We start from the raw sequence: 72,089 nt of genomic DNA, 5'->3' as shown, positions 1-72,089 counted from the left end.
GAGTTACTGAAGTTAAAGAAACACTGAGTTATAGGAACAGGAGGAGACAAGCTGACCAATAAAACAGAATAGGTGTTTCTGAAAACAAAGAATCTGTTATATGATACAGAAAGCATAACATATAGAGAGGTTAGAGGATTTGTTTTAAAAGATTGTGATGGAAGTATATCCCATTCTGAACACAAATAGAGGTGGATATCACAGCATTTGCTAGAGTTGAACCCCAATAGAACTTAAGATAATAACCAGGTTGGTGTCCTTGCAAACTACATTTCCAGATGGCCTTGCCAATTGGACTATGGTTCAGGCAGTAGGAGGTGATGGTGAAAGATTGGAGAGCAAAAGGAGAAGGGAAGCAGTGACTTCACCAGTGACAATACCTCCTCTGTTTCTCCAGCAACCACCATCTGGTCCATTTCTTCCAGGCTCCTCTGGGTGACTCTGGAACCTGAACCTCCTCTGGTCGTACCAACTCCTCTATGTGTTGTCTAGACTTGTGGTAGCAGCTTCTTGTTACTGATGACCTAAATTGTCTTGCCACCCCTTGTTGGAAAATTTGCAACTTAGTTCCCCATATTAAATCCTTCTTATTGAAATAAATGATATTTTGTGGGTTATATGATTGGATCCCAATACCTCGGGCTTTCTCATGTTCCTTTTATTCAATATTCCACAGTCACTTAATATGTTCCCAAAACTCTTAATGTGCCAAGAATTCTTCAACGTGATACAACACAGAACAAACCATACCTCTTCTATTTGAATAATGAGGAAATAGACAATATTCAAATATATAGCTGGGAGTACTAAGTGGTGTGAAGAAGATGAAGCAGAACAAGGAAATATTAACATGTAAGGAGAATGCATAGGGAAATTTTCTCAAATGTGGTAACAATTGGCTAGAGAACTGAAAGAACTAAAAAATTTTTGAAGTAAGTATTTTGTGGGGAAAAGAAAGGCAGTGGGAGTATGCCCGGTATCTTTTGAGACATAAAGGAAACTGGTGTGTCTATAACAAAGTTAGATAACATAAGAGAGGTAAAAGAGACAGAGGGGCACTAAATCTAACATGGACTTGAGTGTAACAGTGTTGACTTTCATTCTGGATGAGTTGGAAGCCATAAGAGATATTTGAGCAGAGATTTGACATCACATGATAAATTTTAAAAGATTTACATGAAGATTTATTTGGAGAAATTGGGGAGGGGACAATAGTCCAGATGAGAAATGAGAGTGACTTAGACTTGAGAAGTTATAGCAGATAGTTAGGGTCAGCCAGATTCTGGATGTCATTTGAAGGTGGAGCAAGTTTTAAAACCTGGGGTTTACAGGAGAGGCTATGCTGGAGATGTAAATTTAGGAGCCATCAGTAAAGAGATGAAGAGAGTGAGTACACATAGAGAAGAGAAAATATTCAGGACCTGAACCCTTCAGCACGCCAGTGTTGGAAGAGTCAGCACAGGAGAATGAGAAAGAGAAGCCTGCAATGAGTTAGTAAAACAAAAACAGAGTAGGGTTTGGTGGCCAAAAAAAGTTTCTAGGAAGAGGAATTTACCAGCTACCACAAATAACCATTTGGATGTGAAAATATGGAAAACATTAGGATCTTAAGAAATTTGGTGGGGTTGAATATGTTATAGGAATGGGTAAAAATATAAATGGGAAAGAAAGAAATCAGAGAATAGGGCAGTAGCTGAAGGAGAAAGTGGGTTCATAAGAAGTTTATTTTGTTTTCTGTTTAAGTTGGAATACTTCACTCCCTGTTTGTACTTCAGGGCCCTGGTGATTAGAGAAAGCTTATCTCATGCCACAGAATTCTTCTATGTCCTATTTTCTTGTCTCCCCAAAATTTGGGACAGCTCTGATCCCATTGATATAGAAGAATATGTCTTTTGGTTGAAGGCAGCATCTTCCAGGGGCATCTTTCTTGGGACACCCCTTGAGAAGACCTCAGTTTTCAGCGCAGCCTTGCCTTACAGAAGTTTCTCATGTGGTCTAGGCACTGTATGTCTCCACTAAGCAAACATGGATATGAACCCTAATTTTGCCCCCTTGTAATATTGAAGGGTTTCAATGAGATCAAAGGAATGAACTGAACTCTGGAACAAATCAATGAGAATGTCTTTTTGTGTGTGTGGTAATATACTTTGATACTTTCCTCTTTATCATTTTGTATCTACTGTCAGGTTTTCCTTTCTGGTTACCATATTCTTGCATAAAGCTTTTTATAGTTTGGACAGTCTATTTTAAGCTGATAACAACTAACTTCGATTGCATGCAAAAACTCTACAATTTTACTTGCCACAAAACACACATGGTATATGCTATTTGTGTCAGAATTTACATTTCTTATTCTGTATTTATAAAACAAATTTTTTATTTTATTTCATTTTATTTTTTTAACATCTTTATTGTAGTATAATTGATTTCAGTGTGTGTTAGTTTCTGCTTTATAACAAAGTGAATCAGTTATACATATACATATATCTCCATATCTCACCTCTTCTTGCGTCTCCCTCCCATCCTCCCTAATCCACCCCTCTAGGTGGTCACAAAGCACCGAGCTGATCTCCCTGTGCTATGCAGCTGCTCCCCACTAGCTATCTGTTTTACATTGGTAGTGTATATATGTCCTTTCCACTCTCTCACTTCGTCCCAGCTTACCCTCCCCCCTCCCCGTGTCCTCAAGTCCATTCTCTACGTCTGTGTCATTATTCCTGTCCTGCCCCTAGGTTCTTCAGAATGATTTTTTTTTTTTTTTAGATTCCATATATATGTGTTAGCATACGGTATTTGTTTTTCTCTTTCTGACTTACTTCACTCTGTATAACAGACTCTAGGTCCATCTACCTCACTACAAATAACTCAATTTCGTTTCTTTTTATAGCTAAGTAATATTCCATTGTATATATGTGCCATATCTCCTTTATCCATTCATCTGTTGATGGACACTTAAGTTGCTTCCATGCCTTGGCTATTGTAAATAGAACTACAATGAACATTGTGGTACTCTTTTCGAATTATGGATTTCTCAGGGTATATGCCCAGTAGTGGGATTGCTGGGTCGTATGGTAGTCCTATTTTTGGTTTTTTTTTTTTTTTTTTTTCAATTTTATTTATTTATTTATTTATGGCTGTGTTGGGTCTTCGTTTCTGTGCGAGGGCTTTCTCTAGTTGTGGCAAGTGGGGACCACTCTTCATCGCGGTGCGCGGGCCTCTCACTATCGCGGCCTTTCTTGTTGCGGAGCACAGGCTCCAGACGCGCAGGCTCAGTAATTGTGGCTCACGGGCCTAGTTGCTCCGCGGCATGTGGGATCTTCCCAGACCAGGGCTCGAACCCGTGTCCCCTGCATTGGCAGGCAGATTCTCAACCACTGCGCCACCAGGGAAGCCCCCTATTTTTAGTTTTTTAAGGAACCTCCGTACTGTTCTCTATAGTGGCTGTATCAATTTACATTCCCACCAACAGCGCAAGAGGGTTCCCTTTTCTCCACACCTTCTCCAGAATTTATTGTTTGTAGATTTTTTGTGATGGCCATTCTGACCGCTGTGAGGTGATACCTCATTATAGTTTTGATTTGCATTTCTCTAATGATTAGTGATGTTGAGCATCCTTTCATGTGTTTGTTGGCAATCTGTATATCTTCTTTGGAGAAATGTCTATTTAGGTCTTCAGCCCATTTTTGGATTGTGTTGTTTGTTTTTTTGATATTGAGCTGCATGAGCTGCTTGTGAATTTTGGAGATTAATCCTTTGTCAGTTGCTTCATTTGCAAATATTTTCTCCCATTCTGAGGGTTGCCTTTTTGTCTTGTTTATGGTTTCCTTTGCTGTGCAAAGGCTTTTGAGTTTCATTAGGTCCCATTTGTTTATTTTTTTATTTATTTCCATTTCTCTAGGAGGTGGGTCAAAAAGAATCTTGCTGTGATTTATGTCATACAGTGTTCGGCCTATGTTTTCCTCTAAGAGTTTTATGGTGTCTGGCTTTACATTTAGGTCTTTAATCCATTTTGAGTTTATTTTTGTGTATGGTGTTAGGAAGTGGTCTAATTTCATTCTTTTACATGTAGCTGTCCAGTTTTCCCAGCACCACTTATTGAAGATGTTGTCTCTTCTCCATTGTATATTCTTGCCTCCTTTATCAAAGATAAGGTGACCATATGTGCGTGGGTTTATCTCTGGACTTTCTATCCTGTTACAAAAAACTATATTTCTGTTTTTGTGCCAATACCATAATGTCTTGATTACTGTAGCTTTGTAGTACAGTCTGAAGACAGGGAGCCTGATTCCTCCAGCTCCATTTTTCTCTGTCAACATTGCTTTAGCTATTTGGGGTCTTTTGTGTTTCCATACAAATTGTGAAATTTTTTGTTCTAGTCCTGTGAAAAATGTCATTGGTAGTTTGATAGGGATTGCACTGAATCTGTAGATTGCTTTGGGTATAGTCATTTTCACAATGTTGATTATTCCAATCCAAGAACATGGTCTATCTCTCCATCTGTTTGTATCATCTTTAATTTCTTTCATCAGTGTCTTATAGTTTTCTGCATACAGGTCTTTGTCTCCTTACATAGGTTTATTCCTAGGTATTTTATTCTTATTGTTGCAGTGGTGAATGGGATTGTTTCCTTAATTTATCTTTCACATTTTTCATCATTAGTGTATAGGAATGCAAGAGATTTCTGTGCATTAATTTTGTATCCTGCTACTTTGCCAAATTCATTGATTAGCTCTAGTAGTTTTCTGGTAGCATCTTTAGGATTCTCTATGTATAGTATCATGTCATGTGCAAACAGTGACAGCTTTACTTCTTCTTTTCTGATTTGGATTCCTTTTATTTCCTTTTTCTTCTCTGTTTGCTGCGGCTGAAACTTCCAAAACTATGTTGAATAATAGTGGTGAGAGTGAACAACCTTGCCTTCTTCCTGATCTTAGTGGAAATTGTTTCAGTTTTTCACCATTAAGAAACATGTTTCCTGTGGGTTTGTCATATATGTCCTTTATTATGTTTAGGTAAGTTCCCTCTATGCCTGCTTTCTGGAAGGTTTTTATCATAAATGGGTGTTGAATTTTGTCAAAAGCTTTTTCTGCATCTATTGAGATGATCATATGGTTTTTCTCCTTCAATTTGTTAATATGGTGTGTCACATTGATTGTTTTGCGTATATTGAAGAATCCTTGCATTCCTGGGATAAACCCCTCTTGATCATCGTGTATGATCCTTTTAATGTGTTGTTGGATTCTGTTTGCTAGTATTTGGTTGAGGATTTTTGCATCTACATTCATCAGTGATATAAGCCTGTAGTTTTCTTTCTTTGTGACATCTTTGTCTGGTTTTGGTATCAGAGTGATGGTGGCCTCGTAGAATGAGTTGGGGAGTGTTCCTCCCTCTGCAATATTTTGGAAGAGTTTGAGAAGGATGGGTATTAGCTCTTCTCTAAATGTTTGATGATATTCACCTGTGAGGCTATCTGCTCCTGGACTTTTGTTTGTTTGAAGATTTTTTAATCACAGTCTCAATTTCAGTGCTTGTGATTGGTCTGTTTATATGTTCTATTTCTTCCTGGTTCAGTCTCAGAAGGTAGTGCTTTTCTAAGAATTTATCCATTTCTTCTAGGTTGTCCATTTTATGGGCATATATTTGCTTGTAGTAATCTCTCATTATCCTTTGTATTTCTGCAGTGTCAGTAGTTACTTCTCCTTTTTCATTTCTAATTCTATTGGTTTGAGTCTTCTCCCTTTTTTCTCGATGTGTCTGGCTAATGGTTTATCAATTTTGTTTATCTTCTCAAAGAACCAGCTTTTAGTTTTATTGATCTTTGCTATCGTTTCCTTCATTTCTTTTTCATTTATTTCTGATCTGATCTTTATGATTTCTTTCCTTCTGCTAACTTTGGGATTTATTTGTTCTTCTTTCTCTAATTGCTTATGGTGTTAGGTTAGGTTGTTTATTTGAGATGTTTCTTGTTTCTTGAGGTAGGATTGTGTTGCTATAAACTTCCCTCTTAAAACTACTTTTGCTGCATCCCATAGGTTTTGGGTCATCGTGTTTTTTTGTCATTTGTTTCTAGGTATTTTTTGATTTCCTCTTTGATTTCTTCAGTGATCTCTTGGTTATTTAGTAGTGTACTGTTTAGCCTCCATGTGTTTGTATTTTTTACAGATTTTTTCCTGTAATTGATATCTAGTCTCATAGCGTTATGGTTGGAAAAGATACTTGATATGATTTCAATCTTCTTAAATTTACCAAGGCTTGATTTGTGACCCAAGATATGATCTATCCTGGAGAATATTTCATGAGCACTTGAGAAGCAAGTGTATTCTGTTTTTTTTGCATGGAATGTCCTATAAATATCAATTAAGTCCATCTTGTTTAAGGTATCATTTAAAGCTTGTGTTTCCTTATTTATTTTCATTTTAGGTGATCTGTCCATTGGTGAAAATGGGGTGTTAAAATCCCCTACTATGATTGTGTTACTGTTGATTTCCCCTTTTATGGCTGTTAGCTATAAAACAAACTTTTATGGTCATAATTATTAATACTTTTGTATTTAACTTTTATGTCAGTGCTAAAAGGTAATTTACATATCACTGGTCCAGTATTACATTATTATTTGTCTATATATTTCCCTTTACCTTTATCAGTGAGATTTGCACTTTCTTATTCTTTCATATTGCTGCTTAGCATCATTTCATTGCAACTTAAAGAGCTACCTGAACTTCTCTGAAATGATTATTTTGAATTCTTTGTCAGGCAGTTCATAGTTATCCATTTCTTTAGGGTCAATTAGTGCAGCTGCATTTTGTTTCCTTGGTTGTATCATATTCCTCCAAGTCTTCATGGTCCTTGCAGCCTTGCATTTCTGTCTGCCCATTTGAAGAAGCAGTCACCCTTTCCAGTCTTTACCGACTGGCTTAGGCAGGGAAATGTCTACACCAGACAGCTTGGCAAGAGACTCTGGACAGTCCAGTTGTCAGGGACCCTGGGCAGGCTGCCTGGTGACATCCATGGTTGTGGCCTGATGCTAGAATCCACAGACAGTCTTTCTCTCTCTTTCGCCAGTGAAAGAACTTGTGGGCCAAGGGGATCTTTCTCAGCGCTGCTCCGTGACTTGTTGGGAGGCGAGTGACAGGAGGAAAGTGGAACTTTTCTGTTCACCCTTTCAAACAGGTCTTTTCTCATTTCTGTGCTGCACCACGCTGATGAACCCTCTCACCTGGATTCCAGTTATCTCATAAAGGAATTTTCATCCATGGACATTTGTTAAATTGGTGTTACTGTGGGAGAGGAGGGCTGGGACCTCTTATCCTGCTATCTTTCTGATGTCAATCTCTTTTATCATTTGTTCTTTTGTGTCACATTTAAGAAATCATTGTCTAACCAAAATTGTGAATATTTGCTCTTATGTTCTCTTCTGAAAATTAATGGTTTTAGTTCTTATATTTAAGTCTATGTTTCATTTTGAGATTTGTTTGTTTGTTTGTTTATGGTATAAGATAGAGGTCCTGAAACTTTTTGTATGTGTATATCTATTTCTCCAAGCATCATTTCTTGAAGACTTCCTTTCTCCCACTGAATTTTCTGGTCCCCTTTGTTAAAAATCAATTGACCATAACTTTAGGGTTTATTTCTGTGCTCTCAATTTTATTCCTTTATGTTAAAGTCTACCCTAATGCCTGAATCACACTGTACTATAGCTTTGCAGTAACCTTTGAAATTGTAAAGTGAAAGTCCTCTAAGTTTATTTTTCTTTTCCAATATTGTTTTGGCAATCTGGGTCCTTGAGTCCATATCAATATTAATGACAATGATATTATAAATTGACAATTAATGATATAATTGACATTAATGTCAATTTCCACCCAAAAGTAAGCCAGCTGAGATTTGGATAGAAATTTTGTTGAAACTATAGGTCAACTTGAGGGTATTGCTTTACTGACAACACTAAGCCTCCCAATACAAGAATATGAGCTATCTTTCCATTTATGTAGATCTTCTTTATTTTCTCAGAACACTGTTTTTTTGGTTTACACTGGACAATTCTTGCACTCCTATTAACTTTTTCTGTGTATTTTATTCTCTGTAATACTATTGTAAATTGATTTTTATACGATTTGTTTTTGGATTGTGTATTGCTAGTGTAAAGAAATACAATTGATTTTTGCAATTTATTTTGTATTTTGCAAAGTTCATAAACTCATTTATTACTTCTAACAGATACTTAGTGGATCCTTGGGAATTTCTACATACAAAGTTATGTTATCTACATATAAAGACAGTTTTGCTTTTTCTTTTCGAATATGGTTATCTTTTATTTATTTGTCTTCTCTAATTACCCTCACTAGAACTTTTAATATTTTGTTGAATATACATGATGATAGCTGACATCATTATATTTTCCCTGAATTTATGGTGAAGAAATCAGCCTTTCACCATTTAGGGTGAGAATTTCTGCAGGTTCTTTGTATTTGCTCCTTTTTAGTTTTATTGGGGTATAATTGATATACCAAACAATTCACATTTTGTTGAGATTGTGCATATGCATACACTTATGATACCATCACTAAACTAAGGTACTAACCATATTGATCACCTGGAAAAATTCCCTTCTGTTCCTTTGTAGTCTTTTTTTATTGAACACAACATAAGATCCATCCCTCTAACATATTATAAAATGCACAATACCATATTGTTAACTATAGCCTTATTCATCATGAATAAAAAAACTTTATACCCATTGGAAAACAATTTCCAACGTCTCTCTCCCCCCAGCCCCTGACAACTACCATTCATTCTACTCTCTGCTTCTATGACTTTGACTATTTTAAAAACCTCATATAAGTGGAATCATGCCATATTTGTCATTCTGTAACTGGATTATTTCACTTATAATAATGTCTGTATGCTTATCCATGTTGTCCCAATGGCAAGATTTGCTTCTTTTTTATGGACAAATAATATTCCACTTTTACACAAGATGTAAACACTGACTTGGAACTCTAAAACTCCTCAGAGAAAAAGCTAGGGAAAAACTTCTTTGACATTGTTGATGGCAATGATTTCTTGAATTTGGCATGAAAATCACAGGCAACAAGGTCAAAAATAGAAAAGTGGACTACATAAAACTCAAAAGCTTCAAAAAGCAAAGGAAATAATCAATAAAATGAAAAGGCATATATGCTGTTTACCAGGGTGAACTCCCTTTCTTTTGCTCACTTCCCACCTATTTTCTAAAAGAGTTTGTTAAGGATTCATGTTAATTCCTTTTAAATGTTTGGTAGAGTTCACCAGTGAAGGTAAATTCAGTGAGCTTCTCTTTGTAGGAAGTTTTAAAATTAATAACTTAAGATCTTTAATTTTTATAGTCTTATTCAGATTTTCTATTCCTTCTTTGAGTCAGTTTTGGTAAATTTTGCCCTTCTAGGAATTTGTCCATTTCATCAAATTATCTTATTTCTTGACATTCAGTTGTTCACAGGATTACCGATCTGCTCTCTTTTATTTATGATTTTAGAAACTTGAGTCTCTTCTAATTCTTTTCTTGGTTAAGGTGCTTGAAGTTTATTCACCCTATTTTGTTCACCTTTTCAAAGAATCAATTTGGTTTCATTGATTGTTATCCATTGTTTTTCTATTATCTCTCTCTTTTTTATCTTTGTGCTAATATTATTATCTTCCTTCTACTTTCTTTGGATTTAGTTTTCTCTTCTTTTTCAAGTTCAAAGATTGAAGGTTAGATTGCTGATTTGTGCTCTTTCTTTTTCTTTAATATAGTCATTTTTTTCCATGTCTTTTCCCCTAAGCATTGCTTTAGTGCATCCTATAAGTTTTGGTATGTTATGTTTTCCTGTTCATTCATCTTGAAAAGTTCTCTAATTTTCCATGTGATTTCTTCTTTAACTAATGGTTAGGTAGAAGTGTATAACTTAATTTCCTCATATTTGTAAATTTCTCAAAATTTATATTGTTGTTTTCTAATTTAATTCTATTGTGGTCAAAGAACATATTTTGCTTTATTTCCGTGCTTTACTGTGTATAAAGGCTTGTTTGATGGCCTAATTTATGGTCTATTCTGGAGAATGTTCCATGAGTTCTTGAGAAGAATATGTATTGTGATGTTTTAGGTGAAGTGTTCTATATTTGTTACGTCTTGTTTGTTTATAGCATTGTTCAAGTCTTCTTTACACTTCCTGACCTTCTAACAAAGGTTCTATCCATTATATTTAGCAGGATATTGATATTTCCAACTATTACTGTTGCATTTTCTATTTCTACCTTCAGTTCTGTCAGTTTTTGCTTCATCTATTTTAGGGTTCTGTTGTTACATTTATGCACATTTATAATTCTTATATCTTCTTGATTAATTGACCTATTTATCATCCTAAAATGTGCAGATTTTGCTTTAGTAACAGTTGTTGTCCTAAAGTCTATTTTGTATGATATTTATATAGTCACACCTTGCAGTTGCTGTCTGAATGGTATTTCTTTTTCTATCCTTTTACTTTCAATCTATTGGTATCATGTCTAAAGTATATTTCCTGTAGACAACATATAGTTGGATATTTTTGTTTTTCATCCAGCCAGTCTCTGCTTTTAATTAGATTGTAAATATTATTATTGATACAGTTGGAATCACATCAATTATTTTGATTTTACTTTTCTTTCTGTCTCATGACTCTTTTATTCCTCTGGTCCTCTTTTAATACCACCTTTAAAGTAAATATTTTCTAGTGTATCATTTAATTCATTTAGGTATTTTAAACTCTTTTTTTTCAGTGGTTTCTCAGTAGTTGCTCTAGAGCTTATAATACACAGCATAAGCTATCAGAACCTACTTCATATTTATACTCACTGAATTCCATAATATATAGAAACTTTACTCCTATAGAGCTCTATTTCCTCCCCCATCTACTTTGTGCTATTATTTTTTAGGCATGTTAATATATTACTATATATACTTTCACAGTCTAAAATAGTTACCCCATGAGTTCTTTCATTGTGCATTTAGTCAAAAGAGAACAGATTCAGTATGCTTACTCTATCTTCTTCAGGATCAGAACCCTCCTCCTTTTTTAAGGGAAGCTCTGTACCACAACAAACTAGTCATATATGTTTAATTTTGGTATATATGGCGTATATATGTGTCTTTGTAAAACTGTTTTCTGTAGATAATTAAGTTCCGTAATTAAAATTTTTAAAAAGAAAAAATAAAGAATAGGACAAGAGGGAAATGAACAGGAAGCAGAGAAACACATAAAGTTTGGTAGTGAGAGAGAGAAAGATGATGAAGAGGGAGAAATTATGAAACCATGTTCCATAGGATTAATGGAAGCTGGTGTTTAACAGAAATCATTGAATGCGTCTAACAGAGCAGCAGATGAGGGAACAGTTTCTTAGAAAACCCTCTGCTTGTAACCTGCCTTTACTGATTAAGCCTACTTCATTTGTATTTTTTCCCCTTTCTCTAACTGCAAACCCTCCAAACTTCATGAAACCTACATAACTTATCATCAGACTTCTAACCACCCCTATAGATAATACTTCTGATGTATGAGTCACTATAGTAATGGGGGCTTAAGTTGTTTTCCAAAAATTTGGAGTCAGCTCCTGCCCAATACACCTGGCTAAGACTAGTTGAGCCCACTGACCATAAAGCTGGGCCTGCACAGAAATGAGTTACTTCATCTTTCCCCAATCTCCAATCACCTTTCCAAATGCCTGAGACCACTCTGCTTCTTTATACCATAAATATCTCAAGCCTTTGGCCTTTGGAGATGCATATCTGAGATTTATTCTCCTGTGCCCTCACTTGGCTACCTCACAAATAACACTTTCTCTGTTGCAAACGTCAGTGACTCAGTGTTTGGCTTGCTGTTCGACGGGCAAACAAACCTGGTTTTGTTACATATTTGGTGAGCAAGCCAGGAGATAACTCCAAACAGTCCTTTTGCCCATGGTTCTTCAGCCCCTTACCAGTATTGATAGCCTGTGGATGAGTCCAAACAGCTGCCTGGTAGACACTCCACAGGATTTCCCCCAGACCCAAAAAGATCAGTGTTTTCAAGTAACTTAGGCATATCCCAAACAACTCAATAATATTTTTAGTAATAAAAACTATCTAGCACCCAAGAAGTTAAGACACAATGCTTGGCATCCATCAAAAATTAGGTAAGTAAAGTTATAGGAAAATAGAATCCATGATAAGGAGAGAAACTATTAATGAAGAAAAAGATAAACTAAATAGTCCTATATCTATTACATAAAATAAATTTATAGTTAAACATTCTCCCACAAAGAAAACTACAGGTATCTTCACTGGAAATTTTACCAAATATTTAAGGAAGACATATTACCCATTTTACACCAACTCCTTCAGGAATAGAAGAGGAAAAAATGTTTCCTAACATTCTATGTGGGTACCATTTTTCTGATCATGGAATTACATGTTCCAAGAAATCCTATGTTTAATTGCAAATTAATGCCATGATTGTAAATGAGATTCATGTTCCGGTATATTTTCTTGCTAGTATGTAAAGATAAAGGAAAACTCCCATTTTTTTCTTCATATTTTTATTTTCCTCACCAGTCATCTCATGAAATCCACTTAAAATTTTGTCACTTTAATGTAGAAATCTTTTTCGTTTGCTTCTCTTGAGAATTTTTTGCTGGAAAAACAAAACAGAAACAACCAAATCAACCAACCAATTAGCAAATAAAAACACACATTAAAAAATAGAAAAAAATAAAAATAAGTTTGGATGCCATCCCTGCACAAGTACAAACTGATCCTTAACCATCAGCTTTTTATAATCCAATAAAATCCATGAGAGATTGACACTCATCCTGCAAAAGGCTCTGCTGACTGTGCAGACCCAAGAAAGCAGTTAGAAAGTGCTACTCTCGCTTGGTTTTTTTAGACCTCTGACCAAAGACACCTTTGGAAAGTCAAGGGGTGAGTTGAAAATCTTAACCCCATTTGTTATGCAGTGAAATGTGCCCCTTCAAAAATTCATATGCCGAAGCCTTCACTCTCAGTATCTCAGAATATGAGATTGCCATATTTAGAAACATGGTTCTTGCAGATATAATTAATTAAGGTGGAGTCATACTGGAGTAGGTTGGGCCCCTAAACCAATTTGACTGGTGTCATTATACAAAGGGGATATTTGGACGTAGAGACATGCCAGGGAGATGCCATGTGGAGATTGGAGTTAAGCTGCCACAAGCCAAGGAACTACCAGAAACCAGGAGAGACCTGGAACAGACCCTTCCCTAGAGCCCTCAGAGGGAGCATGGCCCTGCCAACAACTTCAGCCCAGACTTCCAGGCTCCAGAACTGTGAGACAATACATTTCTGTTGTTTAATTCACTCAGCTTGTGGAACTTTATTATTGAAGCCCTAGGTTACGAAGATAGCATATTCCTCATATTAAAAGACTTCTCCAGTTTCTTTTTTCCCCATCCTTGATACTTTCCACTACTTGTAGTGACAAAATTTGCCTGAATCTTGCAAGCACCTACACAAGATTTATTTCTTTATTATCTTTTCAAAGAGAGTCTTTATTTTTTTTCTTTTAAAAAAAGTTTTTTAAACATCTTTAATGGAGTATAATTGCTTTACAATGGTGTGTTAGTTTCTGCTTTATAACAAAGTGAATCAGCTATATATATACATATATCCCCATATCTCCTCCCTCTTGCGTCTCCCTCTCACCCTCCCTAACCCACCTCTCTAGGTGGCCACAAAGCACCGAGCTGAGCTCCCTGTGCTGTGTGGCTGCTTCCCACTAGCTATCTATTTAGCATTTGGTAGTGTATACATGTCCATGCCACTCTCTCACTTCGTCCCAGCTTACCCTTACCACTCCCCGTGTCCTCAAGTCCATTCTCTATGTCTGCATCTTTGTTCCTGTCCTGCCCCTAGGTTCTTCAGAACCTTTTTTTTTTTTTTAATTCCATATACATGTGTTAGCATACGGTATTTGTTTTTCTCTTTCTGACTTACTTCACTCTGTATGACAGACTCTAGGTCCATCCACCTCACTACAAATAACTCAATTTTGTTTCTTTTTATGGCTGAGTAGTATTCCATTGTATATATGTGCAACATCTTTATCCATTCATCTGTCGGTGGACACTTAAGTTGTTTCCATGTCCTGGCAATTGTAAATAGTGCTGCAATAAACATTGTGGTACATGACTCTTTTTGAATTATGGTTTTTGCAGAGTATATGCCCAGTAGTGGCATTGCTGGGTCATATGGTAGTTCTATTTTTAGTTTTTTAAGGAATCTCCATACTGTTTTCCATAGTGGCTGTATCAATTTACATTCCCACCAACAGTGCAAGAGGGTTCCCTTTTCTCCACACCCTCTCCAGCATTTATTGTTTGTAGATTTTCAGAATGGCCATCATCAAAGAGTCTTTAACTCAACATGATCTTCCTAACATTGTTCCTTCACTGGTCATCCCATTTCTTTTCCCTTTATATCCCCTACTCTTATGGATCTGAGGATCATGAAATACTATCATGAGGGCAGGTAGGATATGCCCTCACAACAGAGCTAATTACTGTCTCTTCAGCACTAAAACTACCAATGAGAACAAGGCAGAGAGGAATCTCTGCAGTCTAGACTGGAACTCACAATGGTTAGAAATGACCTTGCCACTTGTGAAGACAATGACCCAAGATGGAAGTATCCCAGGCAGGCTCAGCCTTCCCAGTGATCTGAGGGATCCACTCTGTGTTTTGTCTTTCTCACTCACAGATCCAAAGCGCACAGTCTCTCCCAGGGGATGGCTAGAAGCATTACTCACTTATTTTCCACATCCTGGATGGTGTCAAGCAGAGGCAGATTTCTGGTTTCAGGTTGGAAAGGGACAACAAGACTAGCAATAATGGGACATACTCCATAGATGATCCAGGGCAGAGTGGGTAGATACACCACCAGGGTCATCAAGAGGGGAGCCAGTGCTGACCCACACCTACTAGCCATTACATCTAATCCCAAAGCTTTTGCCCTGAAGGGTAAACAAGAATACATAATAATCCAGTAAAAATCTACACATGTAACTTACAATCTATTATTTTGATGTGATTATGGAACACACTAAAACACAATTATTACATATGTGGGCTTTATGAAAACACTAGTTTTTATGATTTGCTCTGTGATTTTCTAGCTGTCTTTGACAAGGTCAAAATGTGTTAAGACCCATTTTCATCATTTTAATAAAAACAGATGTATTGAAGTACTGCTTAGCACAGTACATGGCACCAAGTCAGCTTTTTTGATAAACTTTGGTGATAATTGTTTTTTAGTATATTGTTACTATTACTATTACAAATAATTGCTTTATAATTAACATTTCTTATTATGTTATTCCACAATAAGCATCAATTAGCTGGGAAAGTCCTATTTTTTTGGCCCTGGAGGAATATTCAAAGTTCTTTATTTTTGATTTTCCATTTTTCTATTCTAGTAGTACAGTTTACAGCTATTAGATGATAAACAGTAAAAAGTCACTTTTTAGAAAATCCATATCCAAAGCCAACCTCAAGTACACAGTAATTAAGGTTAAATCCACTTTTTTTTTTTTGTTTTTAGTTTCTAATATGTTTGGTGCTTTATATTTCTGTTTTACACTCATAACTGGAACTTACAAATGGGCAACTACTACCTTATTATTAGTGGAATTAGAACATTTTCCTTGTCCCTTTCCTAAACCACAAATTATATTAAACTACTGGACACTATATATCAATCTTTACTCAGGCTTCGGAAGGATATAAAAAATCCTTATACCTGAGGAGAGTGGGGATGAGTTCATTACAGTGGACAGAATAACTGGTGATAGAAGCGGCAACACAGCTGATTCCCACACTTGCCAAAGTCACACGCAGGGTCTGCATTTCTAGAGAGAGGAAGACCAGTGAGATTAAGAAAGCTGTGTTCAAGGAATCAGCATCCACCAAATTTATTCAAGACAAACAACTCTACAGGTTTTTTGTATGTTTGAAATAGATTGTAGAAAATATTACAGTAGCAGGATCATGGAGTCTTTTATAAACTGAGAAAGATAAAGTTATCAACATAGGTTTTAAAATGTACATAAAATTATCTCGGTTAATTGTAGCAAATCTCTCTGTATATCTGAGATTTGCCAGAGAAGAAGAAGAAAAGGTGAGTGTGGCAGAAATTTGCTTTTAGTTATTCTGTCCAGTACTTGCTCTATGCTTATTATAGAAGGTAGGACCGTCATGTGGACAATTACTGGGTCTAAGCCTCAGCTCTAACCTTGAGGACTTTACAATTAAAGTGCAGAATTTAAAGTGACCAGTCATCCTGGTTTTCCTGGGAATTAGGAGGTTTTAGCAATGTGAGATTTTCATTAATAAAACCTGGAAAGTCCCAGACAAACCTCAATGAGTCAGTCAACCTAGTGTAGATACAGCATTGCCATGGGGTGAGTATGGCACAAGAGAGTAATAGAAGGACAGGGCCTTTCTGTTAGTGGACAGGCTGAAGAGAGCTGGATCTACATCAATGTTAGACATGAGGAACCAAGAATGGAAACTTTTATTTGGAAAAAAAGAATTTGGGACCACTAAAAAAAATTTCAGAGGAACAGTTTTCTGCACAGTATAAAAAGAAATCTAATTATAGCTTTATAATATTGGAAAGAACTCTCGTGTAAGGGAGTAAGCCTGCATCATTAATGATATTCTAAAGAGCAGAGTCCACCCATCTGTAATGCTGTGAAGCATATTCTTGCATTGGGAGATGGTGAAGCATAGTGCCCACTAAGGTTCTACTAATCGTTACATACCATCTTTCTATTAACTTGTAAAGTAATCTAATAGGGAATGGACAAGGATTTTAATCTGCTTAAATTCTATTCCTACTGTTCACTCCTTCATTCCTTGAAAAAGGGGGATTTTTTTCATTTCCTGGGAGACTCTCATGAGCAAGAGCTGCAGTCATGGTGACTTAACACCACACTCATGTGTGGGTATGTAGAGACAGGGAAGTGACTAGTCATCAGAGCTGGTAATGAAGAGCCCAAACAGAGGGAGTGACCATGCTGTGTCCTCACCTGGGGGATCATTGCAAGGCCTCACCCCTCCATGTTTGTTATTTGACATGTGAATGGACAAAAGGCAGGTAAACAATTGCTGTCCTAGAGAAATAATCTGGGATAAATTGTACCAGTTTAAGACACTTCACAATGTGATGAGATGAACATATGCCTGATTTGCCCCTCGCTGACCTTTAGTATTTTTCCCAAAAAATGTTTAGCAGAATTTCTCATAAACCATCAGATTGGTTTGGGGGAATACTTAGTGCATAACTGTTACCTCTTTTTAAACCTGACTTCAGACAAGTGTGACCAATACAATCCCTGAAGGGTGGGAAAAAGACACTTTTTTCCCCAAAGTCCAGTCTTCTCTCACCTTGGGGCACAAACGTGTTGGTCAAAATGGAAAGTCCCACCAGGAACATGAAAAGCATCTGGGTTGGTCGACGGCCCATATAATTCAATACTAGAAGTGCAAGACATCGGGCTAAGGCAGTGAGAGCTCCAAAGATTACCTGGAACAGGAAAATATTGCTCCCAAAGTGCTGTAGATTGATAAAGATGCCAAAAAAGGGTATTGTGCTTGCAAATCTGTAGTGAACAAAAGAGGAAAGACACAAGCTGTAAGATTTAGAGCCAACGTGTTGCAGTCGATTATTATATTGACCCAGGCAGCCAATGATCAATGTTTAAGAATAAAGGTCTAGTCTGATTTGTATAACACTTCCTTTTAGGGTGATAAAGTTACCATTAAAATAACATGGCTATAAAGGAAAACAATATTCCTTTTGTCCTTCTTTTTTTTGAGTCCCTAAGCATAGAGTTGGCAGTGACGGGAAAACATAACCTGACTCAATCACCAAACTGGATGGTATAGAGAATTTGAATATATAAGCATTAAAACTTAAAATTTAGGGAAATCATTTCTTTTTGAGAGTTGTCTGTATGCTGTGAGTCCTCCCTCTATTCCGCCAACCCCAATACTGTAAAGCATTTCCCTTTTCTCAACTAGTGACTGAAACTGCAAAGAAACTACTTGTGTCCCCTTGACTGGGAGCATAGTGTCCTGGTTTCAAACACAGTTCTGGGAAATTTAAAGTTCATATCAGAGTCCTTGGGGCTAAAAGAAAATGTAAGAATTCAGGAAAGCAAATATGTACCAACTGTACCATCAGAAATGGAAACAAAGATTCCCACTGAGGATCTACCTTTTACCCAAAGAGCATCTAAAGGAAAGGAGTCCACATAAAAGATCTATTTCACCCAGAGAGAGACAGATTTAGGTATTGCAATAAAAGAAACCATCACACTAAATAGACATTTCTCCAAAGAAGATATACAGATTGCCAACAAACACATGAAAGAATGCTCAACATCATTAATCATTAGAGAAATGCAAATCGAAACTACAATGAGATATCATCTCACACTGGTCAGAATGGCCATCATCAAAAAATCTACAAACAATAAATGCTGGAGAGGGTGTGGAGAAAAGGGAACCCTCTTGCACTGTTGGTGGGAATGTAAATTGATACAGCCACTATGGAGAACAGTATGGAGGTTCCTTAAAAAACTAAAAATAGAACCACCATACGACCCAGCAATCCCACTACTGGGCATATACCCTGAGAAAACCATAATTCAAAAAGAGTCATGTACCAAAATGTTCATTGCAGCTCTATTTACAATAGCCAGGACATGGAAGCAACCTAAGTGTCCATCAACAGATGAATGGATAAAGAAGATGTGGCACATATATACAATGGAATATTACTCAGCCATAAAAAGGAAGGAAACTGAGTTATTTGTAGTGAGGTGGATGGACCTAGAGACTGTCATACAGAGTGAAGTAAGTCAGAAAGAGAGAAACAAATACCGTATGCTAACACATATATATGGAATGTAAAAAAAAAAGAAAAAGAAAAAAAATGGTCAGAAGAACCTAGGGGCAAGACGGGAATAAAGATGCAGACCTACTAGAGAATTGACTTGGGGATATGGGGAGAGGGAAGGGTAAGCTGGGACAAAGTGAGAGAGTGGCATGGACATATATACACTACCAAACATAAAATAGATAGCTAGTGGGAAGCAGCCACACAGCACAGGGAGATCAGCTCGGTGCTTTGTGACCACCTAGAGAGGTGGGATAGGGAGGGTGGGAGGGAGGGAGATGCAAGAGGGAAGAGATATGGGGACATATGTATATGTATAACTGATTCACTTTGTTATAAAGCAGAAATTAACACACCATTGTAAAGCAATTATACTCCAATAAAGATGTTAAAAAAGAAAAAGAAAATAGAAGAAACCATCACAGAACACAGCAATTGCAAACAGGTCTTCTTTTTATCATTATATGTACTTTTTCCTTCCACTCTGATTATCTAGAATTCAGAAACGTAAGTCTGTGTCCTAGTGGATATGAAAAGGTCAAAAAGCACAATGTAGTTAAATGAATAAGCAGTCTACTAGGATATGTCTGGGAAAGATAAATTATACTATTCAGTAGTCACTTTCTTAAGCTTGGCAGTGGGTGTTTATCATCCTGTGTGCTTTTTGTCCATGTGTGCAAATCTCCAAAAATTCAGAATTTAAAATTTCTCCTCCTGACTATACCAAAGTACATACTTATATCCCCTCAAGAGATAATGAGCAAGACTTTAACAGAAGCCCTTGTGCTAACACACAAAAAACTGTATCCAAATTGGAAACAAATAAAAGTCCATCAATATTGAAGTACATAAAGAAATTGTAGTGTATTCATCTAATGGAAACTAAAGCACTAGGGAGGAGAACAACCTACTGTTACATGCAACAGAATGGATGAATCTTCATGAATGAGCATGAGGAAAGGTGGCCTGTCACAGAACACTTCTAGCATTTATATTATGTGAAGGTCAAGATCAGGCAACACTCATCTGCAGTGAAGGAGATCAGAACCGCTGTTAAGTTTTATTTGGCACAGGAGAGGGCTGTGAGGAGAGAACAGAGTCAGGCAATGGTGTGGAGTGGTGAATATTGCTGTACCAGATAGTTGAGGGGAAGTCTTGGGGAATTAGGATTTTCTATCTTGATCTGTATGTTGGCTAACTTTTTACATACTGACATATTCATTGATTTGTATATATTTCTGACCTCTTCATGTTTCTGTTTGCAACGTTTGCTTCAATTAAAATTGAAAGAAAAATGAAGAAAATTAAGTGCCCAAATCTGTACTGTGATGGAAGTTCTCAACATCAATCTCCAGAGAAAAGACTGATAGTGTGATATGACCTAACTAAATTTTCATCATATAATCAGTTTCATGTGAGTGTTATTTGGTGTGATTTCCTCATTTTTTCTCCAAATCAGCGCCTCCCTCTCACAGCACTGTTAAAACCTATGAAATACATAGATTCATGTTCCCACTCTTTGAATGTTGTCATGCACTGCGTGGAGCCCACCTCACAAAGAGCAGGAGACAGATCCTCTTACGCAGGTTGGGTGTGCGGAACAAGTCAAATACAGTAGTTTTGGTCTGTGCGGCCTCCAGCTCCTCCTGCATGGTGGCTCTGAAACCCTTCAAGAACGACAAACGTGTCATTTGCCAACACAGTGCCAGGTATTGTGATGAGCACTGGCACCCAGTAGGACAGGAGAGATGTGTTCCCTTTCTTTATAACGTAACATATTACACATGCAATCACAGGAGTGAACATGGTATGAAGAAGGATGCAGGGAGTTAAGGGAGACTCCAGGAAATTAAATGGCAACAGTGATATTTTGAAAATGAGGCCACAGAGGTGGGCAGGGCACCCAGGAGAGTACATAGGGTATAGAATCAGATCAGGAATTGAGCTATAGGAAGAAGCTCTGTACAGTGCTCACAGCTTCTTTTCTATGAGATGGCCATGAAAGACCAGGGAATTTGCATTCTCAACTAGCTGCCCTTGTTAGAAAAGCAGTTTGTCTATCTATAATAAGGAGAAGGCAAGTGTCAATTTGTGTCTTCTCTCCAACCCAATAACCACCTCCCCCTTCCTGCTCACCTCCATGTTCAGGGCTGCTTCAGCATTCTTTATTCCATTTCTATGTGCAACTTTTTTAAGTTCCTTTAAGCCCTCATCTGGTTTATTGGTGATAATCAGCCACCGAGCAGATTCCACCAGCCACCTGATGAAAGAAGGGCACAAAAGTGCAGTCAACTATCTCTTGCTTATTTGTCCTATGGTTAATTACAACATATGCTTTTTACCTTCCATCCAATATCCACCACCAATTGAAGTGGTGGATATTGGGTGGAAGGCAAAAAATGTACTACATGCATAGGATCACAGACTTTGCTTTCAAATTGCCTCTCTGCTTATTCACCAGGAGATTTTCCAAGAGGCTTATGAAGCTTAAGTTTGAGAGTCCCTCACTTGCATAATTCCCTTCCAAAGCTTAGCATGAGATCTGGCAAATTTGTGCCATAGTATATATTCAAATGTATATTATTTTGAAAAAAGAAGTCCCCAAATTATGTAAACTTTTAGGCCAACAAATATTGTGAATACTCCTGCCACTACCAGAAGTGTTGGTAACTAACTACATAAATGAGTCACTTATTTACATCTGCCTTAGTTTTCTTATAAATAAATGGAAACAATAAGCACATCTTCCTTGTTATGCGAGTAGAATGACTTAGCAGATGAGTCTGACATGGATTACACTCTTCTTTCTCTCTGTACTCATCTCACTATATTAAGCCTGTTGTCATCTTTCTGTGATCTACTAAAGCTAATTCTCCCTAGAGTGGTTTTAAGTGTAGGGATGGAATTATCCATACATAAATATTTGTTAAAATTATTTAAGGGAAGAGGGAGTGTTGAACACGTAATGTAAGTCATCCAATCTGCATGTCATTTTCACTTCTGGAGAAATTCTGTTGCTATTTTGTTAAGTTGCTCTATGAATAAATTTTCTGCCTCTTCTTTATGCAATTTCATCTGCAACATGGAAAATCATGGAAAACTTTATTGTACCTTATTCATTCCAAAGCCAAAAAATTGAAGGTATATCTTCAAGTCTATAAGAAAAATAATATTGGAATAACTCAATGACCACAATATTGGGTAAGACTTAGGCAGCAAAATGGCAGAAAATACCTAGCACTCCCTGGAAGGAAGATCACTGTTACTCCCTGTTCTGCTTCTTAAATCTCAAATTGATCAGAGTGAACAGATGAGAAACCCTGGTTTAGGTCAAAACAACAGGAAAGGGTCCAGGGAATAAGAAAATCAGTATATCCCAATTCAATATGCATTTTCATCCTAGGTTCCCTTAAGTGGAGTGAGAGAGAGGCTCATACCTTGAGGAGAAAAAGAAGACAAAGAATGGTATAGACACCACCAGCTGCAGGGTATGCCAGTCTCGAAAGACAAAAGCCAGTCCTCCCAGCATTATCTGTCCAATACTAATGGCACAGGTTATCAGTGTTATTACCATGGCTTTTGATTGGGACCTTGTCCACTCTACAACTGAAAGAAAACCCAATTGGGATATTAATGTCACATAAGGGTGAAATTTCAAGGTCAAATTCAAGGCTTGGAAAATCAAGAAAATCAAAACTGTTGACTTACTGAGCATCCAGTTATTTGTTATAATGACCACAGCAGAACATCCTGACCAGAAGCGTAGTGAGCAGTAAATGAGGAAGGTGGGAGCAAAGGCTGCACAGGTCCCAGAGATGGCAAGCTGGAGCAAACACCACCTGAGAATCAACTTTCTCCCAAACCTAAGAAACAGAGAGGCAGGTTAGATTATGGGAGCAATGATAATTTGTGGTTAAAAAAATTAAGGAAACAAAGCATACTTTGAAATTTAGACAATGTTTTAACAAGTGATTCTTTGTACCTGAAACCTTGAGTAAACAAGAGCTAAATCAGCAACGGAAATAGCTTCATACTAACACTCTGGTTTACAGACTAACATTACTAAAACTTCATCATCCAATCCCCAGGAGGACTCTGACAGGAAGTGATACCATACAAAAAAAACTACAATGTTGGAAACTGGAATATACCATGAGCATTCATTGTACTAACATATGTATTTAGCATAGTGGAGAGTCTGTATAGTGTGTAGAACACAAGAGAGCTAAAAGTGTACTTTGGTCTCTCACCACACAGGTGAAGATGCAACTGATGCAAATGATCAGTGAAGCAATGCATCAAAGTGGTTGAAGATTTATGTAAGAGTCACTCTTTGTTGAATCTGTATTTATAAACCTCAAGTAATGTGCTTTCCTAGAATAGAATATAAGAGCACCATAACCCAGACAGTGGCTATTATATCAATCTCTCACAGGAAAGAATTATGTAAAATGAAGAATGAAGGGAAAAAGAAGGTGAAAGACAAATAAGGAAAAGTGAATTTTGTCTTTCATTGGGCATCAAGAAAAGAGGGTCTTAGTAGAGACAACGTGGACTAAATGAGATGTGCTAATGTAAATATAAGCCCATTGTCTGTAATAAAAACAGACAGACAGTGTTTGGTATTAGGAATTCCTCTGCAATATTTAAAAATAGCATCAAATAATTTCCCCCAAACAAAAAATGGGATACATAAGAACAAACACAACACCAAATAATCATGTTCATAATCACTATCATCATCAAGAAAATAATTTAGAAGAGAAAACTTTATTCTATTATATGTGGACATTTAGTTGTTCAATGCCATCTGCTGAAGAGACTGTTCTTTCTCACATTAAATGATCTTGGCACCCTTGTCAAAAGACAGTTGGCTATAAATGTATGGGTTTATTTCTGAACTCTCAGTTCTATTACATTTGTCTGTGTGTCAATCCTTATACCAGTACCATAATATTTGGTAACTGTAGCTTTATTGTAGTTCTGAAACCGAGATGCATGAGTCCCCTGAATTTACTCTTCTTTTTCAAAATTATTTGGCTATTTGGAGCCCTGATTTCATATGAATATAAGTTTCAGCTTTTCTGTTTCTAGAAAAACATTACATTGGAGTTTTGATAGTGATTTCATTGAAACTGTAGTTGCATTAAATATGATTGACTTCATTGATAATATTAGGTCTTCCTACCTCATTAACATGGGATACTTTCCATTTATTTAGGTCTTCTCTAATTTCTTTCAACAACACTGTATAGTTTTCAACGTGCAAGTCTTTCACATCCTAGGTTAAATTTATTTCTAAGTATTTTATTCCTTTAGAAGATGATGTATGGGTAATAAATTTCCTAATTTTCTTTTCAAATTGTTCACTTCAAATATATAGAAAAACAACTGATTTTTGTGTGTTCGTTTTATACCCTGCAACTTTGTTAAATTCGTTTATTAGTTCTAATGAATTTCTTGGGCATTCTTTGCAATTTTCTATATATATGATCATGTCATCTATATATATATATATAATTATATTCTTATTCTTCCTTTTTACTTTGGGTAAATTTTATTTCTCTTTCTCTCTAATTGCTCTACATAGGTTTACAGTAAGATGTTAAATAGCAGCAATGAAAGCAGACATCTTTATCTTTCTCCTTATCTTAGTGTGAAAGTTAATATTCTTTCACCATTGACTGTAGTGATAGTTGTAGCTTTATTCCTAAACAACCTTTAAAATATTGAGGAAGTTACATTTAATTCCTATATTATTTTCACCAAGAAAATTGTATGATTTTATAAAATGCATCCTATGCATCAGTTGACATTATATAGGTTTTTTTCCTTCATTGTATTGATGTGGTATATTATATTGGATGATTATCTTATGATGAACCACTTTTGCATTTATGGGATAAATCCTATTTGTTTACGGTATATAAACATTTTAATATGCAGTTGGATTCAGTTTGCTTGCGTTTTGTTGAATATTTTTAGGTCTATATTCAGAGGGGATATGGCTCTGTAACTTTCGTTTTTCTGATGCCATTATCTAGCTTTGATATCATAAGAACACTGGTCTTATAGTATGAGTTAGGAAGTTTTCCTCCTTCTGTTTTATGGAAGAGTTCAAGAAGTATTGGCGTTGGATTCAAGATAGCAGAGTAAAAGGACGTGCACTCACTCCCTCTTGCAAGAGCACTGGAATCACAACTAACTGCTGAACAATCATTGACAAGGATACACTGGAACTCATCAAAAAATATACCTCACCTCCAAAGACAAAGGAGAAGCTGCAATGAGATGGTAGGAGGGGCGCAAACAATAAAATCAAATCCCATAACCACAGGGTGCGTGACTCACAAACTGGAGAACAATCATACCACAGAAGTCCATGCACTGGAGTGAAGGTTCTGAGCCCCATGTCAGGCTTCCCAACCTGGGGGTCTGGCAATGGGAGGAGGAATCCCCAGAGAATCAAACTTTGAAGGCTAGCAGGATTTGATTGCAGGACTTTGACAGGACTGGGGGAAACAGAGACTCCACTCTTGGAGGACACACACAAAGTAGTGTGCACATCAGGACCCAGGGGGAAGGAACTGTGACCCCATAGGACATTGAACCAGACATACCTGCTAGTGTTGGAGGGTCTCCCGCAGAGGCCAGGGCTGTGGCTCATCACGGGGACAAGGACACTGGCAGCAGAAATTCTGGGAAGTACTCCTTGGCATGAGACCTCCCAGAGTCTGCCATTAGCCCTACCAAAGAGCCTGTAGCCTCCAATGCTATGTCATCACTGGCCAAACAACCAACAGGGAGGGGACTCAGCCCCACTGATCAGCAGACAAACAGATTAAAGTTTTACTGAGCTCTGCCCAAAAGAGCAACATCCAGCTCTAACCACACTAGCCCCTACCATCAGGAAGCTTCCACAAGCCTCTTAGATAGCCTCATCCACCAGAGGGCAGACAGCAGAAGCAAGAAGAACTAAAATCCTGCATCATGTAGAAGGAAAACCACATTCACAGAAGGACAGACAAAATGAAAATGCAGAGGGCTACATACCAGGTGAAGGAGCAAGATAAAACCCCAGAAAAACAATTAAATGAATTGGAGATAGGCAACCTTCCAGAAAAAGAATTCAAAATAACGATAGTGAAGATGATCCAGGACCTCAGAAAAAGAATGGAGGCAAAGATCGAGAAGATGTAAGAAATGTTTAACAAAGACCTAGAAGAATTAAAGAACAAACACCTAGAAGAATTAAAGAACAAACAACAGAGATGAACAATACAATAACTGAAATGAAAAAAATACACTAGAAGGAATCAATAGCAGAATAACTGAGGCAGAAGAATGGACAAGTGACCTGGAAGACAGAATGGTGGAAATCACTGCCATGGAAAGAATAAAGAAAAAAGAATGAAAAGAAATGAAGACAGCCTAAGAGACGTCTGGGACAACATTAACAAACCAGCATTCACATTATAGGGGTCCCCAAAGGAGAAGAGAAAGAGAAAGGATGCAAGAAAATATTTGAAGAGCTTATAGTCGAAAACTTCCCTAACATGGGAAAGGAAATAGCCATCCAAGTCCAGAAAGCACTTGGATGATTGTTCATCCAAGCAAGAGACTCCCAAGCAGGATAAACCCAAGGAGAAACATGCCAAGACACATAGTAATCAAATCGAAAAAATTAAAGACAAAGAAAAATTATTGAAAGCAACAAGGGGAAAATGACAAATAACATACAAGAGAACTCCTATAAGGTAACGGCTGATTTCTTAGCAGAAAATCTACAAGCCAGAAGGGAGTGGCATGATAGATTTAAAGTGATGAAAGGGAAGAACCTACAACTAAGATTACTCTAGCCAGTAAGGATCTCATTCAGATTCAACAGAGTAATCAAAAGCTTTACAGACAAACAAAAACTAAAAGAACTCAGCACCGCCAAACCAGCTGTACAACAAATGTTAAAGGAACTTCTTTAAGTGGAAAACACAGAGAAGAAACGGACCTACAAAAACAAAACCAAAATAATTTTTAACATGGTAATAGGAACATACATACTGATAATTACCTTCAATGTGAATGGATTAAATGCTCCAGCCAAAAGACACAGGCTGCCTGAATGGATATGCAAACAAGACCCATATATATGCTGTCTACAAGAGACCCACTTCAGACCTAGGGACACATACAGTCCGAAAGTGAGGGGATGGAAAAAGATATTCCATGCAAATGGAAATCAAAACAAAGCTGGAGTAGCAATACTCATATCAGACATAATACTCTTTAAAATAAAGAATGTTATAAGAAACAAGGAAGGACACTACTTAATGATCAAGAGATTAATGCAACAAGAAGATATAACAATTATAAATATATATGCACCCAACACAGGAGCACCTCAATACATAAGGCAAATGCTAACTGCTATAAAAAGGAAATCTACAGTAACACAATAATAGTTGGGGACTTTAACACCTCATGTACAGCAAAGGACAGATCATCCAAACAGAAAATTAATAAGGAAACAAAAGCTTTAAATGACACAATAGACCAGATAGATTTCACTGATATCTATAGGACATTCCATCCGAAAACAACAGATTACACTTTCTTCTCAGGTGCACACGGAACATTCCCCAGGATAGATGACATCTTGGGTCACAAATCAAGCTTCAATAAATTTAAGAAAGTTGAAATCATATCAAGCATCTTTCTGACCAAAACTCTATGAAATTAGAAATAAATTGCAGGGGGAAAAAAGTAAAATACACAAACACATGGAGGGTAAACCATACATTACTAAATAACCAAGAGATCACTGAAGAAATCAAAGAGGAAATCAAAAAATACCTAGAGACAAATTACAAAGAAAACACCATGATCCAAAACCTATGGGAAGCAGCAAAAGCAGTTCTAAGAGGGAAGTTTACAGCAAATATAATCCTACCTCAAGAAACAAGAAAAGTCTCAGATAAACAATCTAACCTTACACCTAAAGGAACTAGAGAAAGAAGAACAAACAAAACCCAAAGTTCGTAGAAGGAAAGAAATCATAAAGATCAGAGCAGAAATAAATGAAATAGAAACAAAGAAAACAATAGCAAAGATCAATAAAACTAAAAGCTGGTTCTGTGAGAAGATAAACAAAATTGATAAATATTTAGCCAGATTCATCAAGAAAAAGAGGTAGAGGACTCAAATCAATAAAATTACAAATGAAAAAGGAGAAGTTACAACAGACACTGCAGAGATACAAAGCATCATAGGAAACTACAACAATCAATTCTATGCCAATAAACTGGACAACCAGGAAGAAATGAACAAATTCTTAGAAAGGTATGACCTTCCAAGACTGAACCAGGAAGAAATAGAAAATATAAACAGGCAAACACTACAAAAAAAGAAAATTGCATACCAATATCACTGATGAATATAGATGCAAAAATCCTCAACAAAATACTAGCAAACAGAATCCAACAACACATTAAAAGCATCATACATCATGATCAAGTGGGATTCATCCCAGTGATGCAAGGATTCTTCAATATACACAAATAAATCAATGTGATTCACCATATTAACAAATTGAAAAATAAAAACCGTATGATCATCTCAATAGATGCAGAAAAAGCTTTTGACAAAATTCAATACCCATTTATGATAAAAACTCTCCAGAAACTGGGCATAGACAGAACATACCTCAACATAATAAAGGCCATATATGACAAACCTATAGCAAACATCATTCTCAATGGTGAAAAATTGAAAGCATTTCCTCTAAGACCAGGAACAAGACAAGGATTGTCTCACCACTATTATTCAACATAGTTTTGGAAGTCCTAGCCATGACAATCAGAGAAGAAAAAGAAATAAAAGGAATACAAATTGGAAAAGAAGAAGTAAAACTCTCACTATTTGCAGATAACATGATACTATACATAGAGAATCCTAAAGATGCCACCAGAAACCTACTAGAGCTAATCAATGAATTTGGTAAAATTGCAGGATACAAAATTAATGCACAGAAATCTCTTACATTACTATACACTAACAATGAAAAGATCAGAAAGAGAAATTAAGGAAACAATCCCATTCACCTCTGCAACAATAAGGATAAAATACCTAGGAATAAACCTACCTAAGGAGGTAAAAGACATGTACTCAGGAAACTGTAAGACACTGATGAAAGAAATCAAAGATGACACAGATGCAGAGATATACCATGTTCTTGCAATGGAAGAACCAATATTGTGAAAATGACTATACTACCCAAAGCAATCTACAGATTCAATGCAATCCCTATCAAATTACCAATGGAATTCTTTACAGAACTAGAACAAAAAAACTTAAAATTTGTATGGAGACACAAAGGCCCCATACAGCCAAAGCAATCTTCAGGGAAAAAAACGGAGCCAGAGGAATCATACTTCCTGGCTTCAGACTATACTACAAAGCTACAGTAATTATGACAATTTTGTACTGGCACAAAAACAGAAACATAGATCAATGATACAGGATAGAAAGACCAGAGATAAACCCACACACATATGGTCAACTAATCTATGACAAAGGAGGCAAGGATATACAATGGAGAAAAGACAGTCTCTTCAATAAGTGGTGTTGGGAAAACTGGATGGCTACATGTAAAATGATGAAATTAGAACACTCCCTAACACCATACACACACATACAAAAAAACTCAAAATGGATTAAAGACTTAAATGTAACACCAGACACTATAAAACTCTTAGAGGAAAACATAGGAAGAACACTCTTTGACATAAATCACAGCAAGACCTTTTTTGACCCACATCCTAGAGTAATGGAAATAAAAACAAAAATAAACAAATGGACCTAACGAAACTTAAAAGCTTTTGCACAGCAAAGCAAACTATAAACAAGACGAAAAGACAACCCTCAGAATGGGAGAAAATATTTGCAAAAGAAGCAACAAACAATGGATCAATCTCCAAAATATACATACAGCTCATGCAGCTCAATATTAAAGAAACAAACAACCCAACCCAAAAATGAGCAGAAGACCTAAATAGACATTTATCCAAAGAAGACATACAGATGGCCAAGAGACACATGAAAAGCTGCTTAACATCACTAATTATTAGAGAAATGCAATACAAAAACAATGAGGTATCACCTCACTCCAGTTAGAATGGGCATCATTAAAAAGTCTACAAATCACAAATGCTGGAGAAGGTGTGGAGAAAAGGGAACCCTCTTGCATCTGTTGGTGGGAATGTAAATTGATACAGCCACTATGGAGAATGGCATGGAGGTTCCTTAAAAAACTAAAAATAGAACTGCATTACAACCCAGCAATCCCACTATTGGGCACATACCCAGAGAAAAACCTAATTCAAAAAGTCATATGCACTCCAATGTTCATTGCAGCACTATTTAAAATAGCCAGATCATGGAAGCAACCTAAATGCCCATTGACAGATGAATAGCTAAAGCAGTTGTGGTGCATATATACAATGGAATATTACTCAGCCATAAAAAGGAATGAAATTGGGTCATTTATAAAGACATGGATGGACCTAGCAACTGTCATACAGATTTAAGTAAGTCAGAAAGTGAAAAACAAAAATAGTATATTAACACATATATGTGGAATCTAGAAAAATGGTACAGATGAACCGGTTTGAAAAGCAGAAATAAAGACACAGATGTAGAGAACAAATGTATGGACACCAAGGGGGGAAAGCGGAGGGGTGTGTGGTGGGGTGAATTGGGAGATTGGGATTGACATATATACACTGATATGTATAAAATAGATAACTAGATGGGGACCTTCAAGAAGGCAGACTAGTAAGAGGTGGAGATCACCTTCTTCCCAACAAATACATCAAAAATACATCTACATGTGGAACAACTCCTACAGAACACCTACTGAACGCTGGAGGAAGACCTCAGATTTCCCAACAGGCAAGAAAATCCACACGTACCTGGGTAGGGCAAAAGAAAAAGAAAAAACAGAGACAAAATAATAGGGACGGGACCTGCACCTCTGGGAGGGAGCTGTGAAGGAGGAAAAGTTTCCAACACTAAGAAGCCTCTTCACTGGCAGAGACAGGGAGTGGGTGGGGGGGAAGCTTCAGAGACCCAGAGGAGAGCTTAGCAACAGGGGTGCAGAGGGCAAAGCAGAGAGATTCCCACACAGAGGATCAGTGCTGACCAGCACTCACCAGCCTGAATGGATTTTCTGCTCACCCCCCAGGGCGGGTGGGGGCTGGGAACTGAGGCTTGGGCTTCAGAGGTCAGATCCCAAGGAGAGGACTGGGGTTGGCTGCATGAACACAGCTTGAAGGGGGCTAGTGCACCACAGCTAACTGGGAGGGAGTCCGGGAAAAAGTCTGGACCTGCCAAAGAGGCAAGAGACCATTGTTTTGGGGTGCGTGAGGAGAGGGGATTCCTTCCCTGTCTGCCCACAGAAGGCAGAGCACTGCCTAAACGAGCTCCAGAGATGGGCACGAGCTGCGGCTATCAGCTCGAACACCAGAGACAGGCATGAAATGCTAACGCTGCTGCTGCAGCCACGAAGAATCCTGTGTGCAAGCGCAGGTCACTATCCACACACACTCCCTCAGGCACCTGTGCAGCACGCCACTGCCAGGGTCTCGTGATCCAGGGACAACTTCCTGAGGAGAAAACACCACACACCTCAGGCTGTTGCAACATCACGGTGACCTCTGCCACCACAGGCTCGCGCCACATTCCAGTTAAAACTACTGTACCCCTCTCTGCTCCTGACATGAGTAAGCAAGAGCCCCCTAATCAGCCACTGCTTTAACCCCTTCCTTCCTGTGGGGAACAGATGCCTGAGAGCGACCTACATCCAGAGGTGCAGCCAAAACCAAAGCTGAACCCCAGGAGCTGTGCGAACAAAGAAGAGAAAGGGAAATTTCTCTGTGCAGCCTCAGGAGCAGTGGACTAAATCCCCACAATCAAGTTGATGAACCCTGCATCTGTGGAACACCTGAGCAGACAACTAATCATCCCAAAATTGAGGCAGTGGACTTTGGCAACAACTGTAGACTTGCGGTTTTCTGCCTGTGACTGACTTGTTTCTGATTGTTATGTTTATCTTATTATAGTTTTTAGCGTTTTTTACCATTGGTAGATTTCTTTATTGGTTTGGTTAAGCTCTTCTTTTTATTATTATATTTATGTTAATAATTATATATTTTTAATTTTTAAAATTTATTTATTTTTTGGTTCTTTCTTTCATTCTCCCTTTTCTTATGAGCTGTGCAGCTGACAGGGTCTTGGTGCTCTGGCCTGGTGTCAGGTCTGAGCATCTGAAGGGGGAGAGCCAAGTTCAGGATATTGGACCACCAGAGACCTCTCAGCCCCATGTAATATCAATCAGTAAGAACTCTCCCAGAGATCTCCATCTCAATGCTAAGACCCAGCTCCACCCAAAGGCCAGCAAGCTCCAGTGCTAGATGTCCCATGCAAAACAACTAGCAGGACAGGAACACAACCCCACGCATTAGCACAGAGGCTGCCTAAAATCATAATAAGTTCACAGACACCCCAAAACACATCACCAGATGCAGCGCTGCCCACCAGAAAGAGAATATCCAGTCCCAACGCCCAGAACACAGGCACCATTCCCCTCCACCAGGAAGCCTACACAACCCACAGAACAAACCTTACCCACTGGGGACAGACACCAAAAACAATGGGAAATAGGATCCTGCAGCCTGTGAAAAGCAGACACCAGACACAGTAAGTTAAGCAAAATGAGAAGATGGAAAAATATGCAGCAGATGAAGGAGCTAACAAATGAAGAGGAAATAGGCAATCTACCTGAAAATAATTCAGAATAAAGAGAGTAAAGATATCCAAAACCTTGGAAATAGAATGGAGAAAATACAAGAAACGTTTAACAAGGAACTAAAAGAACTAAAGAGCAAGCAAACAATCATAAACAACACAATAAATGAAATTAAATATTCTCTGGAAGGAATCAATAGCAGAAAAATTGAGGCGGAAGAACGGATAAGTGACCTGGAAGATAAAATAATGTAAATAACTGCTGCAGAGCAGAATAAAGAAAAAACAATGAAAAGAATTGAGGACAGTCTCAGAGACATCTAGGGCAACATTAAACGCACTACCATTTGAATTATAGGGGTCCCAGAAGTAGTAAACAAAAAGAAAAGGTCTGGGAAAATATTTGAAGAGATTATAGTTGAAAATTTCCCTAATATGGGAAAGGAAATAGTCAATCAAGTCCAGGAAGCGCAGAGACTCCATACAGGATAATTCCAAGGAGAAACATGCCAAGACACATATTAATCTAACTATTAAAAATTAAATATGAAGAAAAAATATTAAAAGCAGCAAGGGAAAAGCAACAAATAATGTACAAGGGAATCCCCATAAGGTGAACAGGTGATCTTTCAGCAGAAGTTCTGCAAGCCAGAAGGGAGTGGTAGGATATATTTGAAGTGATGAAAGGGGAAAATCTACAACAAAGATTACTGTACGCAGCAAAGATCTCATTCAGATTTGACAGAGAAATTAAACCTTTACAGACAAGCAAAAAATTAACAGAATTTGGCACCACCAAACCAGCTTTACAACAAATGCTAAAGGAACTTCTCTAGGCAGGAAACACAAGGGAAGGAAAAAACCTACAAGGACAAATGCAAAACAATTAAGAAAATGGTAATAGGAACATACATATCGATAATTACTTTAATTGTAAAAGGATTAAATGCTGCAATCAAAAGATATAAACCGGCTGAATGGATACAAAAACAAGACCCGTATATATGCTGTCTACAAGAGACCCACTTCAGACCTAGGGACACATTCAGACTGAAAGTGAGGGGATGGTAAAAGATATTCCATGCAAATGGAAATCAAAAGAAAGCTGGAGTAGCCATTCTCATATCAGACAAAATAGATTTTAAAGTAAAGAGTATTACAAGAGACAAAGAAGGACAGTACATAATGATCAAGGGATCAATCCAAGAAGAAGATATAACAATTGTAAATATTTATGCACCCAACTATAGGAGCACCTCAATACATAAGGCAAATGCTAACAGCCATAAAAGGGAAAATCGAGAGTAACACAATCATAGTAGGGTACTTTAACACCCCACTATCACCAATGGACAAATCATCCAAAATGAAAATAAATAAGGAAACACAAGCTTTAAATGATACATTAAACAAGATGGACTTAATAGATATTTATAGGACATTCCATCCAAAAACAGCAGATTACACTTTCTTCTCAAGTGCTAATGGAACATTCTCTAGGATAGATCATATCTTGGGTCACAAATCAAGCCTTAGTAAGTTTAAGAAAATTGAAATTGTATCAAGTATCTTTTCCGACCACAACGCTATGAGACTAGATATCAATTACATGAAAAAATCCGTAAAAAATACAAACACATGGAAGGTAAACAATACACTACTAAACAACCAAGAGATCACTGAAGAAATCAAAGAGGAAATCAAAAAATACCTAGAAACAAATGACAATGAAAACAGGATGACTCAAAACCTATGGGATGCAGCAAAAGCATTTCTAAGAGGAAAGTTCATAGCAATACAATCCTCTCTCAGGAAACAAGACACATCTCAAACAATCTACCTTCCACCTAAAGCAATTAGAGAAAGAAGAAAAAAAAAACCACCAAAGTTAGCAGAAAGAAAGAAATCATAAAGATCAGATCAAAAATAAATGAAAAAGAAATGAAGGAAACAATAGCAAAGAACAATAAAAATAAAAGCTGGTTCTTTGAGAAGAGGAACAAAATTGATAAACCATTAGCCAGCCTCATCAAGAAAAAAAGGGAGAAGACTCAAATCAACAGAATTAGAAATGAAAAAGGAGAAGTAAAAACCAACACTGCAGAAATACTACAAGCAACTATATGCCAATAAAATGGACAACCTGGAAGAAATGGACAAATTCTTAGAAAAGCACAACCTTCTGAGACTGAACCAGGAAGAATTAGAAAATATGAACAGACCAATCACAAGCACTGAAATTGAAACTGTGATTAAATATCTTCCAACAAACAAAAGCCCAGGACCAGATGGCTTCACAGGCGAATTTTATCAAACATTTAGAGAAGAGCTAACACCTATCCTTCTCAAACTCTTCCAAAATATAGCAGAGGGAGGAACACTCCCAAACTCATTCTACAAGGCCACCATCACTCTGATACCAAAACCAGACAAAGATGTCACAAAGAAAGAAAACTACAGGCCAATATCACTGATGAACATAGATGAAAAAATCCTCAACAAAATACAAGAAAACAGAATTGAACAGCACATTAAAAGGATCATACACTATGATCAAGTGGGATTTATCCCAGGAATGCAAGGATTCTTCAATATATGCAACTCAATCAACGTGTTACACCATATTAACAAATTGAAGTAGAAAAACCATATTATCATCTCAATAGATGCAGAGAAAGCTTTTGACAAAATTCAACACCCATTTATGATAAAAACCCTCCAGAGAGTAGGCATAGAGGGAACTTTCCTCAACATAATAAAGGCCATATATGACAAACCCACAGCCAACATTGTCCTCAATGGTGAAAACCTGAAACCATTTCCACTAAGATCAGGAACAAGATAAGGTTGCCCACTCTCACCACTATTATTCAACATAGTTTTGGAAGTTTTAGCCACAACAGAGAAGAAAAAGAAATAAAATGAATCCAAATCAGAAAAGAAGAAGTAAAGCTGTCACTGTTTGCAGATGACATGATACTATAAATGGAGAATCCTAAAGATGCTACCAGAAAACTACTAGAGCTAATCAATGAATTTGGTAAAGTAGCAGGATACAAAATTAATGCACAGAAATCTCTTGCATTCCTATACACTAATGATGAAAAATCTGAAAGTGAAATTAAGAAAACACTCCCATTTACCATTCCAGCAAAAAAAAAAGAATATCTAGGAATAAACCTACCTAAGGAGACAAAAGACCTGTATGCAGAAAATTATAAGACACTGATGAAAGAAATTAAAGATGATACAAATAGATGGAGAGATATACCATGTCATTGGATTGGAAGAATCAACATTGTGAAAATGACTCTACTACCCAAAACAATCTACAGATTCAATGCAATCCCTATCAAACTACGACTGGCATTCTTCACAGAACTAGAACAAAAAATTTCAAAATTTGTATGGAAACACAAAAGACCCTGAATAGCCAAAGCAATCTTGACAAAGAAAAACGGATCTGGAGGAATCAGGCTCCCTGACTTCAGACTATACTACAAAGCTACAGTAATCAAGACAGTAGGTACTGGCACAGAATCAGAAATATAGATCAATGGAACAGGATAGAAAGCCCAGAGATAAACCTATGCCCATATGATCACCTTATCTTTGATAAAGGAGGCAAGAGTATACAATGGAGAAAAGACAGCCTCTTCAATAAGTGGTGCTGGGAAAACTGGACAGCTACATGTAAAAGAATGAAATTAGAACACTCCCTAACACCATACACAAAAATAAACTCAAAGTGGATTAAAGACCTAAATGTAAGGCCAGACACCATCAAACTCTTAGAGAAAAACATAGGCATAACACTCTATGACATAAATCACAACAAGATCCTTTTTGACCTACCTCCTAGAGAAATGGAAATAAAAACAAAAATAAACAAATGGGACCTAATGAAACTTTAAAGCTTTTGCACAGCAAAGGAAACCATAAACAAGACGAAAGGACAACCCTCAGAATGGGAGAAAATATTTGCAAATGAAGCAACTGACAAAGGATTAATCTCCAAAACATACAAGCAACTCATGCAGCTCAATATCAAAAAAACAAACAACCCAATCCAAAAATGGGCTGAAGACCTAAATAGACATTTCTCCAAAGAAGATATACAGATTGCTAACAAATACATGAAAGAATGCTCAACATCATTAATCATTAGAGAAATGCAAATCAAAACTACAATGAGATATCATCTTACACTAGTCAGAATGGCCATCATCAAAAAATCTACAAACAATAAATGCTGGAGAGGGTGTGGAGAAAAGGGAACCCTCTTGCACTGTTGGTGGGAATGTAAATTGATACAGCCACTATGGAGAACAGTCTGGAGATTCCTTAAAAAACTAAAAATAGAACTACCATATGATCCAGCAATCCCACTATTGGGGATACACTCTGAGAAAACCATAATTCAATGAGTCATGTACCACAATGTTCATTGCAGCACTATTTACAATAGCCAGGAAATGGAAGCAACCTAAGTGTCCATCGACAGATGAATGGATAAAGAAGATGTGGCACATATATACAATGGAATATTACTCAGCCATCCAAAGAAATGAAAATGAGTTATTTGTAGTAAGGTGGATGGACCTGGAATCTGTCATACAGAGTGAAGTAAATCAGAAAGAGAAAAACAAATACCGTATGCTAACACATATATTTGGAATCTAAAAAAAACCAAATGGTTCTGAAGAATCTGGGAGCAGGACAGGAATAAAGATGGAGACGTAGAGAATGGACTTGAGGACACGGTGAGGAGGAAGGGTAAGCTGGGAAGAAGTGAGAGAGTAGCATTGACATATATACACTATCAAATGTTAAACAGATAGCTAGTCGGAAGCAGCTGCATAACACAGGGAGATCAGCTCAGTGCTTTGTGTCCACCTAGAGGGGTGGGATAGGGAGGGTGGGAGGGAGATGAAGAGGGAGGGGATTTGGGGATATATGTATACGTATAGCTGATTCACTTTTTATACAGCAGAAACTAACACAACAATGTAAAGCAATTATAGTCCAATAAAGATGTTAAAAAAAAAAAAGAAAAAAGAAAGCTCTCAAATAACATTAATTTACACCTGAAGGAACTGGAAAAGAGGAAAAACTAAGCCCAATGCTAGCAGAAGGAAAGAAATAACTAAGAGCAGTTCAGAAATAAATAAAATAGAAGCTAGGAAAACAATAGAAACCATCAACAAAACCAAGTCGCAATTTTTTGAAAAAGTAAACAAAATTGACAAACTTATTTGACTAAGAAAATGAGAGAATATTTAAATTAAAAAATTTAAAATGAAAGCAGATAGATTACAGCTGATACTACAGAGATACAAAGAGACTACTACAGATATTTATAAGTGACAAAGTGGATAACCTAGAACAAAGGGAAAAATTTCTAGAAACATACAATCTAACAAGACAGAAACAGCAAATTCAATATCTGAACACACCAATAATGATGAAAGATATTGAATCACTAATCAAAACCTCACCCATCCTCAAAAGAAAATATCCAAAATATTTAAACATATATAACTCAATATCAAGAAAAGTAAACAACCCTATATAAAAATGGGCAGAAGACCTGATTAGACATTTTTCCAAATACAAAAACAGATGACCAACTGGCACATGAAAAGATACTCAACACTAGGAATCATCAGATAATGCAAATCCAAATCACAATGAGATATCACTTCAAACCTATCAAATACCTATCATGAAATAGACCACAAACAACAACTCTTGGTGAAAATGCAGAGAAAACGGAACTTTTATACATTGTTGGTGGGAATGTGAATTGGTGCAGAAACTACGTAAACCAGTATGGAGTTTCCTCAAAAAACTAGAAATAGACTACCATATGATCCAGCAATACCACTTCTGGATACATATCTGAAAAGAAAAAATACACCATTCAAAAAGATAAGTGCATACAAATGTTCATAGCAGCATTATTTACAATAGAAAAGATATGAAAGCAACCTAAGTGTCCATCAACAGATGAATGAATAAAGAAGATATTATATATATATATATACACACACATATATATATACATATATACATACAATGGAATATTACTCAATGATAAAAAAGAAGGAAATTCTACAATTTGCAACACTGTGGATGGGCCTACAGAGTATTATGCTTAGAGAAAAAAGTCAGACAGAAAAAGACAAATACTCTGTGTTTTCATTTATATGTGGAATCTAAAAAATAATACAAATGAATTATGTAATTATACAGAAACAGACTCACAAACTAGGGGTTACCAATGGGGAAAGGGAAGGGCGGGGGAGGCAAGATATGGGATGAGATTAAGAGACATAAACTACTATGAATAAAATAGATAAGCCACAAGGATAAATTGTAGAGCACAGGTAAATGTAGCTGTTAATTTGTAATAACTTTAAATGGAATATAATCTATAAAAATATTGAATCACAATTTTATGTACTTGAAACTAATACAATACTATAAATTGACTATATTTAAACTTTTTAAAAAAGACCTGATAATTTCACAGGTGAATTCTTACAAACATTTGAAGAAGAATAAACACCAACTCTTCTCAAACATTTCCAAAACACTGAAGAGGAGAATACAGTCTCAAACTCATTTTATTTTTTTTAAATTTATTTATTTTTTTATTTATTTAATATCTTTATTGAAGTATAATTACTGTACAATGTTGTGTTAGCTTCTGCTGTACAACAAAGTGAATCAGTCATATGTATACGTATATCCCCCATCTCCTCCCTCGTGAGCCTCCCTCCCACCCTCCCTATCCCACCCCTCTAGGTCATCACCAAGCATCGAGCTGATCTCCCTGTGCTATGCAGCAGCTTCCCATTAGCCATCCATTTTACATTTGGTAGTGTATATATGTCAATGTTACTCTCTCACTTCGTCCCAGCTTCCCCTTCCCCCTGTGTCCTCAAGTCCATTCTCTATGTCTGCATCTTTATTCCTGCCCTGCCACTAGGTTCATCAGTACCATTTTTTCAGTTTCCATACATGTGTGCTAGCATACATTTTCCTGTTGTTTTTCTCTTTCTGACTTACTTTACTGTGTATGACAGACTCTAGGTCTATCCACCTTACAAATAACTCAATTTCGTTCCTTTTCATGGCTGAGTAATATTTCATTGTATGTATGTGCCACATATTCTTCATCCATTCATCTGTCGATGGACATTTAGGTTGCTGCCATGTCCTGGCTATTGTAAATAGTGCTGCAATGAACTTTGTGGTACATGTATCTTTTTGAATTATGGTCAAACTCATTTTAGAAGACCACCATTTTCAAGATATCAAAATCAGATAAGGACACAACAAGAAAACTACAGTCCAACATCTCTGATGAATATAGATGCAAAAAATTTCTCATCAAAATAATAGCAAACCAGGGCTTCCCTGGTGGTGCAGTGGTTGAGAATCTGCCTGCCAATGCAGGGGACACGGGTCCGAGCCCTGGTCTGGGAGGATCTCACATGCCGCAGAGCAACTGGGCCCGTGAGCCACAACTACTGAGCCTGCACGTCTGGAGCCTGTGCTCTGCAACAAGAGAGGCCGCGACAGTGAGAGGCCCGCACACCACAATGAAGAGTGGCCCCCACTTGCCGCAACTAGAGAAAGCCCTCGCACAGAAACGAAGACCCAACACAGCCAAAAAATAAATAAATAAATTAAAAAAACAAAAAAAACAAAAACATTAAGAATTCAGAGATTGTAAATATGACAAAATTAAACTTATTAAAAAAATCATATGATCATTTCAAAAGATAAAGAAAAATCCATTTATATAATACAATATCTTTTCATGATAAAAATGCTCGATTAATTGGGTGTAGAAGGAACATAACTCAACACAATAAAGGTGATATATGACAAGCCTTCAGATAACATCGTACTCAGTAGTGACAGTTTGCAAGATTTTCCTCTAAGTTCAAGGGAATAAAGGGAGCCCACTCACACCACTCCTATCAGCATAATCCTGGAAGTCCTAATCAGAGCTATCAGACAAGAAAAGGAAGTAAAATGCATTCAAACGGGAAAGAAGGAATTATATTCTTTTTGTTACAGATGATATGGACTTGTATATAGAAAACCCTGAAGACTCAACCAAAAACTTTGTTAGAACTTATCTACAAATTCAGTACAGTTGCGGGAAACAAAATCAACTTATGAAAATCAAACACATTTCTATATACCAACAATGAAATATCTGAAAAGGGTAATAAAAGAAACAATCCCATTTACTATAGCAACAAAAACAATAAAATGATTAAGGAGGTGAAAGATCTGGACACTGAAAAAAACAAGATGATGAAAGAAATTGAAGTGGACAAAAATAAATGGAAAGAACTCATGTTCATGGATGGGAAAAATTAATATTTTTTAAATGTCCACACTACCCAGAGCCATCTATAGATTCAGTGCAATATCTATCAAAATTCCAGTGGCATCTTTCACAGAAACAGAAAAAAACTGTCCAAAAATTTATATGAAATCACAAATGAACCCAAATAGTCAAAGCAATCCTGACAAAGAAGATCCAAGCTAGAAGCAGAACACTGTCTATTTCAAGTTATGTTACAAAGCTATAATAATCAAAAGAGTATGGACTGGCATATAAAGAGACACATAAACCAATAGAACAGAATCATGATTCGAGAGGTGACACAATCAGAGTCCACAATTTTCAGCTGTAAGATTAAAGGATGTTAGGCTTACAGATGACAAGGGATACTTTAAGCCTTCCATTTCCCCTATGGGAGACTTGAGTATGTGGCAGCCATGCTGGTCCTCTTACTTTTGGATGACCATTGCCAGGCACAGGATAACCCAAACTTCTCGCTCCAAAAATTATGACTCCTGAGTTCTATAGATTAGTTACCTTATATTGTTGAAAGTATTACCTCTAATGAGACTTTTTTCTCTTACAAAATTAAACATACAGATTATAGCCACAATTATTTCTAAATCAACTTCAGTACCATCTCACTGAGCACACAAATTTTATAGAAATCAATACTAATTACAGTGGGGTAACCATGATATGAGGACTAATGTGAGAACCCACAAGCATTTAGCTCACTGAATCCTTGGGAAAGGCCTACAATGCTGTTTCTTCAAACAGGCAGAACCTCCTATCTTGAAGCACCTTCCTCTCACTTCCCATTGGTAACTCCTTCTCACCTTTATAAATGAAGTTTATGGTAACTCACCTCTAACTACTATTCTGAAATGCACCCAGATCTTATGAAGAGGTCATTTCTGTGTCCAGTAGAGAGAGCTCTGTGGCACAAAATGACATTCATCACAATAATTCTAATTCTGCATTTCCATCTATAGCTCCCTTGGAACCAAGGCAACCCACGACAGTATAAATTGTATATTGGTACTCAATAAAGAATCTTTATGAAACAGTTAATCATAAACTGTGAAAACACCACAGAGGAATGTCAGCAGTGATCTGGAGACACTCACCTGTCTGAGAGATGGCCATATATGAGGCCCCCCACCAGCATTCCAGCCATGAATAGGGATTGAACCACTGGTTTCTGTGACTGATAATCACATACGAGGTCCCACTGGAAGAGAAGGAAACCAGCACAGAGGAGCTTCACGGCATCTTTTAACACTCGATGTGCACTCACTCCAATAGCCCTCAGTGAACACGCCCTCTGGTTTCCTTTACTACATCTACTCATCTGTATCATTCATGTCTCAGCTTAAGCATGGCTTTCTCTAGATCCTCAGCTCACTCTCCCAGGTTATACCAGGGCCAATCTTCATATTGACTGAGCACCGCATACCTCAGTGGTTCTCAATCTTTGTCACACATTGGAAAAATTGAGGTTTGTTTATTTTTTTTAATCACTGATGCCTGGATCACACCTATAGTGAAATACATTCTGATTTGTTTCTCTGACAATTAGTCAGGAAATGGAATTTTTTTTAATTAATTAATTTATTTATTTATTTATTTTTATTTAATTTAATTTATTTATTTATGGCTGTGTTGGGTCTTTGTTTCTGTGCGAGGGCTTTCTCTAGTTGCGGCAAGCGGGGGCCACTCTTCATCGCGGTGCGCAGGCCTCTCACTGTCGCGGCCTCTCTTGTTGTGGAGCACAGGCTCCAGACGCTCAGGCTCAGCAATTGTGGCTCACGGGCCTAGTCGCTCCGCGGCATGTGGGATCCTCCCAGACCAGGGCTCGAACCCGTGTCCCCTGCATTGGCAGGCAGATTCTCAACCACTGTGCCACCAGGGAAGCCCAGGAAATGGAATTTTTTAAAGTTAATACAAATATTTCCAATTGCAACTAGACTGAGAACAAGTGACCAAGAATAATTTTTCACACATTATATTAAGTATGTCCTTGTCTAAACATCAATATTCACATTAAATTTTAAGCTTTGTGATAGTAAAATTCATAACCAGTTTATTGATTTCATCATCCTCAGTTGTAATGTAAGTGTTTGGCAATTAAAAAGATAAACAATCACTGAAAGAATAAAAGAGAGCTGGTTATACTATCTACTCAGTAACTGAATATTTGAACAGTGCCTACTTATGTTATTCTAAACACCCACACCATGTACTCAGAAGAGGTAAATGGGGCCTTTACCTCAGTCACAATGGTGGAGGAGAAGGAGCTTCGGTCATACACCCAGCCATCCACACAGGGCTCCGTGTCCAGGTCAGTCATGTTGGGGAAGGTCCCGTTCAGTTGAAGGAGCTGCCACTGGGGGAGGAGGAAGCGATGACATTTCTCTGGTTTCAAGTTAGAATCCAACGGGATGATGATTCTCAGGAGGACATCAGGGCTGAAGATCCCAGTGTCATTATCAGAGACAGTGTCATTATCAAGGATGGGGACCCAGCAGCGATGACCAGGAATGGCTGCAGTGAAGTTCTCCAGCAGTATGTGACAGGCTGCTATCATGACCGGAGGAAGAATGAAAACCATCTGAATGATCTGGAATTTTCCCAGGCCACCAACTTCATTCAGGAGCTCCTCAAAGGCCATTGTGAAGAGGCAATTTTCAAGAAAACTCACAATGAATTTGTAAAGATAAGTTCAAAGGGAGAAAAATGTTTCCTTTCATTAACTCACACTAAATCTATGTGACCTCACATCAGTTTCTCGTCAATGGTTCTCGTCACTTCGCTACTGCACCAGAACATGGGAAGCAGTTTCCCCAATCTGTCTGGAATCACGAGGTATTCGTTTTTTAAGTAAAGTCATAGAGAAAATTATTTACCAAAGATACTTCTATCTGATGAACATTAAATCTGTTTAAAGGTTTACTCACTTAACGTGCTTCTTCTCAGTGATTCTGTAAAATCAACATTGGACTTTGGCATGTACATGGTCTCTAAATAATCTAAAATATGCCTGCTACAGTCTTTAGTCACTTCCAGAAAATGGAATTTGAGAGACACAGAAGTGAATGCTTTATGATTTTTCTGGGGAAAGAACAGAAAGCAAGTGTTTTTCTTGTTTATACTGACTTTAAATTACAATAATTAACAAAATATAATCCTTTGTTTCTAATTAAAGCATAGTGGAATATGGTGCAATTACTACCTTTTAGCAACTGATATTGTGCTTCAGTATCAGTCACACCCAGAACTCAAAATAATTTTAAATTCCTTCAAATAAAGATACTGGAGAAAGACAGAGGTGAGCTCACCTAAGGATTTATCTTCTGAGGTTTTCCATTACAGAATATATTAAGGATCTTTTATGTGCTACTGGTCAGAATCCTGATGAATTGGTCATTTTATCAAGATGCTCCTGGCCTCTTTACATCTAGTAATGCTTCTCGATTTCCAGTATGTATTTTACTTATATTAATATAACAATTCCAGGTTTCTTATGCTTACAGTTTACATGCTACAACTTCCAATCTGGTATACTTTTAATTGAAATGTTTATTGATATTATTGAAGATTCACATGCAGTAGCAAGAAAAAATATAATGAGAATCTGCGTGCACTTCACTCAGTTTCCCCCAATAATAATATTTATAAAATTATAGTATAATAATCACAGCTAAGATATTGAGAGTGACACAGTCTACTGATCTTATTCAGATTTCCCCAGTCAGGTTTTCCTGTACTTGTGTTTGTGTGTGCATGTAATTAGAACTGTATAGTTTTATCACCTGTAGCTTCCTGTGCCCACCGCCATAGTCAAGATACTAAATAATTCCCTCTCCACAGGAAATCCTGTTTTAGTACTCTTATAAATGTACCACCAACCCTTGCTCCTGTCATTCCCTTTCCTACCTTTAGCATCTAGTGATCTGTTTTCCATTATTTAACCTCTGTCATTTAAAAGTTGTTATATAGAGGGGAGGGATCAAAATGGAGTGGGAGGATGTGGAGCTCACCAATCCTTACACACATGAAAAATACATCAACATGTGGAATAATTCTCACAGAATACTGAATGGAAATTGTCAGAAGAACTCTTATACAAACAAAGCTGCAAGAAAGATTTCCACATAACAGAGGAGGACAGAAAAAATGCCTATGGTCAGGATCTCAGCCCTGGAAAGGGATCTTCAAGTAAGAGAGAAGTTTTGCAGGGGCAGACCCTCACCCTGAGGAGCTATCTGGTTGAGTCACAGCCTGGACATCGCAATCTGGGTTCCTGCGTGGATGAGACAAGACCTCTTGGTGGCTGGGAGAACCTCTGGGACAGATAGATGAGCTGGAGGAGCCTTGACCCTACACACAAGGAGAGCACACATTTTGGCTCCAAAATCAGGGTGGACAGAGCTTTGAACTGGCAGCTACTGCCTCGCTGCACTCCCCAATCTGAGGGGGCAAACATCCCACCCCCACTTACTCCACAGCACATCTTACTGCTGGATCTGGGGCAGAGAGGTCCTGGGAGAATACTGCCAGTGAGACAGCCCATATACCTGACAGAAGTGCGGCCACCTCAATTCCTGCAGCCATAGCGCCCTGACCCCAAGCCCCAGTCTAGTGAACGCGCCAGCCTGGCCACTCCACACCACAGCCTTGCACTAGATCTGGGATGAACACATCAGGGAAAAGGATGGGGTGCATCTGAGTGGAGCTGTGGGCACCAACACAGGCAGCGCTTCAGTTCTCTGTGAGCACACAGACCTCAATTGCTTCCATACTCCCCTCTTTTTGGGCAGGGCATGCACTCAAGGGGAAAGAAACCAGATGGAACCTGACTTTCAGAGCTTCTACTCCAAAAACTGGGGAGCAGACCCGCCCATGAGAGCATGGTGATAGGCATGGAGAGGAGAGGAATTCCTGCCTCACTCTGGACTGGCTTTAGATCCCCCAAAACCAACTGCACCAACCTGAGAGAAGACATGGCTAGCCTCCATTACAAACCAGCCCTTGAACCAAAGATATTGGACACACACGGTCTACACCAGGATGCTCCCATCTAAAACACCCCTTCAACAGCACAATATATAACTGTTTCCCCTAAATTCATAGAGATAGAGAAAGTTAAGTAAAATGAAAATTCAGAGGAACTACTCCTAATTAAAAGAACATGAGAGATCCTCTGAAATAACAAAGCAGACCTCACCAGTCTATTACAACCCCAGTTCTAAAAGGAGGTAATAAAGATGCTAAAGGAATTAAGAAAAAATATCAATAGAAACACAGTTCACTGTAGCAAGGGACTAGAAACTATATAATAACACTTATCTGTTATTACAGAATATTGAATATAGTTCCCGGTGCTATAGAGTAGGTCCTTGTTTGTTATCTATTTCATATATAGTAGTGTGTCTATGTTAATCCCAACCTCCTAATTTATCTCTCCCCCCACCCCCTTTCCCCTTTGGTAACCATAAGTTTGTTTTCTATGTCTGTGAGTCTCTTTCCGTTTTGGAAATAAGTTCATTTGTATCTCTTTTTTTAGATTACACGTATAAACGATGTCATATGATATTTACCTTTCTCTGTCCAGTTTACTGCACTTAGTATGACAATTTCTAGGTCCATCCATTTTGCTGCAAATGGCATTATTTCATTCTTTTTTATGGTTGAGTAATATTCCATTATATATATGTTTATATACATACATATATATATATGTTTATACACATACATATCCATTCATATGTTGATGGACATTTAGGTTGCTTCCATGTCTTGCCTATTGTAAATAGTGCTGCTATGAACATTGGGGTGCATGTATTTTTTCAAATTATGATTTTCTCCAGATATATGCCCAGGAGTGGGATTGCAGGATAACATCATAGCTCTATTTTAGTTTCTTGCAGAACCTCCATACTGTTCTCCATAGTGGCTGTACTAATTTACAATCCCACTCACAGTGTAGGAGGGTTTCTTTTTCTCAACACTCTTTTCAGCATTTGCTATTTGTAGACTTTTTTGATGATGGCCATTCTGAACGGTGTGAGGTGATACCTCATTGTACTTTTGATTTGCATTTCTCTAATAATTATCTATGTGGAGCATCTCTTCATGTGCCTTTTGGCCATCTGTATGTCTTCTTTGGAGAAATGTCCATTTAGATCTTGTGCCCATTTTTTTGATTGGGTTGTTTGTTTTTTGATATTGAGCTGTAAGTGTTGTTTGTATATTTTGGAGATTAATCCCTTGTTGGTTGCATCATTTGCAAAAATTTTCTCCCACTCTGTATGTTGTCTTTTTATTTTGTTTATGGTTTCCTTTGCTGTGCAAAACCTTTTAAGTTTAATTTGGTCCCATTTGTTTATTTTTGTTTTTAAATCCATTACTCTAGGATGTGGACCCAAAAAGATATTGCTGCAATTTATGTCAAAGAGTGTCTTACCTATATTTTCCTCTAGGATTTTTGTGGTATCCTGTTGTACATTTAGGTCTTCAATCCATTTTGAGTTTACTTTTGTGTATCGTGTTAGAAAATGTTCTAATTTCATTCTTTTACATGTAGCTGTCCAGTTTTCCCAGGACCACTTATTGAAGAGACTGTCTTTCCACCATGGTATAGTCTTGCCTCCTTTGTCTTAGATTAATTGACCATAGGTGGTGGGTTTATCTCTGGGCTTTCTATCCTGTTCCATTGATCTATATTTCTGTTTTTGTGCCCATGCCATACTGTTTTGATTGCTGTATCTTTGTAGTATAGTCTGAAGTCAGGGAGCCTGATTCCTGCAGCTCTGTTTTTCTTTCTCAAGATTGCTTTGATTGTTGGTGGTCTCTTGTGTTTCCATATAAATTTTAAAATATTTTGTTCTTGTTCTGTGAAAAATGCCATTGGTAGTTTGATAAGTATTGCATTGAGTCTGTAGATTGCTTTAGGTAGTATAGTCATTCTGACAATATTGATTCTTTCAATCCAAGAACACCATATATCTTTCCATCTGTTTGTGTCATCTTTGGTTTCCTTCATCAGTGTCTTATAGTACAGGTCTTTTGCCTCCTTAGGTGGGTTTATTCCTAGGTACTTTATTCTTTTTGATGTGATGGTAAATGGGATTGTTTCTTTAATTTCTATTTCTAATCTTTCATTGTTAGTGTATAAAAATGCAACAGATTTCTCTGTATTAATTTTCTATCCTGCTGAATTACTGAATTCATTGATGAGCTCTAGTGGTTTTATGGTACATCTTTAGGATTTTCTATGTATAGTATCATGTCATTTGCAAACAGTGACAGTTTTACTTCTTCTTTCCCAGTCTGAATCCCTTTTATTTCTTTTTCTTCTCTGATTGCTGTGGTTAGGACTTCCAAAACTATGTTGAATAACATTGGCAAGAGTGGACATCCTTGTCTTGTTCCCGATCTTAGAGGCAATGCTTTCAGCTTTTCACAATTGAGTATGATGTTAGCTGTGGGTTTGTCATATATGCTTAATTATGTTGAGGTTGGTTCTCTCTACACCCACTTTCTGGAGAGTTTTTTATCATAAATGGATGTTGAATTTTATCAAGAGCTTTTTCTGCCTCTATTGAGATGATCATATGGTTTTTATTCTTCAGTTTGTTAATGTAGAGTATCACATTGATTGATTTGTGGATATTGAAAAATCCTTGCATCCCTAGGATAAATCCCACTTGATTATGGTGTTTGATCCTTATTGTTGAATTCGGTTTGCTAGTATTTTGTGGAGGATTTTTACATCTATATTAATCAGTGATATCAGCCTGTCATTTCCCTTTTTCTGTGGTATCTTTGTCTGATTTTGGTATCAGGGTGATGGGGACCTCATAGAATGAGTTTAAAAGTGTTCCTTCCTCTGCAATTTTTAAAAATAATTTCAGAAGGATAGGTGTTAATTCTTCTCCAAATGTCTGATAGCATTCACCTGTGAAGCCAGCTGGTCCTGGACTTTTGTTTATTGGGAGTTTTAAAATCACAGATTCAATTTCAATGCTTATAATTTGCCTATTCATATTTTCTATTTCTTCCTAATTCTGTCTTGGGAGAGTGTACCTTTCTAAGAATTGGTCCATTTCTTCTAGGTTTTCCATTTTTTTGGCATGTAGTTGCCTGTAGTACTCTGTTATGGTCTTTTGTATTTCTGTGGTGTCTGTTGTAAGTTCTCATTTTTCATTTCTAATTTTACTGATTTGGGCTGTCTTTCTTTTTTTTCTTGATGTGTCTAGCTAAAGGTTTTTCAATTTTGTTTATCTTTTCAAAGAACCAGCTTTTAGTTTCATTGATCTTTTCTATTGTTTTCTTAGTCTTTCATTTATTTCTGCTCTGATTTTTATGATTTCTTTCCTTCTACTAACACTGGGTTTTGTTTTTATTTCTCTATTTGCTTTAGGTGTAAGGTTAGGATGGTTATTTGAGATTTTTCTTTTTTTCTGAGGTAAACTTGTATCATTATAAAATTCCCTCTTAGAACTGCTTCTGCTGTGTCCCATAGGTGGTGGATTGTCATGTTTTTGTTTTCATTTGTCTCTAGGTATTTTTTAATTTCCTCTTTGATTTCCAAGTGATCCATTTGTTGTTTAGTAGCGTATTGTTTAGGCTACATGTGTTTGTGTTTTTCACAATTTTTTTCTTGTAGTTGACTTCTAACCTCATAGCCTTATGGTTGGAGAAGTTGCTTAATATGATTTCAATTTTCTTAAATTTTCCAAGACCTCCTTTGTGGCCCAGCATGTGACCAATTCTGAAGAATGTTCTATTTGCACTTGAAAAGAATGTGTATTCTGCTGCTTTTGGATGGAATGCTCTATAAATATCAAGTCTATCTGATCTAATGTGTCACTTAAGGCCTGTTTCCTTATTGATTTTTTTTTTTTTTGGTCTGGATGAACTTCCATTGATGTAAGTGGGGTGTTAAAGTCCCCCACTATTATTGTGTTACTGTTAATGTCTCCTTTTATGACTGTTTGTGTTTGCCTTATATATTGAGGTGCTCCCATGTTGGGTGTATATATATTTACAATTGTTATATCCTCTTCTTGGATTGATCCCTTGATCATTTTGTCATGTTTTTCTTTGTCTTTAGTTTTAACAGTCTTCATTTTAAAGCCTATTTTGTCTGATATAAGTATTGCTACTCCACCTTACTTTTGATTTCCAATTGCATGGAATACATTTTTCCATCCCCTTACTTTCAGTCTGTTTGTGTCTCTAGATCTGAAGTGGGTCTCTTGTAGACAACATATATACGGGTCTTGTTTTGTATCCATTCAGCCAGTCTATCTCTTTTATTTGGAGCATTTCATCTGTTTACATTTAAGGTAATTATCCATATATATATTCTTATTGCCGTTTTGTTAATTGTTTTGGATTTGTTTTTGTATGTCTTTTTTTCTTCCTTTCCTCTTTTGTTCTCTTCTCTTGTGATTTGTTTGGATTCATTTTTCTTTTTTGCGTGTATATTATAGATTTTTCGTTTGCAGTTACCATGAGGTTTTGATATAGCAGTCTATATGTATACAAGATTGTTTTACATTGCTGATCTCTTAATTTGAAATGCATTTCCAATATCCTGCATTTGTATTCTCCTCCTCTCATGTTTACTGGTTTTGATATCATATTTGTGTGTGGATGATTGCCTGCCTTTACTGTATGTTTGTCTTTATTGGTGAGCTTTCCCATTTTGTAATTTTCTTGTTTTGAGCTGTGGCCTTTTGTATTTCACTTAGAGAAGTTCCTTTAGCGTTTGTTGTAAAACTGGTCTGGTGGTGCCGAATTCTCTTAGCTTTTGTTTATCTGTAAAGCTTTTGATTTCTCTGTCAAATCTGAATGAGAGCCATGCTGGGTAGAGTATTCTTGGTTGTAGTTTCTTCCCTTTCATTACTTTAACTATATTGTGCAACTTCCTTCTGGCCTGCACAGTTCCTGCTGAAAAATCAGCTGATAGTCTTATGAGTATTCTGTTGGGTGTTATTTGTTGCTTTTCCCTTGTTGCTTTTAATATTTTCTCTTTGTCTTTAATTTTTGTCAGTTTAATTGCTATATGTCTTGACGTGTTGCTCCTTGGGTTAATCCTGTATGGGACTCTGTGCTTTCTGGACTTGGGTGACTGTTTCTTTTCCCATGTTAGGGAAGTTTTCAGCTATTATCTCTTCAAAAATTTTCTCAGGCCCTTCTCTCTCTCTTCTCCTTCTGTGACCCCTATAATTCGAACGTTGTTGTGTTTGACATTGTACCAGAGGTCTCTTAAACTATCCTCATTTCTTTTCAACTTTTTTCTTTATTCTGTTCTGTGGCAGTCTTTCCACCACTCCGTCTTCCAGCTCATTGATTTGGTCTTCTGCCTCATTTATTCTGCTATTGATTCCTTCTAGTGTATTTTAAATTTCAGTTATTGTATTCTTCAACTCTGGTTATTCTTTGTATTTTCTAACTCTTTGCTAAAAACTTCTTGTAACTTCTCACTCTTTGCATTCATTCTTTTCCTGAGTTCTTGGATCATCTTTGATCATTATTCTGAACTCTTTCTCAGGTAGATTGCCTATCTGCACTTCACTTAGTTGTTCTTCTGGTGTTTTATCTTGTTCCTTCATCTGGAACATACCCTTTTGGCGTCTCATTTTGTTTAAAATTGTATTTGCATTTTGTGTATGTAGTAGCTTAGTTACATTTCTCGACTTGGAGAAGTGGTCCTCTCTAGCGGATGTCCTATGTGTCCCAGGAGTACAATCCTTTCTCGTCAACCAGCTGGCCCCAGGGTCGTCTATGAACTGTGTTTGCAAACTCAGTGCTATAGGCTGAAGGATTGCAGTTTTCTTGCTTCTGGTGTTTGCCTCCTGGTGGGTGAGGCTGGTCTAGAGGCGTGTACAGGCTTCCTGGTGGGAGGGGCTGGTACCTACCCACTGGTGGGTGGAGGTGGGTCTTGGCCCTCTGGTGGACAGGGCTGTGTCTAGTGGCGTGTTTAGAAGTGGCTGTGTTCTCAGGAAGTCTTTAAGCAGCCTGTTTGCTGATGGGTGGGGCCTTGTGCTGACCCTGTGGTTTGTTTAGCCTGGGGCATTCCTGCACTGCTTTCTTTCAGGTTTCAAGGTGCATTTAGTCAAAGAGACCAGAGGAAGTATGCTTAGTCTATCATCCCCAGCATCAGAGCCTCCCTCCTTCCTCCTTTCTTAAGGAAAGCTCTGTACTATGAACTAGTAATAACTGTTTAATTTTTGTGTATATGGTGTATATATGTGTCTTTTAAAAAATTGTTTTCTGTAGATAAGTAAGTTCTATAATTAAATTTTTAAAAAAGGAAAAGTAAAAACTTGGACAAGATGGAGATGAACAAAACTCATAAAGTTTAGTAACCAGAGAAAGAGGGATGTTGAAGAGAGAATAGAAATATTCATAGAAGCCAAGTCTTTGAGTAGATGTGGGGAAATGAGATTCCTTAAAAAATGAAATGTTTGGCTTTGGTCAGGAGAAGGTCATGCTGTGCAAATGAAAAAATGCAGAGTTTGTGGGTAAAGATATGTGTAAAAATGAGGTCTCCTCTGTTATTTTTCCCCTTATTGAGATAACTAACTGGGTGCCCATCAGGTAGTACACCTGTAGGAGAAGCTGTGTTGTAAGTCTGAGGAGAGAGGACTGGGTACATAAACTGGAAGACTGGTCCTGCTCTAAAGTCAGGGTTAAATCATCCTGCAAATATAGTAGAATTGCCAGGGAATTCCAAGGATTCACTTTGTAGTTACAGTCTCACATTTACTGGGAAAAGTGAGCAACCACATTCAGTGACTTGAGTCCAAAGTGCAAAATGGAGAGAAGTTACTTCAAACCACATACCTAAGTTCACTGAGTTGTGTAGGTGACACGTGGCAGTTTCAAGGAGCACAGATGGGATGGGATTGACATCTTGCTCAGCAACCTCTTCCCCTGCCTGCACAACTCCATGCACTTCCCAGTCTCACAGAGAAGGGTCCCGTGTAGGGAAAGGCTAGTCTATTCAGAATTTTTTTTCAGGGAGGGGGGATATTCAGGGAGCCTTTGGGTGATCCCTGGCCTTAGAGTAGATGTCCCCAGAGGGGCACCTTGGCAGGATAAGGAATGGGAGCTTGATTCAAGGAGGGGTCTGATGAGTGCCTAAGGAAGAGGGGTCAGGGTTAGGAGGGGCTGTTGAGCCTCCACAAGCTGAAATGAGTAGTTGTTGGAAGAAGTGGGTCTATTGGCCAGCTTGGCCAGGACTGCCATAAATTGGGTTCTGGAAGGTCCCAGCTTTAGATTCATAGGGGCAGGAAGGGGTGGTGAGATGGGGCTCCTGTAAGTCCCACAGCCCCATTATAGAAAACTATTTCTTCTTTCCCCTAGGACAAGGAAATTTGCAAATATACACAAATAATCTTTTCTTTCTACTATGGAAAATAGTTTTTTTATTTTCTTTCACTATAGAATTAAAAATTCTTCACAGAAAAAGTTGGAAATAAAATTTTACTTCACAAAAGATCTAGGCTGTATTAACACACATAGATACTAATGTTAATATTTTGGCTAAATATATAGACCTTTATTTCTCGCCGTAAGAATAGTGTCCTGTTATACATTTTGGGTTTTTCCTCATTTCCTAACTTAACATGTTGTTTTTTCCCCCTCTTCAATGCATACAGTTATCCTTTGTAATGACAGAAGTGGAAGCAGTTTGGATGGATATATTTGAATTTATTAAATCAGAAAATTAAGGTTGTTTTCAGTTTTACTTTGAAACTTTCATTTATGAACAGCCTAATACATGCATTCTATTCCTTTTCATTATTTACTTCTTTAAGGTTAAGTTCTTCCCATTCAGTTTCTAAAATAAAGGTTATGCCCTTTAAATTTAGTTGTATTTTTAAAATAGCCTCATAAAGATTGTGCCTAATTATACTACAGCAAGTACCCCCAGAAATTTTGGTTTTCCCACATCCTCTACTGTTCGACTTTAATCTGATGAACCTCATAAGTTTTAAGTGACATAAAAATTTTAATTTTCTAATTTTTTTTTATTGAGCTTGACCATCTTTTCATATTTTTCAGTCTCTTGCATTTCTCTCAGTAACTGCTCAGTGTCCCTTGAGCAATTTCTTTAAAAATCCAGTGTTTATTATACTTCTTTCCTTAAAAAGACTCATGATATTAGAATAAAAAATAAACTCTATAAATGTTACAAAGAGTTTTATAATTAATTGTTTGTTTTAACTATTAAATTTCACTAAAAACATGCTTTTTAATATATATGAAATATAAATTTTATTTTTTAATTTTTAAAAATTCTTTTTAATTTTTTTTTTTACATCTTTATTGGAGTAAAATTGCTTTACAATCTTTTGTTAGTTTCTGTGGTATAACAAAGTGAATCAGCTATACATATACATATATCCCCATATCTCCTCCCTCATGCAACTCCCTCCCACCTTCCCTATCCCACCCCTCTAGGTGGACACAAAGCACCAAGCTGATCTCCCTGTGCTGTGTGGCTGCTTCCCACTAGCTATCTTTCTTACATTTGGTAGTGTATATATGTCCATGCCACTCCCTCACTTCATCCCAGCTTGCACTTCCCCCTCCCCATGTTCTCATGTCCATTCACTACATCTGCGTCTTTATTCCTGTCTTGCCCCTAGTTCTTCAAACCCCCCCTTTTCTTTTAGATTCCATATATATATGTTAGCATACAGTATTTGTTTTCCTCTTTCTGACTTACTTCACTCTCTATGACAGACTCTAGGTCCATCCACCTCACTACAAATAACTCAATTTCGTTTCTTTTTATGGCTGAGTAATATTCTATTGTATATATGTGCCACATCTTCTTTATCCATTCATCTGTCGATGGACACTTAGGTTGCTTCCATGTCCTGGCTATTGTAAATAGTGGTGCAATGAACATTGTGGTACATGACTCTTTTTGAATTATGGTTTTCTCAGGGTATATGCCCAGTAGTGGGATTGCCGGGTCATGTGGCAGTTCTATTTTTAGTTTTTAAAGGAACCTCCATACTGTCCTCCATAGTGGCTGTATCAATTTACATTCCCACCAACAGTGCAAGAGGGTTCCCCTTTTTTGACACCCTCTCCAGCATTTATTGTTTGTAGGTTTTTTGATGATGGCCATTCTGACGAGTGTGAGGTGATACCTCATTGTCGTTTTGATTTGCATCTCTCTAATGATTAGTGATGTTGAGCAACCTTTCATGTGTTTGTTGGCAATCTGTATATCTTCTTTGGAGAAATGTCTATTTAGGTCTTCTGCCCATTTTTGGATTGGGTTGTTTGTTTTTTTGATATTGAGCTGCTTGTATATTTTGGAGATTAATCCTTTGTCCATTGCTTTGTTTACAAATATTTTCCCCCATTCTGAGGGTTGTCTTTTCGTCTTGTTTATGGTTTCCTTTGCTGTGCAAAAGATTTTAAGTTTCATTAGGTCTCATTTGTTCAATTTGTTTTTATTTCCATTTCTCTAGGAAGTGGGTCCAAAAGGATCTTGCTGTGATTTATGTCATAGAGTGTTCTGTCTATGTTTTCCTCTAAGAGTTTTAGAGTGTCTGGCCTTACATTTAGGTCTTTAATCCATCTTGAGTTTATTTTTGTGCATGGTGTTAGGGAGTGTTCTAATTTCATTCTCTTACATGTAGCTGTCCAGTTGTTGCAGCACCGCTTATTGAAGAAGCCGTCTTTTCTCCATTGTATATTCTTGCCTCCTTTATCAAAAACAAGGTGACCATATGTGCATGGGTTTACCTCTGGGCTTTCTATCCTATTCCATTGATCTGTATTTCTGTTTTTGTGCCAGTACCATACTGTCTTGATTATTGTACCTTTATAATATAGTCTGAAGTCAGGGAGCTTGATTCCTCCAGCTCCGATTTTCTTTCTCACGATTGCTTTGGCTATGCGGGGTCTTTGTGTTTCCATACAAATTGTGAAATTTTTTGTTCCAGTTCTGTGAAAACTGCCATTGGTAGTTTGATAGGGATTGCACTGAATCTGTAGATTGCTTTGGGTAGTACAGTCATTTTCACAATGTTGATTCTTCCAATCCAAGAACATGGTATATCTCTCCATTTGTTTGTATGTATCATCTTTAATTTCTTTCATCAGTGTCTTATAGTTTTTGGCATACAGGTTTTTGTCTCCTTAGGTAGGTTTATTCCTAGGTATTTTATTCTTTTTGTTTGAATGGTAAGTGGGAGTGTTTCCTTAATTTCTCTTTCAGATTTTTCACCATTAATGTATAGGAATGCAAGAGATTTCTGTGCATTAATTTTGTATCCTGCTACTTAACCAAATTCATTGATTAGCTCTAGGAGTTTTCTGGTAGCATCTTTAGGATTCTCTATGTATAGTATTGTATCATCTGCAAACAGAGACAGTTTTACTTCTTCTTTTCTGATTTGAATTCCTTTTATTTCTTTGTCATCTCTGATTGCTGTGGCTAAAACTTCCAAACTCTGTTGAATAATAGTGGTGAGAGTGGGCAACCTTTTCTTGCTCCTGATCTTAGTGGAAATGGTTTCAGTTTTTCACCATTGAGAACGATGTTGGCTGTGGGTTTTTCATATATGGCCTTTATTATGTTGAGGTAACTCCCTCTATGCCTACTTTCTGGAGGGTTTTATAATAAATCAGTGTTGAATTTTGTCAAAAGATTTTTCTGCATCTATTGAGATGATCATATGGTTTTTATCCTTCAGTTTGTTAATATGGTATAACAAACTGATAGATTTGCATATATTGAAGAATCCTTGCATTCCTGGGATAAGCCCCACTTGATCATGGTGTATGATCTTTTTAATGTGCTGTTGGATTCTGTTTCCTAGTATTTTGTGTGGTTTTCTGCATCTATTTTCATCAGTGATATTGGCCTGTAGTTTTCGCTTTTTTGTAACATCTTTGTCTGGTTTTGGTATCAGGGTGATGGTGGCCTCATAGAATGGGTTTGGGAGTGCTCCTCCCTCTGCTATGTTTTGTAAGACTTTGAGAAGGATAGGAGTTACCTCGTCTCTAGATGTTTGATAGAATTCGCCTGTGAAGCCATCCAGTCCTGGGCTTGTTTGTTTTGGGAAGATTTCTAATCACAGTCTCAGTTTCAGTGCTTGTGATTGGTCTGTTTATATTTTCTATTTCTTCCTCATTCAGTCTCAGAAGGTAGTGCTTTTCTAAGAATTTGTGCATTTCTACTAGGTTGTCCATTTTATTGGCATATAGTTGCTTGTAGTAATCTCTCATGATCCTTCGTATTTCTTCAGTATCAGTTGTTACTTCACTTTCATTTCAAATTCTGTTGATTTCAGTCTTCTCCCTTTTATTCTTGATGAGTCTGGCTAATGGTTTATCAATTTACTGTATCTTCTCAAAGAACCAGCTTTTAGTTTTATTGATCTTTGCTATCGTTTCCTTCATTTCTCTTTCATTTATTTCTGATCTGATCTTTACGATTTCTGTACTTCTGCTGCCTTTGGGGGTTTTTTTGTTCTTCGTTCTCTAATTGCTTTATGTGTAAAGTTAGGTTGTTTGAGATTTTTCTTGTTTCTTGAGGTAGGATTGTATTGCTATAAACTTCCCTCTTAGAACTGCTTTTGCTGCATCCCATAGGTTTTGGGCCATCGTGTCTTCATTGTCATTTGTTTCTGGGTATTTTTTGATTTCCTCTTTGATTTCTTCAGTGATCTCTTGGTTATTTAGTAGTGTATTGTTTAGCCTCTATGTGTTTGTATTTTTTAGAGATATTTTTCCTGTAATTGATATCTAGTCTCATAGTGTTGTGGTCGGAAAACATACTCGATACGATTTTTCTTAAATTTACCAAGGCTTGATTTGTGACCCAAGATATGATCTATCCTGGAGAATGTTCCATGAGCACTTGAGAAGAAAGTGTATTCTGTTGTTTTTGCATGGCATGTCCTATAAATATCAATTATGTCCAACTTGTCTAATGTGTCATTTAAAACTTGTGTTTCATTATTTATTTTCATTTTGGATGATTTGTCTTTTGGTGAAAGCAGGGTGTTAAAGTCCCCTACTATGATTGTGTTACTGTCAATTTCCCCTTTCACGGCTGTTAGCATTTGTCTTATGTATTGAGGTGCTCCTTCGTTTGGTGCATAAATTTTACTATTGTTATATCTTTTTCTTGGATTGATCCCTTGATCATTATGTAATGTCCTTCTTTGTTTCTTGTAACAGTCTTGATTTTAACGTCTTTTTTGTCTGATATGATAATTGCCACTCAAGCTTTCTTTTGATTTCAATTTACATGGAATAATTTTTCCATTCCCTCACTTTCAATCTGTGTGTGTACCTAGGTCTGAAGTGGGTCTCTTGTAGACAGCATATATACGGGTCTTCTTTTTGTATCCATTCAGCCAGTCTATGTCTTTTAGTTGGAGCATTTAATCAATTTACATTCAACATAGTTATCGATATATATGCTCCTATTATGATTTTCTTAATTGTTTTGGGTTTGTTATTGTAGGTCTTTTCCTTCTCTTTTCTTTCTTGCCTAGAGAAGATCCTTTAGCATTTGTTGTAAAGCTGGTTTGGTGGTGCTGAATTCTCTTAGCTTTTGCTTGTCTGTAAAGGTTTTAATTTCTCCGTCGAATCTGAATGAGATCCTTGCTAGGTAGAGTAATCTTGGTTGTAGGTTTTTCCCCTTCATCACTTTAAATATGTCCTGCCACTCCCTTCTGGCTTGTAGAGTTTCTGCTGACAGATCAGCTGTTAAACTTATGGGGATTCCCTTGTATGTTAATTGTTGTTTTTCCCTTGCTGCTTTAATATTTTTTCTTTGTATTTGAGTTTTGATAGTTTGATTAATAGGTGTCTTGGCGTGTTTCTCCTTGGATTTATCCTGTATGGGACTCTGTACTCTTCCTGGACTTGATTGACTATTTCCTTTCCCATATTAAGGAAGTTTTCAATTATAATCTCTTCAAATATTCTCTCGGTCCCTTTCTTTTTCTCTTCTTCTTCTTCGACCCCTATAATTTAAATGTTGCTGCATTTAATGTTGTCCCAGAGGTCTCTGAGACTGTCTTCAATTCTTTTCATTCTTTTTTCTTTATTCTGCTCTGCAGGAGTTATTTCCACTATTTTATCTTCCAGGTCACTTATCCTTTCTTATGCCTCAGTTATTCTCCTTGATTCCTTCTAGAGAATTTTAATTTCATTTATTGTGTTGTTCATCATTGTTTGTTTGCTCTTTAGTTCTTCTAAGTCCTTGTTAAAGGTTTCTTCTGTTTTCTCCATTCTATTTCCAAGATTATGGATGATCTTTACTATCATTACTCTGCATTCTTTTTCAGGTAGACTGCTTATTTCCTCTTCATTTGTTTGGTCAGTTGGGTTTTTACCTAGTTCCTTCTTCTGTTCTGTGTTTCTCTGTCTTCTCATTTTGTTTAACTTAATGTGTTTGGGGTCTACTTTTTGCAGTCTGCAGGTTCGTAGTTCCCGTTGTTTTAGGTGTCTGCCCCCAGTGGCTAAGGTTGGTTCAGTGGGTTGTGTAGGCTTTCTGGTGGAGGGGACTGGTGCCTGTGTTCTGGTGGATGAAGCTGGATCTTGTCTTTCTGGTGGGCAGGACGGAGTTTGGTGGTGTGTTTTGGGGTGTCTGTGAACTCATTACTATTTTAGGCAGCCTCTCCACTAATGGATGAGGTTGTGTTCCTGTCTTGCTAGTTGTTTGGTATAGGGTGTCCAGCACTGTAGCTTGGTGGTCATTGAGTGCAGCTGGGTCTTAGCATTGAGATGGAGATCTCTGGGAGAGCTTTTGCTGTTAGATATTACGTGAGGCTGGGAGGTCTCTGGTAGACCAATATCCTGAACTCAGCTCTCCCACCTCAGAGGCTCAGACTTGACACATGACCAGAGAACAAAAAGCCTATCAGCCACATGGCTCAGAAGAAAAGGGAGGGGAAAAAAAAACAAAGAAAGAAAGAAAAAAATAAAATAAAGTTATTTAAATGAAAAAATTTTTAATTATTATTAAAAACAAAAAAAAATAAAAAGTAATTTTAAAAAGGGGGGGGAGAAAGAAAGAAAGAAGAGAGCAAGTAAACCAAAAATCCAATCCACCAATGATAACAAGTCCTAAAAACTATACAAAAAAAAGTAATGAACAGACAGAACCCTAGGGCAAATGGTAAAAGCAAAGCTATACAGACAAAATCACACAAAGAAGCATAAACATACACACTCACAAAAAGTAAAAAAGAAAAAAAAATATATATATATACATAAAGAGAACAACCAAACCAATAAACAAATCTACTAATGATAATAAGCTCTAAATACTAAACTAAGATAAACATAAAACCAGAAACAAATTAGATGCAGAAAGCAAATCCCAAGTCTACTGTTGCTCCCAAAGTCCACCACCTCAATTTTGGGATGATTCGTTGTCTATTCAGGTATTCCAGAGTTGCAGGGTACCTCAAGTTGATTGTGGAGCTTTAATCCACTGCTCCTGAGGCTGCTGGGAGAAATGTCCCTTTCTCTTCTTTGTTCACACAGCTCCTGGGGTTCAGCTTTGGATTTGGCCCTGCCTCTGTGTGTAGGTGAGGATGTCTGTTCTCCGCCCAGACAGGAAGGGGTTTAAATAGCATCTGATTAGGGGGCTCTGCCTCACTCAGGACAGGGGGATGGAGGGGTACGAAATGCGGGGCAAGCCTGCAGCAGCAGAGGTCAGTGTGACATTGCAACAGCCTGAGGTGCACAATGTGTTCTCCCAGGAAAGTTGTCCCTGGATCATGGGACCCTGGCAGTGGCGGGCTGCACAGGCTCCCAAGAGGGGAGGTGTGGATAGTGACCTGTGCTCACACACAGGCTTCACGATGGCTGCAGCAGCAGCCTTAGTGTTTCATGCCCTCTCTTGTGTCCGCGCCAATAGCTTGGCTCGCGCCTGGCTCTGGAGCTCATTTAGGCGGTCCTCTGAATCCCCTCTCCTCGCACACCCTGAAACAATGCTCTCTTGCCTCTTAGGCGTTTCCAGACTTTTTCTGGACTCCCTCCAGCTAGCTGTGGCACAGTAGCCCCCTTCAGGCTGTGTTCACACAGCCAACCCCAGTCCTCTCCCTGGGATCTGACCTCCGAAGCCTGAGCCTCAGCTCCCGGCCCCCACCTGCCCCGGCGGGTGAGCAGACAAGCCTCTAAGGCTGGTGAGTGCTGGTCAGCACTGGTCCTTTGTGTGGGAATCTCTCCGCTTTGCCCTTTGCACCCCTGTTGCTGTGCTCTCCTCGGTGGCTCTGAAGCTTCCCCCCACCCACCCCCCATCTCCACCAGTGAAGGGGCTCCCTAGTGTGTGGAAACTTTTCCTCCTTCACAGCTCCCTCCCAGAGGTGCAGGTCCTGTCCCTATTCTTTTGTCTCTTTTCTTTTTTCTTTTGACCTATCCATGTTCGTGGGGAGTTTCTTGCCTTTTGGGAAGTCTGAGGTCTTCTGCCAGCGTTCAGTAGGTGTTCTGTAAGTGTTGTTCTACATGTAGATGTATTTTTGATGTATTTGTGGTGAGGAAGGTGATCTCCATGTCTTACTCCTGCGCCATCTTGAAGGTCCCCCAATACATATGTTTTTAAAAGTCATGAAATTAAGAGAAGCTATACAAAAAAATATAAAAATTTCCTAAATATCAATGACCCAGAAATTTAAATTAATATTTTTATACTTTATTCTTTCTAATTAATCTGTAATTAGATGTATTCTCCTTAGAAATATTTAAATGTTACTGTAAGCAAAATCTTGATCTTTACATCTTTGATCACTTAAATTGGATTTATGATACAAAAACTCTTCACACTCTGAAACTTTGATGTTCTTCTGTATTTTCTCATAGTATTTTATGACTTACATTAAATTTTTTAACTTTTAAATTATTTGCAATTTTTTCTGATGTAATATAAAGCTATAATATTACTTACCCAAAATATTTAAATATTTTTTCTAGAACTATATTACTTTCCACACTGTTTCCAACTTCAACTATATCATAAATTCTCCTATATACTTTATGCCTTTTTTCCTAAGCTATCTTGTTCAATTGGCTTTCTTAGAAATTATTTTGATTCTGAGATCTGTAGAGAGATTCCATTGAGCATTAGGCAGAGCATCCCTCACTGAATTTATTCAAGTATTTATGCATGTGGAAAAAACATGAAAGATTGAGAAAGACCTATCCTAGATTGTTAGAGGTAAAACTCATTGAATTTCATACAAGGATGGGAATAGTGCCAACTCCTATCAACAAAAGTAGAAAAGCCTGATAATTCCCATGAGTTTTTTGGTAGTATTCGCAGAAGATTTTCATTCATTAGGGGGAAAAATTAACCCTAGGTTAAATGTTGCTCTGTGGTACCTAAAGATGTTTAAAAGCAAGAATCCCCAAAGTCAGTGTTTGCAAATAACTTAATCACATCCCATACAGCTAAAAAATATTTTTAAGAATACAAAAATATGCAACATCCAGCAAGTGAAGAGTCATAATACTTGGCTTCCAGCAAAAATTACCAGGCATATACTCCAATAAAGATGATTAAAAAAAAATTACCAGGGCTTCCCTGGTGGTGCAGTGGTTGAGAATCTGCCTGCCAATGCAGGGGACACGGGTTCGAGACCTGGTCTGGGAAGATCCCACATGCCGCGGAGCAACTAAGCCCGTGAGCCACAATTACTGAGCCTGCGCGTCTGGAGCCTGTGCTCCGCAACAAGACAGGCCACGATAGTGAGAGGCCCGTGCACTGCGATGAAGAGTGGCCCCTGCTTGCCGCAACTAGAGAAAGCCCTCACACAGAAACGAAGACCCAACACAGCCATAAATAAATAAATAAATAAATAAGAAAAAAAAATTACCAGGCAATGGTGGTGCAGTGGTTAAGAACCCACCTGCAGATCAGGTAAGCAGACGCCTCTGGGAAACTGAGGGTGTGGAAGTGGCTGAAGTGTGGTGGCTTGAGGATTGGAAGATGAGGGACAAAAACAGCCTGCTGTGTGGCTGACAGGGTCTTGGTGCTCTGACTGGGTGTCCGACTTGTGCCTCTGAAGTGGGTGAGCTGAGTTCAGGACATTGGTTCACCAGAGACCACTCTGCTCCACATAATATCAAACAGTGAATGCTGTCCCAGATATCTCCATCTCAATGCTAAGACCCAGCTCCACTCAACGACCAGCAAGCTACAGTACTGGACACCCTATGCCAAACAACTAGCAAGACAGGAACACAACGCAACCCATTGGTGGAGAGGCTGCCTAAAATCATAATAAGGTCAAAGGCACCCCAAAACACACAACCGGACATGGTCCTGCTCACCACCAATACAAGATCCAACATCATCCACCAGAACACAGGCACCAGTCCCCTCCACCAGGAAGCCTACACAATCCACAGAACTAACCTTAGCCACTGAGGGCAGACACCAAAAACAATGGGAACTACAGACCTGCAGCCTGTGAAAAGTAGACCCCAAACACGGGAAGTTAAGCAAAATGAGAAGACAGAGAAACACACAGCAGATGAAGGAGCAAGGTAAAAACCAATCAGACCAAACAAATGAAGAGGAAATAGGCAGTCTACCTGAAAAAGAATTCAGAGTAATGATAGCAAAGTTGATGCAAAATCTTAGAAATAGAATGGAGAAAAAACAAAAAACGTTTAACAAGGACCTGGAAGAACTAAAGAGCAAGCAAACGATGATGAACAACATAATAAATGAAATTAAAAATTCTCTAGAAGGAATCAATAGCAGAATAAGTGAGGCAGAAGAACTGATAAGTGACCTGGAAGATAAAATAGTGGAAATAACTACCGCAGAGCAGAATAAAGAAAAAAGAATGAAAAGAATCGAGGACAGTCTCAAAGACCTCTGGGACAACATTAAACGCAGTAACTTTCTAATTATAGGGGGGCCCAGGAAGAAGAAGGGGAAAAGAAAGGAACTGAGAAAATATTGGAAGAGATTATAGTTGAAAACTTCCCTAATATGGGAAAGGAAATAGTCAGTCTAATCCACGAAGAGCAGAGAGTCCCATATAGGATAAATCCAAGGAGAAACACGCCAAGACACCTATTAATCAAACTATCAAAACTCAAATACAAAGAAAAAATATTAAAGCAGCTAGGGAAAAACAACAAATAACACACAAGGGAATCCCCATGAGGTTAACAGCTGACCTTTCAGCAGAAACTCTGCAAGCCAGAAGGGAGTGGCAGGACATAGTCAAAGTGATGAAAGGGAAGAACCGACAACCAAGATTACTCTACCTAACAAGGACCTCATTCAGATTCGATGGAGAAATTAAAACCTTTACAGACAAGCAAAAGCTAAGAGAATTCAGCACCAACAAACCAACTTTAAAACAAATGCTAAAGGAACATCTCTAGGCAGGAAAAACAAGAGAAGGAAAAGACCTACAAAATAAACCCAAAACAATTAAGAAAATGGTAATAGGAACATACATATTGATAATTACCTTAAATGTAAATGGATTAAATGCTCCCACAAAAAGACATAGGCTGGCTGAATGGATACAAAAATAAGACCTGTATATACGCTGTCTAAAAGAGACCCACTTCAGACCTAGGGACACATACAGACTGAAAGTGAGGGGATGGAAGAAGATATTCCAAGCAAATGCAAATCAAAAGAAAGCTGGAGTAGCCATTCTCATATCAGACAAAAGAGACTTTAAAAGAAAGACTATTACAAGAGACAAAGAAGGACACTACATAATTATCAAGGAATCACTCCAAGAAGAAGACATAACAATTGTAAATATTTATGCACCCAACATAGGAGCGCCTCAATACATTAGGCAAATGCTAACAGCTATAAAAGGGGAAATCAACAGTAACACAATCACAGTAGGGCACTTTTAGACCCCACTATCACCAATGGACAGATCATCCAACATGAAAATAAGTAGGGCAACACAAGCTTTAAATGATACATTAAACAAGATGAACTTAATTGATATTTATAGAACATTCCATCCAGAAACAACAGAATACACTTTCCTTGCAAGTGTTCATGGAACATTCTCCAGGATAGATCATATCAAGGGTCAGAAATCAAACCTTGGTAAATTTAAGAAAATTGAAATCGCTTCAAGTATGTTTTCCGACCAAAATGCTATGAGATTAGATATCAATTACAAGAAAGAAAATCTGTAAAAACTGCAAACACATGGAGGCTAAACAATACACTATTTAATAACCAAGAGATCACTGAAGAAATCAAAGAGTAAATCAAAAAATACCTAGAAAAAAATGACAATGAAAACATGACACCCGAAATCTATGGGATGCAGCAAAAGCAGTTCTAACAGGAAGCTTATAGCAATACAAGCCTACCTTAAGAAACAAGAAACATCACAAATAAACAACCTAACCTTACACCTAAAACAACTAAAGAAAGAAGAACAAAAAACCCCCAAAGTTAGCAGAAGGAAAGAAATCATAAAGATCAGTTCAGAAATAAATGAAAAAGAAATGAAGAAAACAATAGCAAAGATCAATAAAACTAAAAGCTGGTTCTTTGAGAAGATAAGCAAAATTGATAAACCATTAGCCAGACTCAACAAGAAAAAAAGGGAGAAGACTCGAATCAAGAGAATTAGAAATGAAAAAGAAGAAGTAACAACTGACACTACAGAAATACAAAGGATAATGAGAGATTACTACAAGCAAATATATGCCCATAATTTGGGCAACCTGGAAGAAATGGACAAATTCTTAGAAAAGCACAACCTTCCAAGACTGAACCAGGAAGAAATAGAAAATATAAAAAGACCAATCACAAGCACTGAAATTGAGACTGTGATTAAAAATCTTCCAACAAACAAAAGTCCAACAGCAGATGGCTTCACAGGTGAATTCTAACAAACATTTGGAGAAGAGCTAACACCTATCCTTCTCAAACTCTTCCAAAATATAGCAGAGGGAGGAACACTCCCAAACTCATTCTACGAGGCCACCATTACCCTGATACCAAAACCAGACAAAGATGTCACAAAGAAAGAAAACTACAGGCCAATATCACTGATGAACATAGATGCAAAAATCCTCAACAAAATACTAGCAAACAGAATCCAACAGCACGTTAAAAGTATCATACACCATGATCAAGTGGGGTTTATCCCAGGAGTGCAAGGATTCCTCAATATATGTAAATCAATCAATGTGATACAGCATATTAACAAATTGAAGGAGAAAAACAACTTGATCATCTCAATAGATGCAGAAAAAGCTTTTGACAAAATTCAACACCCATTTATGATAAAAACCCTCCATAAAGTAGCCATAGAGGGAGCTTACCTCAACATAATAAAGGCCATTTATGGAAAACCCACAGCCAACATCGTTCTCAATGGTGAAAAACTGAAAGCATTTCCACTAAGATCAGGAACAAGACAACGTTGCTGACACTTACCACTATTATTCAACATAGGTTTGGAAGTTTTAGCCACAGCAATCAGAGGAGAAAAAGAAATAAAAGGAATCCAAATCAGGAAAGAAGTAAAGTTGTCACTGTCGGCAGGTGACATGATACTATACATAGAGAATCTTAAAGATGCTACCGGAAAACTACTAGAGCTAATCAATGAATTTGGTAAAGTAGCAGGATACAAAATTAATACACAGAAATCTCTTGCATTCCTCTACAGTAGTGATGAAAAATCCGAAAGAGAAATTAAGGAAACACTCCCATATACCATTGCAACAAAAAAAGAACAAAATACCTAGGAATAAACCTACATAAGGAGACAAAAGACCTGTATGCAGAAAACTATGCCACCGATGAAAGAAATTAAATATGATACAAAAAGATGGAGAGATAGACCATGTTCTTGGATTGGAAAATCATCACTGTGAAAATAACTATACTACCCAAAGCAATATACTGATTCAATGCAACCCCTATCAAACTACCAATGGCATTTTTCACAGAACTAGCATAAAAAATTTCACAATTTGTATGGAAACACAAAAGACCCCGAATAGCCAAAGCAATCTTGAGAAAGAAAATTGGAGCTGGAGGAATCAGGCTCCCTGACTTCACAGTATACTACAAAGGTACAGTAATCAAGACAGTATGGTACTGGCACAAAAACAGAATTATAGATCAATGGAACCATATAGAAAGCCCAGAGATAAACCCACACACATATGGTCACCTTATTTTTGATAAAGGAGGCAAGAATATACAATGGAGAAAAGACAGCCTCTTCAATAAGTGGTGCTGCAACAACTGGACAGCTACATGTAAAAGAATGAATTTAGAACACTCCCTAGCACTATGCACAAAAATAAACTCAAGATGGATTAAAGACCTAAATGTAAGGCCAGACACTCTAAAACTCTTAGAGGAAAACATAGACAGAACACTCTATGACATAAATCACAGCAAGGTCCTTTTTGACCCACCTCCTAGAGAAATAGGAATGAAAACAAAAATAAACTAATGGGACTCAATGAAACTTAAAAGCTTTTGCACAGCAAAGGAAACCATAAACAAAACAAAAAGACAACACTCAGAATGGGAGAAAATATTTGCAAATGAAGCAACTGACAAAGGATTAATCTCAAAAATTTACAAGCAGCTCATGCAGCTCAATATCAAAAAAACAAACAACCCAATCCAAAAATGGGCTGAAGACCTAAATAGACATTTCTCCAAAGAAGATATACAGATTGCCAACAAACACATGAAAGAATGCTCAACATCACTAATCATTAGAGAAATGCAAATCAAAACTACAATGAAGTATCACCTCACACCGGTCAGAATGGCCATCACCAAAAAATCTATAAACAATAAATTCTGGAGAGAGTGTGGAGAAAAGGGAACCATCTTGCACTGTTGGTGGGAATGTAAATTGATACAGCCACTATGGAGAACAGTATGGAGGTTCCTTAAAAAACTAAAAATAGGACTACCATACGACCCAGCAATCCCACTACTGGGCATATACCCTGAGAAAACCATAATTCAAAAAGAGTCATGTGCCACAATGTTCATTGCAACTCTATTTACAATAGCCAGGACATGGAAGCAACCTAAGTGTCCATCGACAGATGAATGGATAAAGAAGATGTGGCACATATATACAATGGAATATTACTCAGCCATAAAGAGAAACGAAATTGAGTTATTTGTAGTGAGGTGGATGGACCTAGAGTCTGTCACACAGAGTGAAGTAAGTCAGAAAGAGAAAAGCAAATACCGTATGCTAACACATATATATGGAATCTTTTTGCCTATTTTTAGTTCAAAATCTTTAGCTTCGCTATAAGGCTCCCTATTCTTCACCTAATTTTCCTCTCTCATCTCCTGTCATAACACACTTCCACACACAGACTCACACACACACATGTATCACCCTATGCCCATGTAAACTGATCAATCAGCATTTAATTGTGAATCATTATAAAGGTCTCAGTCAGAAAACAGTCCATATGAACACTATGACCCTGAAATCTTTTATGAATTATATTGGGGTAACACATTCAAAGTTCACAGTTTTCAGCTATCAGATTAAATGATGTTAGTCTTACCGATGACAAGGAACATTTTAAGCCTCCCATACCCCATGGGAGGCTTGTGTGTATGGCTGCCATGGTTGTCCTCTTAGTTTTAAATGACCACTGCCAGGTACAGAATAACCCAAACTTCTCATACCACAAATTACAACACCTGCGGTCTATAGCTTAGTTATCTTACACAGTTGCAAGTATTACCTCTAATGAGGCTTTTTTTTTCTTTTTTACAAAATCAAACATACAGATTATAGTCACAATTATGTCTTAATTCAACTTCAATACCCTATAACAAACACCAGGTTTTATAGAAATGAATATTAATTACAGTGGGGTAACGACGACATCATGACCAATGTGGGAACCCACAAGCATTCAGCTCACTGAATCTGTGAGGGACTTAATACAGAAGCTATGGCAAAGGCCTGCATTGCTGTTTCCTAAAACAGGCTGAACTCTTATCTTGGAGCAACTTCCTTTCCCTTCTCATTGATAACTCCTCCTCTTTATATAATAAATGAAGTTTATGGTAACTTACCTCTAAATACTTTTCTGAGTCACTTCCCAACTACAGTTCCCAGCGTTCTGGCACTGGAGGAACCTCTCCGCTCCTGCCTTCAGAATTTCAAATTGAATGTTTCTTCTCTAGCAACTCTTTCATTTCCAATAAAGCAGTTTCATTAAAAAATACTATTCTGAAATGCCCCCAGATCTTATGGAGATATCATTTCTGTGCCCAGTACAGAGAGCTCTGTGGCAACAAAATGACATTCATCACAATGAGTCTAATTCTACATTTCCATCTATAGCTCCTTGGGAACCAAGGCAACTCACAGCAGTAGAAATTGTCTACCGAAACTCAATAAACCCTTCTTTATGAAACAATTAATCATAAACTGTGAAAACACCACACAGTAGGGCAACAATGATCTAGAGACACTCACCTGTCTGAGAGATGGCACTATATGAAGTCCCCCACCAGCATTCCAGCCATGAATAGGGATTGAGCCACTGGTTTCTGTGACTGATGATCACATACTAGGTCCCACTGGAAGAGAAGGAAACCAGCACAGAGGAGCTTCACAGCATCTTACATCCCTCAATGTTTACTCACTCAGAAAACCCTCAGTGAAATGCGTGTCCTCTGGGCTTCCCTTTACTACATTTACTGATCTGTATTATTCATGTCTCAGCTTAAGCATGTTTTTTTTCTAAAAATCCTCAACAAAATCTTTTAGATTATATTAAGGCCAATCTTCATATTCTCTTAACACTGCATACCTCAGTGGTACTCAATCCTTACCATGTATTGAAAACATTGAGGTTATTTTTTCAATACTGATGCCTGGATTTCACACCTAGAGTGAAATGCACTCTGATTTGTTTCTCTGACAAGTATCCAGGGTAGGGCATTTTTTAAAAATTAATACAAATATTTATAATTTGCAACTAGGTTAAGAGCAAATGACCAAGAATAATTTTCCACAATTTATATCAAGTACTTATCTAACCATCAATATTCACATTAAATTTAAAGCTTAGTGATAGTAAAATTCATATCCAGTTGTTGATTTTGCTGTCATCAATTGTAATGTAAGTGTTTGGCATTAAATAGATAAGCAATCAGTTTTCCTAAAAGAATGAAAGAGAGCTGGCTACACTATCTACTCAGTAACTGAAGACATGAACCTTGTTGATTTTATGTTATTCTAAACACCCAGACCATATACTCACAAAAAGGTAAATGGGGCCTTTACCTCAGTCACGGTGGTGGAGGAGAAGGAGCTTCAGTCATAAACCCAGCCATCCACACAGGGCTCTGTGTCCAGGTCAGTCATGGTGGGGAAGGTCCCGTTCAGGTGAAGGAGCTGCCACTGGGGGAGGAGGAAGTGATGGCATTTCTCTGGTTTCAAGTTAGAATCCAACGGGATGAAGATTCTCAGGAGGACATCAGGGCTGAGGACCCCAGTGTCATTATCAGAGACAGTGTCATTATCAAGGATGTGGACCCAGCAGTAATGACAAGGAATGGCTGCAGTGACGTTCTCCAACAGTATATGACAAACTATTATCATGAAAGAAGGAAGAATTAAAACCAGCTGAAGGATCTGGAATTTCCCCAGGCCACCAATTTCATCCAGGAGCTCCTCAAATGTCATTCTGAAGAGGTGACACTAAGTCTATGTGACCTCACACCAGTTTCTCATCAATGGGTCCCATCACCTCACTACTGCAAGAGAGCAGTGGAAGCAGTTTCCCCAGTCCTGCTGGAATCAGTAGGTATTACTTTTTGTAGTAAAGTCACAGAGAAAATAATTTACCAAAGATACTTCTATCTGATGACCATTACATCTGTTTAAAGATTTACTCTCTGAATGTGCTTCTCCTCAGTTACTCTGTAAAATCAATATTGGACTTCGGCATGTACACGTTCTCTAAACAAGTTAAAACAAACCTGCTACAGGGTCTTCAGTCATTTCCAGAAAATGGAATTTGAGACACACAGAAGTGAACTGCTTTATGATTTTCCTGTGGAAAGAAGAGAAAGCAAGTGTTTTCTGCTTTATACTGACTTTAGACTACAGTAATTTAAAAACTACAATCCTTTGTTTTTAATTAAAGCAAAGTGAAATATCGTGCCATTACTAACTTTTGGTAACTGATATTATGCTTTAGTTTAAATCACACCAGCACCTCACAATAATTTTAAATTCCTTCAAGTGAAGATACGGAAGAAATGTAATGGTAAGCTAACATAAGGGTTTGTTTTCTCAGGTTTATTTATTCATTTACAGAATATATTAAGGATCATTTATGTGCCAGTGTTCAGAATCCTGATGAATTGATCATTTTCTCATTATGAACTTGGCTTCTTTATCTCTAGTAATGTTCCTCGATTTCAAGTATGTAATTTCTCATATTAATATAAACATTCCAGGTTTCTTATGCATATAATTTGCATGCTATACCATTCCAATCATTTATATGTTTAATTGAGATGCTTTAGGAGATTATTACAGATTCACATGCAGTAGCAAGAAATAATATAATGAGAAACTGCATGCACTTCACCCTGTTTCCCCCAATAGTAATATCTGCAAAACTATAGTATAATATTACTACTAATTTTTTGAGGGTGATAAAATCTACTGATCTTATTCAGATTTTCCCAGTCAGTTTTACCTGTACTTGTGTTTATGTGTGTGTGGTATACTTAGTACCATATAGTTTTATCATCTGTATAGCTTCCCGTGCCCACCACCACAGTCAAGATACTAAAGATTTCCCTCTCCACAGGCATCCCTCTTGTTGTACTGATATAAATATACCACCCGCCCTTGCTCCTATCATTTCCTTTCCAAATTTGGCAACAATTAA

General features: G+C 37.4%; 1 protein-coding gene and 1 pseudogene across 3 annotated transcripts; both read right to left on the bottom strand.

Moving 5' to 3' along the window:
- Window positions 1–12,580: 12,580 nt before the first annotated feature.
- On the bottom strand, window positions 12,581–43,981 carry LOC133099712 (solute carrier family 22 member 10-like). 3 transcript variants are annotated; one of them, XM_061203528.1, is made up of 10 exons: window positions 43,414–43,981; window positions 42,272–42,375; window positions 22,679–22,833; window positions 22,408–22,576; window positions 21,107–21,230; window positions 20,522–20,637; window positions 17,455–17,669; window positions 15,806–15,914; window positions 14,817–15,020; window positions 12,581–12,665 (listed from the first exon to the last, which is right to left on the bottom strand). In XM_061203528.1, exons 1-10 carry the CDS (start codon window positions 43,813–43,815, stop codon window positions 12,605–12,607), a joined length of 1,659 nt encoding a protein of 552 aa, XP_061059511.1. In that variant the 5' UTR covers window positions 43,816–43,981; the 3' UTR covers window positions 12,581–12,604. The 3 variants fall into 3 exon arrangements, with proteins under 3 accessions (XP_061059511.1, XP_061059512.1, XP_061059513.1); XM_061203529.1 differs by lacking the exon at window positions 20,522–20,637 and having other exon boundaries at window positions 17,594–17,669; XM_061203530.1 differs by lacking the exons at window positions 12,581–12,665; window positions 14,817–15,020 and having other exon boundaries at window positions 15,813–15,914; window positions 17,594–17,669.
- A 25,670-nt stretch (window positions 43,982–69,651) lies between these two features.
- Window positions 69,652–70,870, bottom strand: LOC133099964 (solute carrier family 22 member 10-like; annotated as a pseudogene).
- Between the last annotated feature and the right edge of the window lie 1,219 nt (window positions 70,871–72,089).

Source organism: Eubalaena glacialis, chromosome 10 (assembly GCF_028564815.1).
Source record: "Eubalaena glacialis isolate mEubGla1 chromosome 10, mEubGla1.1.hap2.+ XY, whole genome shotgun sequence".
NCBI lineage: Eukaryota > Metazoa > Chordata > Mammalia > Artiodactyla > Balaenidae > Eubalaena > Eubalaena glacialis.
Note: the sequence above shows the minus strand (reverse complement) of the source record. Positions and strands in the feature narration are given on the sequence as shown.

Excerpts from the sequence above, each read along its gene's own strand:
- LOC133099712 (XM_061203528.1), bottom strand. The coding sequence starts at position 43,815 with ATGGCCTTTGAGGAGCTCCTGAATGAAGTTGGTGGCCTGGGAAAATTC. Across the intron at positions 17,670-20,521 it reads TGTCTCCTGCTCTTTGTGAG|ATTTGCAAGCACAATACCCT; the intron begins GTGGGCTCCACG and ends TGTTCACTACAG. Across the intron at positions 12,666-14,816 it reads ATCCAGGATGTGGAAAATAA|CAAAAAATTCTCAAGAGAAG; the intron begins GTGAGTAATGCT and ends TTGTTTTTCCAG.